At 39.8% G+C, this 72,089-nt stretch overlaps 2 protein-coding genes across 3 annotated transcripts; both read left to right on the forward strand.

Annotated features, from left to right (window-relative positions):
• The first annotated feature begins 6,960 nt into the window (after positions 1–6,960).
• Positions 6,961–45,157, forward strand: gpr4 (G protein-coupled receptor 4). Of its 2 annotated transcripts, none has more exons than XM_060944079.1 (2): positions 6,961–7,098; positions 42,926–45,157. In XM_060944079.1, exon 2 carries the CDS (start codon positions 43,423–43,425, stop codon positions 44,545–44,547), a length of 1,125 nt encoding a protein of 374 aa, XP_060800062.1. In that variant the 5' UTR covers positions 6,961–7,098; positions 42,926–43,422; the 3' UTR covers positions 44,548–45,157. The 2 variants fall into 2 exon arrangements, with proteins under 2 accessions (XP_060800062.1, XP_060800063.1); XM_060944080.1 differs by lacking the exon at positions 6,961–7,098 and adding an exon at positions 34,651–34,730.
• A 12,098-nt stretch (positions 45,158–57,255) lies between these two features.
• Positions 57,256–62,820, forward strand: polr1g (RNA polymerase I subunit G). The gene is made up of 3 exons (XM_060898091.1): positions 57,256–57,394; positions 57,499–57,628; positions 61,147–62,820. The coding sequence occupies exons 1-3, from the start codon at positions 57,346–57,348 to the stop codon at positions 61,850–61,852; spliced, it is 885 nt and encodes a 294-aa protein (XP_060754074.1). The 5' UTR covers positions 57,256–57,345; the 3' UTR covers positions 61,853–62,820.
• The last annotated feature ends 9,269 nt before the right edge of the window (positions 62,821–72,089 follow it).

A 72,089-nucleotide genomic window follows, 5' to 3' on the forward strand; every position in this document is an offset into this window, starting at 1 on the left:
GGCTCAGCAAAACTGGACAGTTAAAGATTAGAAGAAAAATCATCTGGTCTTTTTCCAGTCTTCAGCTGTTTAGTTTCGGTGAGTCTATGCACATGATAGCCTCAGATTCTTGTTCTTGGCTTATTTATTGACTGAAGCCTTCAAGAAAATCTGTCTTGCATGAACTTAGCTTAAAAACATACTGTAAACACAGCACATTTTAGATAAATACTTGCACATTAAACATAAGGCTGGACATGCTGGCCATCTGCTCATTTGTCTTTGTAGTAGTGCAATGCAGATATATTTGTGCTTTTTTGTTGTGGGCATTCTATATAATCTTCCTGATGGTAAGGGGATATACTGGATACACTGGTGGGTGAAATGGGTCATCCAAAATCTTCCTTGCCAGGCCAAGTGCATGTTGTGTGTGTGGTAAGCATACATACGGAGCCTAAACCAGCATTAATCTCCCCCAGTGCATTTGACCTTACTGAGCATATTCAAATTTTTCATGCTAGACACAACCTTCACAACATTGCATGCAGAAAATAAGAACATACAATTAAGTTATTTAAAAAAGCACTAATATTGTTATATCAGTATTAAAACTGCTATTTAAAATGAATGAATGAATGAGTGCAGTCCTTGTTATGCCTCCGCCAGTGAGTGTCCATCCATCCATCCATCCATCCATCCATCCATCCATTTGTCTCATTTATCTTGTATCTCAAGAGCGAATGGCTGAATGTTTGCAGGATATGTATGGATTTATCATTGTAACCAGCAGATTAATTTATTAGAAATCACAGCAAGATCAAATGTTTGAAATTATTCTTCTTCAATAGCTTCATTCATGTTTGAAGTGCATTTTAAGGGTAATCCTGGCATCCAAATTAGTAACAAGGACCGGAGATGCTGCTGGTGGAGGCATTCCCGTCCAGGCTGTTGGCATCATGTTTGACTAGTTGTGCTTTAGTATACCTTGCCTAAGCATAGACAATAATAATGGCAAGTCAAATGTTTTTCAAAAATTCCTTACAAAATGACCAGGAGCTGCAGTTTCCATCAGATTATGGTTAAATTGCTGTGATTTGTATGACATTTGCCATAAGTTGTTTCTCAATATAGGTTGTATTCAGTCACGTGGCTTTTGCTTGCGAGTTTACTTCCGGTGAATGAAGTGGTGGTCAGACAAACCAATTTGGCCGCCATTATACAAAGAACTAGTCAAATCGCCTCCGACTGTTTTCACAGTTTAGAGGCCAATGCACAGTCAAGATCCCTTCAGAAAGTTGCTCTTTGCAATGGGATAGATCCTTACACACTAGTAAAAAGGATTTTTCCTATGATTTGAAAAATTATCCATCCACTGAGTTCCCTGACATCTCAAACTACCTGGTGCTGCAGACACTGGACATGGACAGATAAAAACCTGGAAGAGCACGGAAGCATACAACTTTTTATATGTGGCTGGGTTAAAGATCTGGGGATCAGGATACTACAAGATAAATCCTGTATCGTTTATGCCCAGGTAAGTAGGCATTTTTGGGCTTTTTGTAGCGTCTTTGCGGTGGTTGCTAGGACACTACAAGTTTTACATACATGTCTATATGTTGTGTTAATTTGCTTATCTGTTGATGTCTGTGTGCACTTTTATGTTTAGTTGTGTGTCAAATTTTTAATACTGCACATTTGAAGTTTGGGGAAATGCAATTTCAATCCTCTGTGTAATTAACTGTTACATGGTCTGACTGACAAAGTTCACTTTTACCTTTGACTTTAGTATCGGGTGTAAACAAACCACAGCCGCTCGATTCTCAATCCTCCCTGCTCTTCTCTTTCAGGTAAATTATTCACAAAGATCCACAGAAACCCCTTTAAAGACCTGGGTATTGGTGAAACAGGATGGAGAAGTTATCATGGCTCACTGTAACTGCATGGCCAGGTAAGCAGTTTTGTGCTGTTAACTCGTGAGCTCTGCTTTTATGTTTACGTGGATTGTCTCGATTATCTTATCCATCTACTTCAGTGTAGGAGCCCAATCTACATCATCATCCTTGTAAATTAAGTGAAAACATATGCGTTAGTTTACAATATGGTGACCACAAGCAAACAGTAAACAAAAACAAATCTGAGGACTTAAGTGTCTCTTGAACTTCAAAACATCACGAAATAACAGAAAATGGTGAAAAAAAGCAATTTGCGAATCCAAATAAAATAAATTGGAGGAGTTTACAAATCTTTCATGAAGTGATCACTGCAAACTCGAGAGTTCTTCAACTCAGTTCCCTTCCATGGCAGCGAAAGGTTCAAGAACCACCTTTCTCATCATCTTTTGATAAAATCCTTTGCTCTTTCATACTTTTTATCACTTCACGGGGAACCTGGAAAAAACTTTTAGCAGTTTCATGGTTTGTTCGATTCGTGCAGCCCAAAACAATGCAAGCGTATGACATTTTAACAACTAGGAAGGCATCCCAGTGATAGTAACGCTTTGTGAACTTCATGTCTTGCATATCTAATGAGGTGGATGTGATGTCGGATACAACCCACTGATACTCAATATAGAAGCCTGGTAAAGTTTTTTATGTTGATTGGTTTATGTCAGTCTATAGTAAACAACCATTCTGTCTTTACATTGTTCGAAGAGTTGGCTAGCCTTGTATGGTATATACATTTTACAGTTTGCTGCTAAAAAATAAAAAAAATAAGGGGGGGGGGTCGGGTCTTCTCACCGGTGGCACGGTGGTGTAGTGGTTAGCGCTGTCACCTCACAGCAAGAAGGTCCTGGGTTCGAGCCCAGTGACCGACGAGGGCCTTTCTGTGTGGAGTTCGCATGCTCTCCCTGTGTCCACGTGGGTTTCCTCCGGGTGCTCCAGTTTCCCCCACAGTCCAAAGACATACAGGTTAGGTTAATTGGTGGCACTAAATTGACCGTAGGTGTGAATGTGAGTGTACCGTGAGTTGGCCTAGTGGTTAGTGTGTCTGCCTCTTGATTGGGAGATTGCTGGTTCTACTCACGGTTGGGTCATACCAAACACCATCGTAAAAATGGTACCTACTGCCATCTGGCAAGGCACGCTGCAATACAGATGCGAGTATTGTAACCCTGTGTGAATGGTTGTCTGTGTATATGAATCATGGCAGGGAATCATGGCAGTGGCTGGCGAGGGCCTTTCTGTGTGGAGTTTGCATGTTCTCCCTGTGTCTGTGTAGGTTTCTTCTGGGTGCTCCAGGTTTCCCTCACAGTCCAAAGACATACAGGTTAGGTTAATTGGTGGTGCTAAATTGACCGTAGGTGTGAATGTGAGTGTACCGCAAGTTGGCCTAGTGGTTAGTGTGTCTGCCTCTTGATTGGGAGATTGCAAGTTCTACTCATGGTTGGGTCATACCAAACACCATTGTAAAAATGGTACCTACTGCCACCTGGCAAAGCATGCTGCAATACAGATGCGAGTATTGTAACCCTGTGTGAGTGGTTATCTGTGTATATGTGTCAGCCCTGTGATGAATCATGGCGAGGGCCTTTCTGTGTGGAGTTTGCATGTTCTTCCTGTGTCTGCGTAGGTTTCTTCTGGTTGCTCTGGGTTTCCCTCACAGTCCAAAGACATACAGGTTAGGTTAATTGGTGGTGCTAAATTGACCGTAGGTGTGAATGGTTGCTTGTGTCTATGTGTCAGCCCTGCGATAACCTGGCGACTTGTCCAGGGTGTACTCTGCCTCTTGCCCGTAGTCAGCTGGGATAGGCTCCAGCTTGCCTGCGACCCTGTAGAACAGGATAAGCGGCTAGAGATAACACTGGGGAACAATTTGAAAAAAATGTTCTGCTGAGTTAGATTTTTATGCTGATTAAAGCTAAAATTGGCATGCTGATTCCAAAATTGCAGTCAGTTTTTTCTAGCACGTCAAGTTTATTCTCCACAGCTTACCCTCCAGATAAGCAAAATTCTACTGTAGTGACTATTTGAAGGTTATGGAAGAACGTTATCAGGGTAGATGGGATGTACATATGATGGCTGACTATTGTTGGAGCATCAAACGCGATAGTCCTCAAGTTGAACACTCCTTGCATAGGTGGCACGGTGGTGTAGTGGTTAGCACAGTTGCCTCACAGCAAGAAGGTTCCAGGTTTGAATCCAGCGGCCGGCAAGGGCCTCTCTGTGTGGAGTTTGCATGTTCTCTGCGTGGGTTTCCTCTGGGTGCTCCGGTTTCCCCCACAATCCAAAGACATGCAGTTAGGTTAACATGGGGCGGCCTTGGGCTGATGTGCCCTTGAGCAAGGTACCGAACCCCTGACTGCTCCCCAGGCGCTCTGGTGTGGCTGCCCACTGCTCTGAGTGTGTGTGTGTGTTCACTGCTTCAGATGGGTTAAATGCAGAGAATGAATTTCACTGTGCTTGAAGTGTGCATGTGACGAATAAAGGTTTCATCTTCTTCTTGCACACAATTATAATTACAGTAGCCATATCCTTCGTAAAAACATAGTGTTAAATAAACATTACAGTCATGCCTGTTTCTTTCATATTTCATTGTATGTCAATATTTGTAAATTTTTATAAAACAAGCACATATCTGTTAAGTACAGTATTTTTCATATTTTTTGAGAAAACGAGGATCCTATAGTCAGAGCATTTTTTAAGGATTTTCCACTAGGAGACCAACTGGTCTGGGCAATACAATCACAGGCCCCAGAGTCCATGCGGCTGCACCGCTGCGGCATATTCTGTGATGCAAAATGGTTCACCAATCACCATACAGACAAACACACTACAGTGACTACACAGCTATCAAGAGCAATTACCAAGCACAAATGTTATGTCAAAGACACTCAAAGTTACACAGTAATGACATCGAATTCTGACATCAGCCATCTCAGTAACCAAATTTTAGTTTTGTTTTTCTTAACCAACATGATCTTGTGTGTATATCTTATAACATAGATCTTCGTTTTCCTTGTTAAATGTATACTTACAGTACATGGTACTTGGTTAATTAATTGCAACTGATTGAACCAAATGATAAGACATAACTTGGTTTAAAATTTGGTCTCCCAGTGAAGCTGGTTTGGCATTGACTAGGAGACCAAATCTGGCCACTGGGAGACCATAAATGCTCTGCCTATAGTTCAAAAACTTGACGTGATAGAGAAAAACTGAGATCAGTTTTGGATTCTGCACCCAAAAATTAGTTAAAAACAGCTGTCAGACGGGTGGCACGGTGGTATAGTGGTTAGCGCTGTCGCCTCACAGCAAGAAGGTCCGGGTTCGAGCCCCGTGGCCGGCGAGGGCCTTTCTGTGCGGAGTTTGCACGTGTCTGCGTGGGTTTCCTCCGGGTGCTCCGGTTTCCCCCACAGTCCAAAGACACGCAGGTTAGGTTAACTGGTGACTCTAAATTGACCGTAGGTGTGAATGTGAGTGTGAATGGTTGTCTGTGTCTATGCCCATGTTTACATTAGACCGTATCAGCGGATCATCAGATTAATGTTTTTAAAACGATTAGTGTGCACACAGCAACACCAATACACGATTTGCGTGCACACAGCAACACCAATACACGGATACGCTCGGCTCCGCAGGCATCCTGCGCTCCAAATCACTCCGCCCTGAACAGCGAGTGCCCTCTGGAGGGTGCGCACTCCGGCCTTGCGCAGCTCACAGAGCGCGCGAGTGTAGTGCACAAGCTGTGATTCGGGACAGCCGCTGTGTGTGAGATCCCAGCGCATATCACTTACCACTTGCAAGTGGAAGGATGGCAAGCCTAAAGACAATCATAACTACACAATGGGCAGTATTTTCATACTTTTATACTCTTTAATGAAAGGTGATACAAGGCGGAAGTCCGCGCCGTTTTTCAGCAGTCGCGTCACATGACCAACGCCAGCGAATCAGGAAGGTGGATGTCACAGTGACGTTGTCCAATGATGACGCCAGCTAGAGCTCAGCACAGCATATCCGCGTATTCTCAATGTTTACACAGCACCGGAGCTGACACGATCTGGATTGAATACGTGGACCCTGGCGGATTCCCGTTTCCCGGCGTTTCCAGGCGGTTTAATGTAAACGGACAGTGCATCCGCGAAGAAAACGAGACAGATACGGTCTAATGTAAACTTGGCCTATGTGTCAGCCCTGTGATGACCTGGCGACTTGTCCAGGGTGTACCCCGCCTTTCGCCCGTAGTCAGCTGGGATAGGCTCCAGCTTGCCTGCGACCCTGTAGAACGGGATAAAGCGGCTACAGATAATGAGATGAGATGAGACAGCTGTCAGACCTCATCTCATCTCATCTCATCTCATTATCTCTAGCCGCTTTATCCTTCTACAGGGTCGCAGGCAAGCTGGAGCCTATCCCAGCTGACTACGGGCGAAAGGCGGGGTACACCCTGGACAAGTCGCCAGGTCATCACAGGGCTGACACATAGACACAGACAACCATTCACACCTACGGTCAATTTAGAGTCACCAGTTAACCTAACCTGCATGTCTTTGGACTGTGGGGGAAACCGGAGCACCCGGAGGAAACCCACGCGGACACGGGGAGAATATGCAAACTCCACACAGAAAGGCCCTCGCCGGCCCCGGGGCTCGAACCCAGGGCCTTCTTGCTGTGAGGCGACAGCGCTAACCACTACACCACCGTGCCGCCGCTGTCAGACCTAACTCAACAAAAATTGTGTTCCCCAGTGTAATGGATGGATGGATGGATGGATGGAGGTCTTCTCACCCAACTTGAATCAAATGAAAGGTCCTGTTGAAAATATATTTGCATGCACCATAAGATGCAACATCCTTAGAGGAGGAAACAGTTGAATAGCTGCTGGTACGCAAGGTTTGAGACCTTTCTTTTCACTCTACCTTGAGGTGAGGAGTCAGAGCTCACTCAGGTTTGGCGCCATCATGTGAGGGCCATGATGCGTGAGGGAGGGGGGGCGGGGGGGGGCGTTCCTGCTGTGCTGTAGTTCTCTTTTGAAGACTCGCGTGCGCCATACAGTCCTTCTGAATCGCGCGCGCTCACTTTTTCTCGCTGTGTTTGGGAAGTACAGAGGCGCGCGGAGTGTCAGGGAAACCCGGGCCGGCCCACATGCCCACCCGAACTATCCACCGCAGCATGAACTAAAGTGAGTACTCAGGTTTATTTCTGAATCTTTTTTTTTTCCCCCTCAGACTTTGTTGTGAAGTGTTTAAATTCAGAGCACTGAGATGCTTCCGCACTGAGATGCTTCCGCACAAACACCTTAAATCTGAAGCGGTTTCACATATAAAACAGCCCCGTTTATACTCTAGTCCTTCTCTCTTATGGTGCACTATTTGTAGTAACTGTTTTAAACTGTGGCCTCATGTAAAGGCTGTAGATGATATGCTGCTCTTACTCAGCTGAGAAACATGACACATTTACAGTGATACTTTTAAAACATTTCAGAAAGTCTTCATGCACTGTTTTTTTATTGTTTTGTTTTGTTCTTCATCCAGAATTCAGCTTCTGAATGTACTGTATGTACAACAACACGCTGTTACGACAGGATTTACAGTCAAGCTTTGATTCCAAGCAAATAAAGATTAAAAAAAAGTATATTGCGGTAATTGTTATATTATAACTTTGTCTTTCAAAAGAAAAAGGAAACATGTCTGCCCTTGAGGTCAGTAAAAAGGGTTGAGATGATAAGGCAGTTCATACTCCTTGTTAGCAAACAAGAAATGTTGATGAAAGTCCAGAGAGACCGCTTCATCTTAGTCATTCAAGGCAGAGAGTAACCACTTAAAGCCTTGACTTCAAATATTCTGCCATGTTATAGATCGTTGACTTTTATTTTCATCTTAGAAAAAGGTCCCTCTGCAGTCCACTGTGCTGGCTTGAACTTTTTGAGAACAGGAATTTGAGCCAAGACTGATTTGCTACACATACCTGTCATGAGCTCTCGCTTGGTTTTGTGAGAAAAGCTTTCAGACGTTTAATCAATCCCTGAGAGCGAGCTGTAATTGCTCACTTGAAGATGGGAGATAAGAGTGAACATTAAAAGAGTGACGAGGAAAAGAGAGTAATGGCCTGGAGGACCAATGACATGTTTCCACCACTGCCATCCGCCTGCTTAATGACGGTGTTATGGGAAGCTAATGTTTGTTTTGTACACTAGGCTGTGTGAGGGAAACTCTTTACCACAGCAGTATTGAGGCACTGTAAGGGATTTTTATCAAACGTAACAATAAGCTCACACCTGTTGATAATTTGTATTTTGATACATGAATACAGAGCCTGTTGCTGTTCAGCGTACTTACAAATAATAATAATAATAATAATAATAATAAAACACAATCATGAAACTTTACTTTTCACTGAATTGTTATTGCCCAAATTAGGCCTCAATAATCTGAAAGCTTAGAATAAACCCTAGTTAGTCTTTTGGCACCTTTATTTATTACAGCTTGTTCCTCAAAGCCCTCAGTTTACTAATATCTCACGTAATGACATGGAATGGCATTTGATATTGAGTTCACTCCACAGTAATATGTAAACACTGCAGTCTCAGCAAGGCAACTGTCAATTAGACAAATACAGTTGACATTCCAAATAGCTGCACAGGCAGCACACAGTATAAATATTCTCCTACACCGATTAGCTTAATAGAATCACTCTCTATTAATGATGTTAGACGGTAATGCAGCCTATTGTATTTCTCTCAATTTGCCCGTGTAACTCAACACCCTCTTTCTGGAGCTTAATCTGTAGCCTCTTCTGGGCCCTAGAAAAAGGAAAACCTTTTAGTGCCGTGATGACATTGTTTGGAAAATGTACAAAGAGCAGGTTTATTTTATTGCAGGTCACCATCAGCTGATAATAATGTGTGAAAAAACATTTTGGCAACCTTTACTGTTATAAATTGTTGCTTGATTAGCCATTACGAAGTATAAGGTAGATCATCTTTTATTCAGATTTACCTGTATGAGATACACAGTGGGTATGTTGCTGTGGAGCACAGGAAATGCTGCACTTGAGAGCAGGATTTCCTTGACCTCAAGCAATTAAAATTGACATCAGTCTTTGCCCAGATAGAAAAAAATACTCTCATTTTGTGTGCATTTCAAGCGGATTATACAGTTCAGTGTTTAACTATCTAGCTCACTTAATACAGTGTTTTGAAAGCCTTTTTAAAATGTTTTCAGCTTTCTACAGAAATGTGAAAATATTCAGATATCTGCTTTTCTCAAATTTGCACCTTTCTGAGATTTGCATATTTAGTAGCAGAACTCTATCTCTCACACTGACATTCTTACTCTCTCTCTCTCTCTCTCTCTCTCTCTCTCTCTCTCTCTCTCTCACACACACACACACACACACACACACACACACACACACACACACACACACAATGTAAATGTCAATTATACAAAGAGAAAGCTGTGAGCACACACAAAAAAACTGAAATAGCTTTTGAATTGAAAGCTCATGACTTTAATTGATAATTTTAAAGAATTCTGACTGTTCAATATTTTTATCTGGAATGAAAATGCCAGTTTTTTCCCCCCAAACAACTATTTTTGTGTTTATTCAAGCTTTATTCATAGGGTTTTTAAAATTCAGAGCATTTGCTAATAATGTGTTAAAACCCTGTCCATGTCTGCATTCCACATGACAAGTTGCATGACAAGATATAAAAACTTTCTCATTGATGTCAAGCTCGTACACTTTATATGTGTATATTATTCAAATACCAACCTAGAATTGCACATAACTGTATTGTTATCATTAAGCCTAGAGACAATTCCAACACTATAACTGTGTCATCTGACCTCATAGTGATTCACATAAAATAAACAACATACTAACTTGCTTCCAGCCCAACTCCAAAATTTTCCTCACTGGTGACATTAAAGTTGCATTAGGTAAAAGATTAGTCTTTTTTTTTTTAAGATTAGGTCTCATTAGGTAGGTTAGACATTTAAATGTTTCCTGTCCATTTCCATGTAACTCTACCCCTAGGATATACAGTGGCCTGTATAGTACCTATAACAATTTTAGTGACTTAATGCACTTTTGCTAAGGCCACAGTTTTTTTAATTGTTTTTTAAATCATCTACATATCTTCCATAGTTATTTGTACAAGGAATAAAAAATTACTATTGCACCTTCAAGCATACAAACATGGGTCTGTATTCCTCTGTTGAAACAATGTGCTATTGTTATTTGCAACATGCTTTTCTGAGAACTCTGCTTATGGTTGATGGTGAAATAATAAAAGTTCCTGAAATTGTAACAGTAGAAAAGTCCCCCCCCCATTGATATTTGGATAGAATTCACCTGTTATAGCCTGACCTTGACTATGCTCACCTTCAGTGAAACTTAACTCTGATCATGAATAAAACTATAATGAGAAGCTAATTCCTATACATAACAATAATCAAAGACAGAAATTAGTACTTGATCCGCTTATAGCAAATATAAGAAAACACACACACACACACACACACACACACACACACACACACACACACACATGTACAAGGAACATTAATTTTTTAATATAGAATATTACAAGGTTGTCTCTTGACAAAAGCCTTTCATAAGTTTCATGTTTCATCATGGCAATGCCTGACTCAGTGATACTGTGGTCTTCTGTATCACATTGTGAAAGACACTACTGGACTATTTTTATTTTTCCTGTACATAGGATGCCACCTCTTCCTTGGAATTATTTTCAGAGTATGTGTCAGAATCCTGTTGTATTTGTGACAGGAGACAGAGTGGCATGACTGTGCGTTCTCCAAATAATATGTATTCTCGAACTACTACACTAAGCGTAACCACATGAACACTTGAAAATGTTCTGGCAAAACAAAACATCTGACACTACATTGTCCTGATAGCAAACACATCTTGTGTCCTTCTTTCTTCACTCAGACTCTTCACTCGCTCACTCTGTCACAGGTTTTCAACATCCATTATACAGTTGAGACCTGTTCTGACCTCAGCATATAGCTAAAGGGCTTGGCATTAATGCCTATGCCCAGAGATCTGCATTAAGCCTTACCACTATAGCTAGGGATTTGCATGGGAAATGTGGCACTTTTATTGAAATCATTAATTCTCCCAGCACGACGCCAGCCCTGGGCTTTGTAGATGCTCTGCCGCCTCGGCACCGAAGCATGAAACAAGTAGCCACATAAGTCAGTATTAAATATCTGACTTGTGTTAATGCCAGAGACTGCGACAGGTCCTGGTCCTCTCGCAGAGAGTACTATCAGAGACAACCATGCACATCCTTTTTTTGTGGCAGTCTCACATGACTTAAATGAGCCTATAAAATCTCAGCCAGAATCAGTTTTATTTTCCATATGGTACACACATATGGTACACACATATGGAACTCTTTGTGAGTTCAAATGTAACAGACTACACAAACAGTTTCTAATTTACAACTCTTTAAAGGATAATAAGGAATTAAACAAACATGAAACAAATACCATAAATAATATTTGCTAAATAGGAAGAATAATATGAGTTAAAAGTATAATATAAAGTAATATAGTGTTAAAAAGGAATCCTGAATATGTACAATTATTCTATCCACATTCACTGGATATGAGCAATCACACACGCCGATTGGCTGCTCTACTACTAGGCTATCAGCTCATATACCGTGAGTAGCGAAAAACAAAATGGCGGAGTGTTTTGCTGAACCAACCGAGGACGAAATAAAACCTCTACTTGAAAACAAAACCCCCAAAAATACAAAAAAAAGCAACAAAATGTGGAATAAAAGTATTTGATGGTAAGAACATATCTTTTTATTTTTCAAGAATTATTATTATAGCATTTTCCCCAAATTTCTACTGTCATTTTGCCGGTTTGTTTACATTCTAAGCAGAAATGATTTTGTCGGATGTTTTGTAAAGATTTTATTTATTGGATTTGCAAAAAATAAAAATGCTCTGTTTCTCAAAATCTGGTGAATGTGCATATAATAAAACAGTTATTCTCCTCAATCTCGTCGTACATGGCTTATCGTCAGCTCGTTGCTACACGCCTCGCTGGCTATCAGCTCATATACGACTCGATTTTGTGGAATAACAGTTAAATACGAGTATATGTATGTGTGAATTCTTATGCATCCTATACAGCATATTTTATACTGTGTAGCATTGAGAACCCATCAAGAAGTTTTTTGTAGGTCTAGTAAGTCAGTTCTTGTCCACCTATTTGTAAATTTTGGGGTTTATATTAAGTTTGATATCCTGTTAGTGATCATAGTCATGCTTTATATGCCATAGCAAAGATTTTTAGATTTCTGGCTGAAATCTCAATGTCACATGAATGCCTGTAAAGGTGTCTTGTAAACATTTCTGTGTTCACTACGTTTACCTGCTTGCAGTCAGTTTTTGAACACAGTGCACTGATGTAATGTGCTGTTCAATTGTGCATCATGAATTGCATAATGGTTAAAGCTCCAGGCCTGTGTACAGTGCAGAACATGAAAGTTAAGGGCATCAAATGTTACTCGGTTAAAATTTGCTTATTGAGCAATTTTATAGAACATTTCAAGCTCAGCTCAGCTTAAGAGTTTGCTCAATTAAAATGTTTTAGTCTCTGTGATTTGGTTCTTGTCTTGCATTACATTACAGGCATTTAGCAGACACTCTTATTCAGAGCAACATACCCAGAGCAGCCTGGGGTTACGTTCCTTGGTCAAGGGCATTTCAGCCATTTCTGCAGGTCTAGGGAATCAAACTGGTGACCTTTTAGTCCCAAAGCTACTTCTCTAATCATTAGGCCATGGCTTCCTCGACATGCTTTGGCAAAATTCAGTACTTGTTTTTCAGTAGCTGTTTTCTAACTGGTTAAGTGAGTACTGAAATATTTTTCTCTGGGGAAAATTATACCATCACACGAGTTGCTCTAAGAATAAAGTGTTTAGTTATGGTGAAATTGGAACCTTATTGTTATGTAGTGTATATTCATACAGAGAAGACTTTCACTATGTGAGTACAGCTCTGTTCCTCGTGACACAGTTTCAGCATATTTGTGCCACAAGGCCTATAAATAATGCAAGGTGATACAAGGTGAAATCATTGTTAGGGTCCTGTTCAGCTACCTGCACATGCATCATGTTGAGTAGGTCACAGCCCAATTGAATTAGTTCCTTTCCAGTTGCTCAATATTAACATTTAAAAGCTTCTGCTGCTTAAGCAGACCAGCATCCACATTAGCCTCCTGGCAATATTGACAATTTGGACAAGTGAAAACCACTCTACCATCTTTAGAACATAGTCAGCACATTATATTGAAAGCAATTGCGTATCTATGTCCAGTGGAGAATTATGGTAGCATTTGTCAAAGTTGTTGAAGCAGCCATTATCTGTTTTATTATGTGCTGAGTAGGTGTACAATAATTATGATGTAAGAGCACTTCAGTTCAGTTTGGGACTACATTTGCGTTCTGTGACATTTTTTAAAGCCCGGTTTTAACTGCACATCACAGAATGAAGTTTATATATATTTGTGTAAGAGAGGCCACACAGTTTAAACCAGTAATGAGTAATGACTTAAAATGGAATTATGAATAACTAGTATTACTAGAATTAGTTGGGCAGTGCAAATATAAAAATAAACCTTTCCCTTTGTGACTTGCTTGACAAGATCATACTGTTAAACAAAAATCATCCACGCCTGGGTTGTGCAATATGGCTTGACATGAAGCCAAAATGGGTGTTTTTTGTATAACAGCATGACCCAAAGTATGTTAACAATTTAGATTTGTAATGAATGGCACCATGCTTTTTAATCATTTACAGTTAATATTGTAAATTATTATAATAAATGGATTTTTAAATTGATTTTAATTTTTAATCATTTACAGTTTAATTCTACATTTAATATTGTGGAATATCTGCAAGGCAACTTAGTTCCTGTTATCACTTACATTATAGCAGCTATAAACAGCTGTTTCCTCGCCAGCCTCTCTTTTTTTTCTGCCCTCTTGAAGTTGACAAAAAAAAAATGCACCTTCTCATGCGACAGAGAAACCAGAAAGCTCATACTCCTCTGTCCTGAAGACTCTTTTGTATCTGGAAACTTACTGACTGTTCCAAAGCGCTGACACCCAAAACTCATTTCCTAAATGTTCCTAAAAGTCTTCTCACAGAAATCTATACAATATCAATGATTATAAACTTTTCTTTTTAAACAACACTGGTTTTTTTAAATCCATTTATTATTAATTTTAGGATTTTGTAGAGCATCCACCATACAAGTCTCTGTGTATGTGCTGCTACTATAGTAATAATAACATATTAGAACTAGCATTCTACTTCATTTCGCATTCATTTGTTCATTTTATTTAATTACTGACAGAGTTGTGCTGTTGTGGAAAATGAATCAACACCTTCTGATTTGAGAATGCAGCAGCACTGTGGTATGGTATAAAATAAATGCCCAAAGATTTAGGTTTACTTCTTCTGTGTCAGTTATACTGTGCATTTAATATTGCACAAGCCTTTTTTTTTATCTCCCACTGGCCGAAAGGCCCGAAGGGGGATTATGTCATGGGTCCATCCATCCGTCCGTCTGTCCCGGGAAGGGTGCTCACCTTCTGAAATCAGCTCCTCTCAATTTTTGGAGGAATTTCATGAAACTTGGCAGGGTTCTTTGTTATATGTCGATAATACACATATTGTAATTTCATTAAATTCGGTCACATTTTACCAGAGTTACAGCCCTCGATTAACAAAATTATAATTTGACAATTTCATGAGTGTGTTTTCTTTCTGAAATCAACTCCTCTCACAATTTTTGGAGGAATTTCATGAAACTTGGCAAAAGGCATTGCTATATGTTATTAGTATGCATATTGTTATTTTGTTCAATTTGGTCGCATTTTACCAGAATTGTGGCCCTTGATTAACAACCTTGTACTTTCACAATTTCATGAAGGTGTGCTTGCCTTCTGACATCAACTCCTCTCACAATTTTTGGATGAATTTCTCAAAGCTTGGCAAAAGGCCTTGTTATATTACAGTAACATACATATTGTGATTTAATTTCGTTTGTGAAAATTTTACCAGAGTTTTGACCCTTGATTAAATAACTTGTATTTTGACAATTTCAGGAGGGTGTACGTTCTTCTGAAATCAACTCCTTTCACAATTTGTGGAGGAATTTCACCAAACTTGGCAAAAGGCTTTGTAATATGACAGTTATACGCATATTGAAATTTCGTTTAATTTGGGCAAATTTTACCAGAGTTATACCCTTGATTATTAACAAACTTGTGCTTTGGCAATTCCATCAAGGTGTGCTTGCTTTCTAAAATCAACTTCCCTCACAATTTTTATCCCCCACTGGCCAAAAGGCCTGAAGGGGGATTATGTTGTGGCAATTTCCGTCTGTCCATCCTGGGAAGGGTACTCACCTTCTGAAATCAACTCCTCTCACAATTTTTGGAGGAATTTCATGAAACTTGACAGGATTCTCTGTTATTTGTCAGTAATATGCATATTGTAATTTTGTTCAATTCAGTTGTATTTTACCAGAGTTATGGCATAATTGGCAGCGGGGGATATTGTGCTGTCAGAGCATTCTTGTTTATTATGGTCATTGCTACTCCATTCTGAAATATTACATGTATTTGTTTCTCAGAAATTTAATGATAAAAGTGGAGCAGAAATAGGTAGGTAAGATGCTACATGAGATAAGCATGGATTCTTGCTGAAAAGATTTTGCTGAACAGAAAATCGGGTGTACCTGATGAGATTACTGAGGAGACCATTCTGTATGGTCTGTGTAATGGAAATTGATCATGAAATGAGATGAAATGCATCTTTAAGGTCATGTGTGATTTAACTGTTCTATACTTTTACTCTGGTGCTGATAGACTGACAGCCAAGTACAACACATACCTTTGATTATTATGACCCTGTCCTGACCTGTTTCCAGCACAGTGCAATAGCACGCATATGCTGAGGGACAATCTTAAAAGATTCAACCAGACAGTCTGAAAGTCAAAGTTATAAAAATGACTGAAAATGTAAATATTAAGGGCGGCATGGTGGTGTAGTGTTTAGCGCTGTCGCCTCACAGCAAGAAGGTCCTGGGTTCGAACCCCGGGTCCGGCGAGGGCCTTTCTGTGTGGAGTTTGCATGTTCTCCCCGTGTCCGTGTGGGTTTCCTCTGGGTGCTCCGGTTTCCCCCACAGTCCAAAGACATGCAGGTTAGGTTAACTGGTGACTCTAAATTGACCGTAGGTGTGAATGTGAGTGTGAATGGTTGTCTGTGTCTATGTGTCAGCCCTGTGATGACCTGGCGACTTGTCCAGGGTGCACCCTGCCTTTCGCCCGTAGTCAGCTGGGATAGGCTCCAGCTTGCCTGCGACCCTGTAGAAGGATAAAGCGGCTAGAGATAATGAGATGAGATGAGATGTAAATATTACATGATCAACTGAAGACATAATGCCCATAAAACAATTTCAAACTGAAACTAACTGCAGTAGAGCATTATCAAGAAAGACATTCAGCATCTGGAGATGTGTTTGTGTTATTGTTACACTGTTATAAAAAAGAGGTATACAATGTAGTAGTTAAAATGATAATGCATGTTTGTGTAATTATTTCCTATCTTAGTAATTATTCACTTATTAGGGCAGGTGGCATTGCTGCGAGTCCTGAGTTTGATCCCAAGTTTATTCTGGTTACTGTCTGTGTGCAGTTCCTCCAGGTTCTCCTCCCATCTCTCAAAAACATGGTTTAGTTATTGTAAATTGGCTCTACATGTGGATGAGTGTGAAATTGTGTGCTTGGTGCCCTGCATTGGACTGGTGTCCCATCTAGGGTGCATTCCCACCTCGAATGAATGATGAACTATTAAATTATCTTTATATGTAGTTAAATGATTTTATATGAAATACATAAAATATGGCTGTTTTTACGCATTCAGGCAAACACGAGCACAGTTGAGTTATGTGCTTGCACAAATAAATGGACAAATAACATGTATTTAGTACCAGGCACTGTCTTGATGTTGATAAGTCTGACATCACTGCAGTAAGGTAATGCTTTACATGCAGGTTTAAGACAAAGTCCATGTACTATGTATGCAAAATTTAAGGACAGTTCACTTGTATAAAATATACAGAAATATTCTGAATATAACTGATCATTCATTCATTCATTCATTCATTCATTAATTCATTCAGTATAGTTCATCCTGGTCAGGGTTACAGTAGTAATTCATTATGTTGGAATTATTTTAAACTTCACTCTAGTGAGCTCACATAGATTATTTTGATAAAGTAGCTGCAGTGACCTTAAAGTACAGTACATCTACAGCCCCAATTCCAAAAAAGTTGGGATGCTGTGTAAAATGTAAATAAAAAACAATGATGCAATGATTTGCAAATCATAGAAACCCTATATTTCATTGAAAATAGTATAAAGACCAAAAGAAATATATGAAAAATAAATGCTCATTTTGATTTTGATGCCAGCAACACATTTCAAAACAGAGTCATGTTAACTTCTGTGTTGCATCACCTCTACTTTTAACAACACTCTGTAAATGTTTGGGAACTCAGGCGAACAATTGCTGTAGTTTTGAAACTGAAATATTGTCCCATTCTTTTCTGATATATAATTTCAGTTGCTCAACAGTTCGGGGTCTCCTTTGTTGTATTTTGCATTTCATAATATGCCATATATTGTCAGTGGGAAACAGGTCTGAACGGTAGGCAGGCCAGTTTAGCACCCGACTCTAATGCCGCTTTTCCACTACCAACGCGGCTGAGTTGGGCTGAGCTGTGCCGTGCTGAGTCGGGCTGAGTCGAGCTGAGTGGGGCTGTTGGAGTTGCATTTCGACTACAACCGCGCTGAACCGTGCTGGCTGGAAGTGGGTGGACACATTGGGTGGAGTTAGCGAAAGTGGGTGGACGTCAGGTGATGTCGTTAGGCGGCGCAAACAGTGACATCAGTGATCTTTTAAGCGGTAGTCTCACGACCCGGAGAGTAAACAATAAACATGGAGGACATGGTGTCGTTAGTGTTGCTGGTCTTGGTGCTGTGGCTTGTTGTCACCGACAACGCCAACAGATACTGGCAAGAGCGTATAGATGAGGCGAGGCGCATAAGGCTTCATAATTCTCGTAATTCGTAATTCTCCTTCTTCCGGGTTTACGGTGTTTACAGATCCCAGCGTGCTCGCGGGGCGTGTGTGGGCATGTGAGGACACTCCTCCTCACCAATCAGTGCACAGGGGAGTGTCTCCTCACGCCCCTAGCCTCACTCAGCTCGGTTTGGCTCGCTTCAGCCCCACTCCAAAACCGTGCGAGTTTTGGGGGCTGAGCAGGGCTGAAGCGAGCTGAGTCGTGCTGTTCTTATATAGTCGAAACGCGAGCCGTGTCGGGCTGAAGTGAGCTGAAGCGAGCTGAAAAAGGGTAGTGGAAAAGGGCCATAATACGGGACCATGCAGTCAAAATATGTGCAGAATGTGGTTTGGCATTATCTTGCTGAAATAAGCAAGGCTTTCCCTGAAAAAGACATCATCTGGATGGCAGCATGTTGCCCCAAAACATGTATATATCATTCAGCATTAATGATGCCTTCCCAGATGTGCAGGCTACTCATGCCATGTGCACTAATGCACCCTCATACCATCACAGATGTTGGGTTTTGAACTGTGCACTGATAACAAGCCAGATGGTCCCTCTCTTCTTTAGCCTGGAGGACTCTGTGTCCATGTTTCCAAAAATAATTAAAATTTCGATTCGTCAGCCCAAAGGACAGTTTTCCACTTCACCTCAGTCCATCGTAAAAGAGCTCGGGCTCAGAGAATGTGGCGGTGTTTCTGGGTATTTTTTATATATGGTTTTAACTTGCATTTGTGGATGCAGTAATGAACTGTGTTCATAGATGATGCACTGTAAAAAATAATTTGTTGTGTTAATGTAAAAAAGTGATTAACCTGGTTGCCTTAAAATTTCAAGTTTGTTGAAACTCATAGTAAGTTAGCACAATGCAACTTGATTGCCTCATTATGCTAACTTACTATATGAGTTTTAATGAGCTCAAAATTTTGAGGCAACCAGGTTACTCACTTGTTTTAATTCGAAACAACAAATATTTTTTTACAGTGTGGTTTTCTGAAGTGTTCCTGAGCCCATACAGTGATTTCCACTACAGACACGTGTCTGCTTTTAATGCAGTGTCGCCTGAGGGCCTGAAAATCACAGGCATCCAATTTCAGTTTTCAGCCTCGTCTCTTGTGTACAGAGATTTCTCCAGATTCTCTGAATCTTTTAATGATATTATGGACCATAGATGACGTGATCCCCAAATTCTTTGCAATTTTACATCGAGGAATGTTATTCTTAAATTGTTGCACTGTTTGCCCACGCAGTCTTTCACAGAGCGGTGAACCCCTCCCCATCTTTACTTCCGAGAGACTAGGCCTTTCTGGAATGCTCTTTTTATACCCAATCATGTTACTGACCTGTTGCCAATTAACCTAATTATTATTATTATTATTATTATTATTATTATTACACAATCTTTTCAGTCTTTTGTTGCTATTGTCCCAACTTTTCTGAAATGTGTTGCTGACATCAAATTCAAAATGAGCATATATTTTTCAAAAAACAATAAAACTTCTTAGTTTTGATCTGTTGTTTTTGTACTATTTTCAGTGAAATATAGAGTTTCCATGATTTCCAAATCCTCACATTCTGTTTTTATTTATGTTTTACACAGTGTCCCAACTTTTTTGGAATTGAGGTTGTATTTAAAAAAAAAAACCTGTTTAGTAAGGCATTGTCCAGGATTAATTGATGTGTATTGTTGTACTTTTGCATGAAGTTTCATTGCACAATTTTATTCATAAAAACTTTAAACAGAAGTAGCCACCAAAAAATAGACACGGATATGAGCAATAAGTTGTATCCATTTTACAGATTGAGCAGGACATTTTTATTTGGTGACCAAGCATTTCTTTTGGATTCAAGCATGAACATTAACCCCTTCGGACATAATGTGTACAATTGTACACATGAAATTCCATAGCATGAAGTTCCATAGCATTTTTCCTTGTGTCCGAAGGGGTTAAGGAGTCAAGGATTAGCGTTATCTGATGGTGTTATCACAAGCTGTTTTCCATGGGAAACAGGGAACAGTAGCTGCATTAGGCTCATACAGTATGCATATCGGACTGTGACACCGCTCACACTGAAGCCTGATTAAAATTTGGGGCAGATAGATATATCACCCGAAAGTGCTTTACAGTATCATAGTACACTAACATTGAGGCCCTTTAATGTAGTGAAGCTGTTTTATAGCTAGAATGCAAAAAACTGAATGAAATATATAGACTACAGGACCTGTTGCCTGAATTCCTAATTAATAGTAACTGGCTTTCAAGGCAGTATTATCATTTGGAGTTGCTGTGCCAGGGATTTGAAACATAAGCATCAAAATACACTGAAACCTGATTAATAGGCCATGTTCATGCAAATTATATTTAAACAAAATTCTCAAATGCAAATATCATGATAATTTATGGTCTACCATGTTTGTCTGAGCCAAGCCTATTTTACAGATAGTTTCCTGGACATTCAAAGGGGAAGATCTGAATGTATATTATGATGGTACATGAATACCAAACAACAGTTTTTTTAGTATCTATATTTTTCTAGTATCCAGCATTTCTATATATAAACACACAAAGTGTTCATGAACAAGAAAAACCTGAAACACATTTTCACTTGGGAAAATTAGATTCAGATGGTCCGTTGGCTTTCTTAATACTGATTCTGCCCAGTTTGCAGTGTGTTCCAGTAATACAGATTATATGCAGTTTGCGCTACCTTCAAATCACAATGAAGGTTTGGGTGTGTGCTGATGTTTCGAATCCCTGACACGACAAATTCTGTACAGTGTCATTTGAGCAAGCTCTTTCGGACTGTAATATAATTCTGACAATATTCTTTTTTCGCAAATCATGCACATCTACTCAGCTTCAATCTGAAATGTCATACATATCACTGTTATTAAAGAAACTGTGTTTATTTCTGTTAACCATTTTTCTGTTAAAAGACAGACTCTACTGACCTGTGTACAGCACCGTTTCTAGGTGTGTAGTATTAGACTAGAGGTATATTTATCTTATGGCTCTGTTAAAAAAATTCTTTGAATATTTTAAAATCTAATCTTGAACGCTTGCTCGTCTTATAGAAGAATAGGGAGTTAGTCTGTTACAGAGCATACTGCAATTTGTCCTTTTGTCCTTCATCTGAATGCTATTCTTGAAAATAAACCTCAGATGACTTTCTTGCTGAAGGTCTGCCAGGCTGGCTGATAGTGTTCCTGCACTAATGTATGAGGTTTGATCATGCATAATGATCAAATAAATAATCAAGGGCTTCATTTAGACTGATCTTCCTGTTGATCTCTCTCTCTCTCTCTCTCTCTCTCTCTCTCTCTCTCTCTCCCACTTCTCCTCTCTTTTCTCTCCCCACTCCTCTCGCCTCCCCCTGCCTCCCACTCCCCCCCCCACTCCTCAGATGGAAGAGGATAAGTTCATCTTTCAGCTCTCGTTTATTAAAAAGTTGCTAGCTCCTCGTTGCTCCTGCCGGCTGTGTGTTTACTGTTGTGAGGCTGATGTATGAACATGGGGTCTTTCCCACCAGGCTGAGGAACACAGGCTCAGAGGGCAGCTGTGTTTTCAGGAAATAGCGTGTTTACGTTCATCATTAACATGACTGAAGGGCATGATCTACAGGGATGTCTGTCATAAACACAAAGTTGCTAATAGTTCAACACAATCCATCTGCCAGAATCTGAGCAAAGTGTGTAACTGAAGCAGCTATGTGACTGACGTGAGTAAATAAACAGAGACACCTTCAAATGTCTTCTGTAGGCTACTTTAGATATTTCAGATTTTGGAGTGCCATTCAGTTACATGGCTTTTTTTTAATCCACATGATATGAATAAAGCTTGTCATGGGATCAGTATAAGATAATCATCATTATAGATGGAGTGATTAATAGGTCCTATTTCTGTGTTGTTTTTGTTGCAGTCACCTTGTTTAATGATGATGCATACAGGACATTTTATTCATAGTAGAGCACAAGAATTAATTAGCATTTCTAATTCAACATGCAACATGACCTTTACTTGATTTGAATTGACAGGAACTGTTCTTGGTAAATGTGGCGTGTAAGCATGCAGCACTACTGTTTGAGATATGTCTTGTTATCAACATTACAGCTCAGTATGTCTGAATAAGGACTGCAGTTTATGGTCACTCCCCGTGTCTGTGTGGGTTTCCTCTGGGTGCTCCAGTTTCCCCCCACAGTCCAAAGACATGCAGGTTAGGTTAATTGGTGGCTCTAAAATTGACTATAGAGGTTTTCGACCTGACGTCATAGGGTCACGTGATACTGTTTACGCCGCCATTTTGGAGGTCAAACAAAGCCACGCTTATCAGCAAACAATGCTTGTAATATCCATCTTCTTCATCGCTTACTTTTATTGTAGAATGCCTGATACGTGTTGTGCAGTTAGCTGCCACAACAGAAGAGGGGATAAACCTGGATTAACGTTCCATAGGTTCCCGGCCGATCGACAGCGTCGCGAAAAGTGGATCGCGGCAATCAGGCGAGAGAATTGGCAGCCCACTGAACACACGCGTTTGTGTGGCGAACATTTTGTCTCAGGTAGCTTTTCCAAAAGTTTAAAGATATCGTATGCGAGATAAATGACAAATTATACATGTAGCCAAGCACCTAGCCTACACGTAAGCCCTGTCAGGCGGTGTTCAGGCTACCTGGCACCTAGCCCCACTAGTCAGGCTACGATGGTTTTATCTTTATACATCCATGGTTTTATATACGTGAGATGGGGACCGCTCGGCCTCATCAGTGGGGCTACCTGGCACCGGGCTTCTTACTAGTGTTTGGGCGGCTTACGTGTAGTCTAGGTTTAACATACACGGTGCCCTCAGGCGAGGCAGAGCCATGTTGTTGGGTGGGTTGTACGTTTTAGATGTGAATATGCAATGGACAAAACTAGAATTCGATACTAGACATATTAATTATTATGCGTTTTTCTATATGATTAATGTAACTGTCTCTCTCTCTCTCTCTCTCTCTCTCTCTCTCAACCTGGACACTATTTTTCTAACTGCAATGAATTTACTTTTATTTGGTATCACGTTGAAGTAGACTGTTATGGAATTTTTTTTGCCACAAAATGTTGTTGGAAATCTTTGCGTATGTTGTCATGGCAACCATTCAAACAATGCATGCTGTGAAAAGGGAAAATACATATTTTTTGACAAATCTTTAAAGTAGGTTTTTCTATTTAAATATTAAAAGTAGTAGCCTACTTCTTAAAGTTATTCAATTTAGGTTTAGTAGCATATTGACAGTGTAATGTCGCTCGATAACCCACATGTTGGGCTAGCGGGAGTCGCCATTGTTGTGACTACCAAAATGGCGCCATCTACTTGTCGACATGGCAACGGTCACGTGGGTCAAAAACCTCTATTGAGGTATTTCACCTGACGTCACAGGGTCACGTGACGCCCCGGTGTCCGCCATTTTGAACGTCAAGCTAGCTAATGTCAACAACAGTAGCTGGTATGTTACTGTAGCAATGTTTACGTTCAGTCATTTGGATGACTGTTAAAACCTTTCAGTCTTAAGTTTTTCCTTTACTGGATTTACTAGTTTACTGAGCTAGTGCGCCGGCCGCCGGCAGGCTAGCGCGCGCTAGCTCCCAGCTTGCCCGAGTGCGCTAGCTCAGTAAACTAGTAAATCCAGTAAAGGAAAAACTTGAGACTGAAAGGTTTTAACAGTCATCCAAAATGACTGAACGTAAACATTGCTACAGTAACATACCAGCTATGATGTTGTTGACATTAGCTAGTGCTAACAGCTAGTTGCTAATACACTGCTACAACACAGACACCGACCCTAATAATACAGTTCTTGGTCATTGCCTGGTAACAGCAGATTTATAACGGGCCATGTCTCAACAGACTAATAAGTTATTTCAGTGACATTTAATAACATTTTGTTTATCCTGAGGACCGAAAGTAAATGAAAATGTGAACAAACCTTAGCTGTAATAAGATGGTGACCACCGGCTCCAGGGACGACCCGCTGATGTAGGCATGTTACCCAGCCTGACACAAAATGTTTGTAGGTATCCAAACTCTTATACGCTTTCAGATCAATACCTGTGTATGGCGATGGGTTTTTAACGACATAGGTATACAGATCATGTGGGCCGAAGTCAGGTAAAGACGAGGGCTTCATGTACTTCCGTACGTCAGTGAACAATCCTGGTGGAAGCAGGTAAACGTCGTTCTCTAAGCCTGCTAACCTCAATTTTTGCAAATACCTCTCCCTCTGCTCACCCTGTAAATGCCCTACGTCGCTGGATAGTGAAGGTGTTTTCTGCATCTCGCTCCTTTTTCTTTTATGTTTTTCGTTTGTCGCCTTCCTCGCATTCAAACTGATTCGAGCCGTGCCGTCCAAAATGGCAGCATCACATGACTTGGTCACGTGGGTGAAATACCTCAATAGGTGTGAATGTGAGAGTGAATGGTTGTGTATCTATGTGTCAGCCCTGCGATGATCTGGCAACTTGTCCAGGGTGTACCTCTCCTCTCGCCCATAGTCAGCTGGAATAGGCTCCAGCTTGCCCGCGACCCTGCACAGGATAAGCGGTTACGGATAATAGATGAATGGCTGGACTTTACGGTCATATAATAATAATAATAATAATAATAATAATAATAATAATAATAATTTAAGCTTAATAAATAAATAATGAGTGAATGACTTTATTTTAGCTTTTTGCACAGTACCTAATTCCAGACTTATTTTAAAATTTATAGTAAGCAAATCTTTCAGTTTTCACTGAAGAGATTGTAGGATTTAATCAGTGTGCTTCAAACATTATGCAGACTGAACAGTGGACTCTTTAATGGGTTGGGCTTTTAAAGGGTTTATAGTCCATTGTTTAATCCTATAGCATAATTTGGCAGTTAAACCTGTCCTGAAACTAAAAAAAAAATACAATCACCGTTTCACATACATCATCATTAGTGATCTCAGTTCACTGTCAGCTAACTGTCAGCCAGTAAACAGATAGTGTGCAAAGAAAACCCCAGAAATATAGTTTACTACATAATTAGACTGTGAAATAATAACACTGGAATGAATAAAGATTTATGATTATTGTTTTTATATGCATTAAAATATATACGCTGTATATTACTGGATACTATCTGTTAAAGTTCATCTCAGAAACCTAACTTAATAAATAAGGAAACAAAGTTGTTAAAAGTGGTTCTTGAATGAAATAAAATGACCCCTTTAGATGTCCAACAAACAAACAAACAAACAAACAAACAGCCCCCCCCCAAAAAAAAAACAAAAAAAAAACCTGACCCTCTCAGTCAAGATTTATTTTATTAAGTATTCACATAGGATCATTATTCAAATATGTAAAAATTATATTTTGGCTATTTATTTAGTTCCATAGAGCTTTAAATTCCTTTTCACCGACAAAACAAATTGGGTCCAAGTTGGCATTATTTATCCTACTTGTTTTTCAGTTACTGAGGTTTGAGTTAAAACCATTTAATTCAAATGACCAGTCAAACAATCTAATAATTACAAGAGTTTGATAATAAATGAAACTTTGGTAATGGCAGGTTCCATCCATTTTGGCATATCACTACAGTGACGTGGCCACTCTGACAGCTTCAGCCATCAAAGTGTCTCGGGAACATTACAATAATGGTTTCCCGTTGCCTTCTACTGGATTATTATCGAGGTTTTCTCCTCTCAGTCATTCACACACACACCTATTGGACAATTTAGAGTAGCCAGTTAACCTAACCATATGTCTTTGGACTGTGGGAGAAACCAGAGCACCTGGAGGAAACCCACGCAGACATGGGGAGAACATACACACTCTACATAGAAAGGCCCTCATCGGCCACTGGGCTCAAACCCAGAACCTTTTTGCTGTGAGGCGAAAGTGCTAACCTCTTGCACCACCATGCCAAGTGGCACATTGGGAATTTCAAAATAAATCTCATCTCATCTCATCTCATTATCTCTAGCCGCTTTATCCTTCTACAGGGTCGCAGGCAAGCTGGAGCCTATCCCAGCTGACTACGGGCGAAAGGCGGGGTACACCCTGGACAAGTCGCCAGGTATTTTGTATTCAAAATAAATACAAAAAAAAAAATCACAGACCTCCTGACTATGCATTATGCAGACCCCACTTTGAGAAACTAGATCATACACAGACATTTTTTCATAGCCTGTCAGCAAACATGTGAAATTATCTCATTTACTTGGTCGTAAGGACTTCCCATAAAACTCCTTAATGACTGGTGTTCTGTGAATCTGGGTAAAGGTCTGTTGTGTGATCTGGGGAAGCCATGGCCTAAAGGTTAGAAAAGAAGCTTTGGAACTAAAAGTTTGCAGGTTTGATTCCCTGGATCAGTAAGATTGGCTGAAGTGCCCTTGAGTAAGGCACCAAACCCCCACCTGTTCTCTGGGCTGCCCACTGCTGTGGGTATGTCAAGGTCCTGTTGTATGTCACTCTGGATAAGAGTGTCTGCTAAATGCCTGTAATGTAATGTGAATATAGTGTTCAATTTTTTTTTCTGAAAATCAGCATATAGAAGTGCATATACATGGAAATGTGAGGAGCTGGTCAGATTGCAACTTTCAGCAGATGCTTTGCGTTATGTGTGTGGAGCATCTGGGGCTGACACGACACCAAGCCAAGGTGTGCCTTCCACATTTCAGACCCTTAGATATTTCAGGGTAAAAAAACTTAGCCATTTACATTTAAAGGTTAAGTCATTCAGGGCGGCACGGTGGTGTAGTGGTTAGCGCTGTTGCCTCACAGCAAGAAGGTTCTGGGTTCGAGCCCCGTGGCCGGCGAGGGCCTTTCTGTGCGGAGTTTGCATGTTCTCCCCGTGTCCGCGTGGGTTTCCTCCGGGTGCTCCGGTTTCCCCCACAGTCCAAAGACATGCAGGTTAGGTTAACTGGTGACTCTAAATTGACCGTAGGTGTGAATGTGAGTGTGAATGGTTGTTTGTGTCTATGTGTCAGCCCTGTGATGACCTGGCGACTTGTCCAGGGTGTACCCCGCCTTTCGCCCGTAGTCAGCTGGGATAGGCTCCAGCTTGCCTGCGACCCTGTAGAACAGGATAAAGCGGCTACAGATAATGAGATGAGATGAGGTTAAGTCATTCATATATTACTTTGCAGTTTCAAAGGCTACCTTTATCTCATCTCATCTCATCTCATTATCTGTAGCCGCTTTATCCTGTTCTACAGGGTCTCAGGCAAGCTGGAGCCTATCCCAGCTGACTACGGGCGAAAGGCGGGGTACACCCTGGACAAGTCGCCAGGTCATCACAGGACTAGGCTACCTTTATATTACTAGATTTAAGTGACACAAATCCAGATTTTCTGTGGTAATGTGACACATCTTTTCAAATCAGACCTGGGCCATTTTTGGAGTTGGTCCTAGTTTGGTTACATATCCAGTATGTAACCATGGGATATGAATGAGAATGGTCAAATTGGAATTAATGTGGCTTTTTTTCCTCAATATGTATGTGCATATCAGTGTTGTTGTCATCATCATCCAGTGCTGGCAATGGAGGACAGCAGCAGCAGTTACTATATTTAGTGGAAGGATGTGGAAATTTAGTTAATTACTTGAAATTTGAGGAATCACTTTAAATAAAACTGGAAGGAACCTACAAAAACCAAGTAGTGTAGTGAAAGAATTGCCCAAGAAATCAAGGTGTCCATACATGGTGTTTAGGGGACAGGTGCAGTCTCATTAATGACAGATATGGATTACATAGAGTTACAAATGTGAACTGTCAAAATAGATCCAATCTGAGCTAATATCTAACTTTTTTCAGAACGTAGTTTAATTTCTTTAAAATATTGTCAGAAAGATAGTCTAAAGCAGACTGACAGCTAAGACTGATTTTTCATCCATGTGCATTTCAGACATGTATGCAATATAACAAAAGAGTGGACGTGCATAGAAAATGACATTGAGAGATGGAACAGTGTTAAGTATGTTGGCTGAGAGTCAGTGGAAATGCATTGTGCTGGCTGCAAGAGTCAGCAGAGCCTTTGTGTTTCGTGGTAACCTAATCCTTTTTGGCAGCCTAGCAAACAGGGTTTTGGACAACATTTTTCAGGTTTTTAGGGCAGCTCCATATGTGTATCTACATCCATAATCATTACTCGTTTATCCCATACAGACAAGCCTTTCAGAGGGTTATAGTGCTCACACAGAGGAATGTTTGAATGCATTGACTATGCCTTGGGTTCTTTTAAGTGCATTGTCACCAGAAGGCTGTGTACACTCACCGGCCACTTTATTAGATACACCCATCCACCTGCTGTTTTATGCAGTTATCTAATCAGCTAATCCCGTGACAACAGCACAATGCATAAAATCATGCAGATACAAATCAAGAGTTTCAGTTAATGCTCACGTCAAACATCAGAATGAGAAAAATTGCGATCTCAAAGTGTGATTTTCATTGTGGCATGGGTGTTGGTGCCAGCTGGACTGGTTTGAGTATTTCAGAAACTGCTGATCTCCTGGGGTTTTCACACACAACAGTATCTAGAGTTTACACAGAATGGTACGAAAAACTAACAAACAAACAAAAAAACATTGAGTGAGCGACAGTTCTGTGGGTGGAAATGTCTTGTTGATAAGAGAGGTCAGAGGAAAATGGCCAGATTGGTTCGAGCTGCCAGGAAGGATATAGCAACTCATAGCAACTCTTTACAATCGTGGTGAGCAGAAAAGCATCTCAGTATGCAACAGCAGATGATCACACTGGGTTCCACTCCTGCCAGCCAAGAACAGGAATCTTAGAAACAAGAACGAGTTCCTATTAAAGTGGCCGGTGAGTGTTTAAAGTCTCTACAGTGCTGTCATTGTGCAGTTCTGCATTTTACCTGTAGGCTGTTTAGTGTATGCCTTCATTGTAGTCATAAACATATAACTGGAAATAAGTATTTGGACAATTTTGTTATTACTATTATTATACTTCCAGTGCATATAATGTCTATTCTTCAAATTCACACAGTTTCTTTTGACTTTGTACTGTACTTATAAATGTGAACAAAAAAGGATGTATGCATAGGCATTGTGAAGTCTTCTGTGGTGCACACGTCCTGGCACAATTAGTTGTGGTTTCCTGACCTTTCCACATGCATATTATTAAACCAGTTGTACTGACAGAGATGTTTAAGGTCTTTGCTATGGCTTTGTAGCTTTTTCCATTCAAGTGTTGTTTAATAATGTTAAACAAATGAGAACTTTAGAAAGCTCCTTGGTGGCACGGTGGTGTAGATGTGCAGATTTAAAGGATATACACACTGGAAATATATTAAATAACAAAAACAAAAGTGTCTGAACACTTATTTCCCCTCACTGTATATACTGGGCTCTTGATTGTTCTCTGCTCTGTGTCAGTCTGTCAGTTTGCAATTTCAAGCAGATTATCCTGCTGTTATCAGTTCCTCCATTTTTGATGTGACTGTCAGTTCATTACAGCAGTCATTGTCCTTCCTTGATGTTTTGCAGATTACCAACTGTTGAATGTCAGAAAAGTTAGGATCAAGCTTCTTAGAATAGTATAGAATTACTTTATTAAATCTGAATACAAGTAAAGGTGAAAAATTAATTTCAGTATACATCAATATCAGGAGAGCACAACAGTAAATTTTCAAAGACAAACTCAGATGTAATGATTTAGTGCAAGTAGTGATGACTCCTAACTCTGCACCTACTGTATATATGTGATCATTTATGTACAGTTGATTGTGAATTGTTATATACCTTTAAGACAGAATGAAGAAGACAAAGATACTAATGTTATTCTAGAAAGGCAAAAAGATATTAATGGTGAAATATTAATAGTAAAAAATGCTAGAAAAACAGAAACACTGCACCAACTCAGGTTTTTAACAGAAGGTGCAGTGCAGTCTTTAGTTTGTTTTATTTTCAACAATACTTATGCTAACGTGATATCAGTTGCAAAGCTTGCATCTCCTTTTCTGCCTGCGTTATCATTCTCTAAAACCTTTTACACCCACTCGTTGTGTTTATAAATGCTTCTCAAATCTTTTGTATCATTTGAACATCTTTGTGATTCCCTCAGTGGTGGTATTCATCCTCCCTATCTTTCTGTGCCAGATTGCTTTGCCAGTCATTGCTAACTCTTCTTGTGTTTGCTGTAACTCTGCCAGATGTCATACACTGCCTTCTTCACATCAGGTCTGGATTATAAGTTAGTCATGGTGTAACTGTTTTACTTTTGATTTCGCCTTTTGCTTAGGATTGTAGCCTTGTTGTGGGATGTACCGATTTTTTTTTGTAGATAAATTACAAACTTTTGCATTGAACTGTATCATTCTTATTTGAAGTTCGGAGCTAACCTGTTGGTTTTGATATTACTGATAATAAAATGATTATTGATAAGGTCTACTGTTTGCAGACATGCCAACCATTACGGTTTGCCCGTAAACATTACAGTTTCGGTGGTCCAATTACGCTATTACGACTTTGAAGTCGATTATTACGGTTTTTGCTCATAATTGATATTTTCAAATTTGCCACCAGAATTCCCACACTTGCGATTTCCCAGTCTCCCGGCAGAGGCTGGATTCCCGCGGGTCCTTAAAAAGTCTTAAATACAACTTTCGGTTTTCAAGGCCTTAAAATGTCTTAAATTGTTTGGAATAACTGGAATTTTCGAAAGGGAGGTATTAAATTTAATCTTGGACCGAACGAGTGAAATGTCTCCATCCGGTTTGGGGTATTTTTTTAACCGTAATTTTAAAAGTGACCAGCGGACCTTTTGGGGGCAGCATTGGTTCTGTGCATTCCGTAGATCAAGAGCTAACGCTAGGAGGCTACTGGAGGCAGTGTGGTGTGGGTATGGTGCGGTGATTGTGAAGAGTGAGAGATGCGCAGGTAGCTTACGCGGGCGCTAGAAAGCGCCCCCAAAATAAGGAGAAGAGTCGTTTGCGATAAAAAGCGCTGGATCGCACAAATGTGTTTAAAGCCGGTACCATACCTGTCAACTTTGAGGTTTGAAAAAAAGGGATATTTCCCAGATTTTTAACTCAAAATAAGGGAAAATTTCGGAAAGTCATACCCTTCACCAAAAGTGGGTGTGTAGTTGAATGGGGGGCAATTTTCTATCTAGTATGTGTGATTTCCTGTACTCTGGTGCATGTTGGTGATAGCCAAGACCCAAACTCAATATGCTTATGGTTTATAGAGTGCATTTGTGAATAAACTAAACATTTATTTTTATTTGCTTTCAGTGGTGCCAGCTATTTCCCAAATTAAGGGCTAAAATACGTATCTTATGTTAAAATAAGAAAGGTCATTATATAACCAGTCAATAAATTCAATTCCATTGCAATTTATTATGGTTTTACCATAGTCATGGCCTCGGAACGATAGATAGATAGATAGATAGATAGATAGATAGATAGATAGATAGATAGATAGATAGATAGATAGATAGATAGATAGATAGATAGATAGAGTAATAAAGAGATAAAGAGTAGTATAAAATATTAAACCAAGAGTGATTTAAAATGGGTAAGTTTCAGATAGAAAATAAAATAGACAATGAGTGGATAAAACAGTTAATACACCAATTAGTTTACACTAGGCTATTTATGAGGTCTTAGCCAGGACATACTTAATGTAAACATGTGTAGCTTACCTTTGATTATTTGGGAGGCTTTCGTTTTCCCCATGGAAAATTTCTTTGCGAGGGAAGAGTCTGGGAACATTCCAGCCATGCACTTGTTGAAATCATCAAAGAAAGAGAGGCTAATGTTTTTCTTAGCTATTAGCATCGCCATCTTCACCTCAGACCTAATCAGTGTTGCCAGATACTGCTGACATTTTCCAGCCCAAAATATGTTCAAAACCCGCCAAAATGCACTTGAAACCGCCCAACTTGGACGGGAAACCGCCCAATCTGGCAACACTGGACCTAATCACTTGTTCAGTCTCGCCTCCGGACGTAGTTATGTAATGACTGATGCCTGAGAGGGCGGGGACGTGAATTCATGGCCCGACTTTCTGCTGTAAACTCCTGTCAGAGGCGCGTCATGAATTCTGGACCTACCGACTTTTTTATATTGTGAAAATACGGGACTTTTATATAATGTGAAAATACGGGACTTTTATATAATGTGAAAATACGGGATATTTTCGGGAAAATAAAAAAACGGGAAGACAGCGGGAAATAAGTCAAAATAAGGGATTTCCCGGGAAAAATGGGAGGGTTGACAGGTATGGCCGGTACCGCAGCGCTGGGGACACGCCCACTGGGAAACTGGCTTTTCACCGACAGGAGCGAGGCGCGCGCGCATGTTAGAGGTCAAGCACTCCGGAGTGAAACGCAGGGGGGTTCGCACATGCGCACAAGAGTCAGGTTGAAAATGGGGCTAAAAGGAAATACTACTACTACTGCGGCTCCTGAATTTTTTTTCAGGGGGGGCAATTTTCCCCCGTTATGTCTACATGGACCATAAATGTCCACAGGACTGAAGTAAATTGACCTAGGTAGCAAATCAATTGGCCGAACTTGTTTTTGCCTGGTAAATTCAGATATCAATTTCGACAATATCTCTTCTCTCCACTAGGTGGCAACACTGAACAAGTTAAAGGTGGCAAACTAAGGTAGCCTAGTAAACTAGACCCACCCGCCTAGCGGCCAAAAATATTTTTGCCTCCGAGTGGCAAATATTCACATTTAGTCTGGCTTGCCAGGCTAAAACTAAGGAAGATTCATTGTGAAGCCTTCAAAGCAAAACATTTGGCATCACAATCAATATCACATTACTCATTTATTTTCTCATATTTTTCCAGTATTCTATAATAAGTAGACACAAATTCTTAATTATAAACATATTCTAATTTCTTCAATCTAAAGAATGCAGTTAAAGTGGCAGGATATAAATCCAAAACAAGTGTTTATTTAAGTTTTGAAAAAGATGAAGAAAAGCATAACCAAACAAACATGTGCAGCTTAATTGTGTTTTTTTTAATATGGAATTGCACCATTTTAACAACAAATAATAATTCTAAATAAATTCTGCAGTTTTTTTTCCCAAGAATTCCTCCAGAAAGCCATGCCTTAAAAGGAAATTTAAAGTATTACAAGCATGTCAATGAACACAAAAGGCTTTAGTTATTTAGCTATATACACACAAGGTTACACAAGGTTTTGTAGTCAGTGCAACTTGGCTTAACAAGTTGGAAAAAAGGTAAGGTGCTGCTGGCTCCAATGAACACATATACTGTACAATATATAAAAACTGAAAATATGCTTAATTTACACCAAGTCAGAGAGAACTTGAGGCTACTGAAATATTCCAAGCATGGCAATGTTAAACTGCCATTGGTAAAACAAAAACATGGCAATGTTAAACTGCCATTGGTAAAACAAAAACATGGCAATGTTAAACTGTCATTGGTAACACACACACACAAACTTTTGCCTAGTAAATTCAAATATCAGATATCACTGTACCGTCTGCTGTGCTACTTCCAGGGTGGAAGAGAACGCAAGGGTAGCAAAAAAGAGCACTGACTACATCACAGCCAGCTAGCCAAGTTTTCCGGTGGTACCAGTTCTTGTTAAACCTCTTGAGTAGGTCTTCTCCCCCTTCGTAGACACTTGCTTGATGTTTAAATTTGGTCTAGGAGGTCCTAGCTGTTTGATTGCCGTTTTCTCCTCATTGGCACGACGACTAAAGGGAACTTCTTTCAGAGACGCTATCGTATTGTTGCACTCAACACTCGCCGCCATCTTCTTCATAGAATGTTCACACATTTCCCGCGCAAGTTGCATTTTCCAGCCCAAAATTATGTTCAAAACCCGCCAAAATGCACTTAAAACCGTCCCAAAACCGCCCAATCTGGCAACACTTGCGCGGCGCAACAGGCGTATGACGTAAGCACGCTGCTTGTGCGAGCACATAAAACCTAATAGAAAATGCATTGGGAGCATGATTTTCGAAAAAAACGTACGTACCATTAGTGTCAATGGGAGATTTTGGGGCAAATCTGAACCTGACAGAAATCGCCCCAAAAGGGCGTGGCTACACCAGGCGCAACCTTAGCCTGATTGGACAATGACATTACTGTTGCCGTGGTAGTAGGAGTAGATAAAAAAAAATCTCCCTCCCTGTTTGGGAGTGCGTCGCCCAAATCGCCCCTATTAACGAGCCGCCAGTGACTAATAATAATGATTAGCATCATAATTAACATTGTTTATTGTACTAAGTTTAATATAAATATATAAACAGCCTTTATTTCAAAACTCAATTAAAAAGAACTACAGAAAATACAATAATTCTAAATATAATACAATATAAATTTGTATAAAAAGTTTTTTAGTTTTATTACCTACCGTCTACAACAGTGTTTTTAATATAATAATAAGAATAATATTAACAACCACTAATAATAATTAGTAATAGTAATTATTATTGCTATTTTAAGTTCGTTTCTTAAGACAAGGATTCTTAAGATGTTACCTTGTTGACAGTTTCAGCGAGAATCTTCCGCCTTCTTCAAAACAGTCACCAGATGTCGAGTGGTGATGTGCCTTATCAGCTGATGTTACGCTATGGAGGCATGAACGTCCCGCCCAATTTGACAGGTAGTTCACGTCTCCTGCTGTCATATTGTATCACATGACGTCATATCCCTCTTTACAAAAACACCGGTCACAAACACACTCAACATAGTAGAAAACCAGTTAAAAGCAGACAGAACCCTGAAAAAACATACAAAACTCACAGCACAGGACATAACAAAACTATTGCATTTCATTTCCACTTCCACATATTTCTAATTCAGAGGTACAATTTGCAGACAAAAAGAGGGATTTGCAATGGGAGACCCGCTATCTGCTACTCTATGCAACTTTTTTATGGAGGATCTGGAAACCCGAGCCATAGAAACAGCACCGGACGACTGCAAACCCATTTTCTGGAAAAGATACATTGATGACATTCTTGAAATAACCAAAAGAGGCCACACACAACAACTCACGGATCATCTAAACTCCATAGACAAGACAGGTAAAATCAAATTCACAGATGAAGAGGAAACGGACAAGACAATAGCTTTTTTGGACCTAAAAATACACCACACAGAAGAAGGGAACATTAGAATTACAACATACAGAAAACCTACACACACCGACCAATATCTTCTCTGGACATCTGAACATCCCATCGCACACAAAATGTCAGTAATCAGAACACTATACGACCGAACACAGAACATCACGGAGGAGAAAGACAGACAGGAGGAGGAACAACACATCCAACAGGCATTAAAAAACTGCCAATATCCACTGTGGGCAATTCGAAAAGGGAAATTACAGACACAAATAAAGGAAAAAAAACAAACAAACAAGAAAAAACACCGAAAAAATAAACCGGGGCTTTGTCACACTACCATACATAAAAGGAGTTACAGAACGCATCCAACGATCCATGAGGAAATACCATATCAACACCCCGGTCAAACCATACAAGAACCTCCGACAGCTGCTAGTTCACCCCAAAGACAAAATAAAACTGGACAATAAATGCAGCGTCATCTATGAAATCCCTTGCCGTTCATGTAATAAAGTCTATATTGGTGAAATGGGCAGATGCTTCCATACTCGTAGGAAAGAACACCAAATAGAATGTGAAAAAGAAACAACAAAAAGACTCACAAGATCCGAAAAAGAAAAAGCAAACCAAGAAAACTTAAAATCAGCCATTTCAGACCACTGCAAACGACATAATCATATAATGAATTGGGAAGAGGCCAGAGTCATTCGCGCTGAAGAAAATAGATACCAGCGTTGGATTTTAGAGGCAGTGGAGATACGCAAGCGGGCGCAGAGGACTATGAACCGGGATGAGGGAGCGTATGCGCTGTCACACACCTGGAGCGCAGTCCTGGGGGAGCGACCTGATAGCAGGAGGCGTGAACATACCTGTCAAATTGGGCGGGACGTTCACGCTTACGTAGCATAACATCAGCTGATAAGGCACGTCACCACTCGACATCTGGTGACTGTTTTGAAGAAGGCGGAAGATTTTCGCCGAAACGGTCAACAAGGTAACATCTTAAGAATCCTTGTCTTAAGAAACGAACTTAAAATAGCTTTAATAGTTAGACATAATGAACTTCCACTACATACATAGTAATTATTATTGATTATTAATCATTACTACTTATGAATTAGTGATTAATAAGTACTAGGGATTATTAAATGTTATAAAATTAAGTTATTAAAAATTATTACAAATAATTATTAAAAAGTAGTAATTGGTAGAATACAAAGAAATTAAATAGTGAACATTGATATAAAATAACTGTACTACTACTACTAATAATAATAAACAATAACACTACTAGTAATACTTGTTGTTAATGTTATTATTATTATCAGTACAATTGTTATATCAATGTTCACTATTAAAAACAAATTATCTATAATCCATGAATAATTGTTTGTATCACTACTACTACTAATAATAATAATAATTACTACTTTTTAATAATAATTTTAACTAATCTTATAACTCAATTTTATAGCATTTTAATAATCAACTTATTAATTAGTATAATTAAGTAGTAATTGATAATTACTACTTATTAATTATTAAATTACATTTTGATAATCACTGCTTATTAATTAAGTAGTAATTGATAATACTGAATTATAATAATTGCTACTCTAATTATTAATTAATATAGCTAATAATAGTGATTATTAAAATGTTATAAAATTGAGTTAATTTTTTTATTATTATTAAAAAAGTAGTGAGTAGTAGTAATACAAACAATTATTCATGGATTATAGATAATAATGATTATTTTTGAATAATGAACATTGACATAACAATTGCACTGATGATAATTAGTTTAGTTATTACAACTCATTGATTAATATTGATGATAATGGTTATGAAAGGTGACAGTTGTTTTTCTGTGTTTAATGTAACGCTCTGATGATTGTATGACTGCATAAACAGGTTTATGCTGTTACCTGCTCTAATGCAGAAGATAACTCGAGAACTTCCTCAGCCAGCTGTATACTGTACGACACTCAGACTGATTTTGCTGTCGGACACAAAATCACACATCATCAAAGATAATCTTTGGGGATTGAAATAATGCCGGCTAAGGTTGTTCAGCTGTTCTACTTGCCGTTTATTGTTTTTGTTTTTGAAATGATTCATGGTGCTTTCTCCAGTAAACACCAGTCTTCTCCTTGCTGCTACAGTAGTTCTGCAGGCCCAAAACACACGACTTTGCTTCAGCTGTTTGCATGTCTAACAGTTGCCATTGATGCACCCTGTTGTTCACCAATTGTGTGCATTCTTCTTAAAGTTAGTAAAAAAAAAAACTATTGCAGAAAACAGTTTTAAGTTGTCATATTTATCATTTTCTTTGCCATGGTACAGTCTTAATTTTTCCATTTAGAGATCTTGAAAAGGTCTTAAAAGTTTTTAAATTTGTACTTGAAAAATGTGCAGATACCCTGAGAGGGCGCTATTACTAGAATGTCAGCCAATGCTTTAGAAACACGGTCTCTGATTGGTTAACCTCAGCAATTTTATCAAATTTCGACCAATAAGAGCCCCGCGCACATTTTGTACTTTAGAAGCAGCAAAAAATGGCTGACAGTTCAGCCGATCCGTCTGACCCGCCGCCGAAAAAAGCAAGAAAAATGATTGGCAAAATTAAGACCATGTACCAAAAATTTAAAGAGGAATACAGTACCTTGTATCCAGTTATCACAAAATCAGGAAAATCCGCGAGTCATGCGTTGTGCACCGTATGTAATGTCCATTTCTCTGTAGCACATTCCGGTGTTTACGATGTCAGACAACACGTGAGTTCTGTCTCGCATCAAACTTTGGCCAAATCTGGAAGTGCTAACCGGACGATCACCTCGATGTTCGTTGATCGATCCTCGATTGACAGCGTGACAAAAGCTGAAGTTTTATTCACAAATTTTCTCGTGGAACACAACCTGCCAATTGCCGCAGCTGATCACAGTGGGCCTCTCTTTAAAGCCATGTTTCCCGACTCCAAAATCGCTTCGAAGGTAAGTCTGTAGATCTCTAGTCTATTATGCGATCAAGTTATGGAATAGTAAATCAGTTGTTAGCGACTCGTATTTTCTTTGCTTTAGCAAAATTCTTAGTATTTGCCTACAACTTACAAGATGTATGAATATTAAAGAAACGTTGATAAAATCACGTTTTAAATTTTTTTTCTTTTGTGTAAATCACACACACATTATATATATATATATATATATATATATATATATATATATATATATATATATATATATATAAAGGCGCACCCCCCCTTTGGAACCCCCCCATCATGCACGCTCTGTGTGCATTATGTCTGCTGTTGGCAGACATGGACAAATATCTCAAAACAACCATTACAGTTTGCTATCATACAGGGTTGGCATGTCTGTGTTTGTCACATGACCAAATTCCAACATTGTAATCTACAACAGGCCTTTTCTGTGGAGTTGTTGGGTACGTCTGTTGGGCATTTCATAATACATACCATACATAATTCATAATACACATACACATCATTTTATTCCATGTAAAGCTAAACATGGTTTGTTGCCAAGAATCATTCTTTTAGATATGTATCTTTAAGATTAGTCAAAAATATGGATCATTGTTTTGAAAGGTTTTTTTCCCCCTCCTGTGTTTACATATTCATATCTCTGTCTTGCATCACACATAATTAATTAATACCAGACTCTGAGCAGGGAAAATGTATCGTGTTTAAGGAGGCTGTAGTAAATCCCATGTTTGTGACCTAATTTAAATCAGATGTTCCATATAAAACTATTCTCATGGATATATTTATAATTTTTACAACCCCGATTCCAAAAAATTTGGGACAAAGTACAAATTGTAAATAAAAACGGAATGCAATGATGTGGAAGTTTCAAAATTCCATATTTTATTCAGAATAGAACATAGATGACATATCAAATGTTTAAACTGAGAAAATGTATCATTTAAAGAGAAAAAATAGGTGATTTTAAATTTCATGACAACAACACATCTCAAAAAAGTTGGGACAAGGCCATGTTTACCACTGTGAGACATCCCCTTTTCTCTTTACAACAGTCTGTAAACGTCTGGGGACTGAGGAGACAAGTTGCTCAAGTTTAGGGATAGAAATGTTAACCCATTCTTGTCTAATGTAGGATTCTAGTTGCTCAACTGTCTTAGGTCTTTTTTGTCGTCTCTTCCGTTTTATGATGCAGCAAATGTTTTCTATGGGTGAAAGATCTGGAATGCAGGCTGGCCAGTTCAGTACCCGGACCCTTCTTCTACGCAGCCATGATGCTGTAATTGATGCAGTATGTGGTTTGGCATTGTCTCATCTCATCTCATTATCTCTAGCCGCTTTATCCTGTTCTACAGGGTTGCAGGCAAGCTGGAGCCTATCCCAGCTGACTACAGGCGAAAGGCGGGGTACACCCTGGACAAGTCGCCAGGTCATCACAGGGCTGACACATAGACACAGACAACCATTCACACTCACATTCACACCTATGGTCAATTTAGAGTCACCAGTTAACCTAAACTGCATGTCTTTGGACTGTGGGGGAAACTGGAGCACCCAGAGGAAACCCATGCGGACACGGGGAGAACATGCAAACTCCGCACAGAAGGGCCCTCACCGGCCACGGGGCTCGAACCTGGACCTTCTTGCTGTGAGGCGACAGCGCTAACCACTACACCACCGTGCCACCCTGGTTTGGCATTGTCATGTTGGAAAATGCAAGGTCTTCCCTGAAAGAGACATCGTCTGGATGGGAGCATATGTTGCTCTAGAACCTGGATATACCTTTCAGCATTGATGGTGTCTTTCCAGATGTGTAAGCTGCCCATGCCACACGCACTAATGCAACCCCGTACCATCAAAGATGCAGGCTTCTGAACTGAGCGCTGATAACAACTTGGGTCGTCCTTCTCCTCTTTAGTCCGAATGACACGGCGTCCCTGATTTCCATAAAGAACTTCAACTTTTGATTCGTCTGACCACAGAACAGTTTTCCACTTTGCCACAGTCCATTTTAATTGAGCCTTGGCCCAGAGATTATGTCTGCGCTTCTGGATCATGTTTAGATATGGCTTCTTCTTTGAACTATAGAGTTTTAGCTGGCAACGGCGGATGGCACGGTGAATTGTGTTCACAGATAATGTTCTCTGGAAATATTCCTGAGCCCATTTTGTGATTTCCAATACAGAAGCATGCCTGTATGTGATGCAGTGCCGTCTAAGGGCCCGAAGATCACGGGCACCCAGTATGGTTTTCCGGCCTTGACCCTTACGCACAGAGATTCTTCCGGATTCTCTGAATCTTTTGATGATATTATGCACTGTAGATGATGATATGTTCAAACTCTTTGCAATTTTACTCTGTCAAACTCCTTTCTGATATTGCTCCACTATTTGTCGGTGCAGAATTAGGGGGATTGGTGATCCTCTTCCCATCTTTACTTCTGAGAGCCGCTGCCACTCCAAGATGCTCTTTTTATCCCCAGTCATGTTAATGACCTATTGCCAATTGACCTAATGAGTTGCAATTTGGTCCTCCAGCTGTTCCTTTTTTGTACCTTTAACTTTTCCAGCCTCTTATTGCCCCTGTCCCAACTTTTTTGAGATGTGTTGCTGTCATGAAATTTCAAATGAGCCAATATTTGGCATGAAATTTCAAAATGTCTCACTTTCGACATTGGATATGTTGTCTATGTTCTATTGTGAATACAATATCAGTTTTTGAGATTTGTAAATTATTGCATTCCGTTTTTATTTACAATTTGTACTTTGTCCCAACTTATTTGGAATCGGGGTTGTATATATAAATTGGGAATGTATATAAAAATACCTATAAAAATACCTATAAATTATAAAATGAAACAGGGTCAGTATTTAGTATACGTGTGGGTGTGTGTTTGTGTGTGAGCAGATTCTCTTTCTTTCTTGGAAATCTCTCATTGTTTTGAGACAGCTATGTAGACTGTAGTCAATATTACCCATTCCTTATCACACGGTATCATATACAGTTATGTTAAAAGTTATTGTTATAAACAAGCAGCATAATTAATCCTCAAGAATTGTATTTGGCAGAGCAGATTGATTGTAAGCTTTTAATTGGATTTTGGGAAATAGTCCAGTCTACACTGAATATTTGCTATTTTTGCATGAATGATTAATGAATAATCTCTGTCTCAGACTTTTGTTATTGAGTGTGGGTGCACAAAGGATGAGCCTGAGCTCATTCTTGCATAGCGTGTTTCATGGCATTTGTTAATCTCTACATTTCATTTTTATCACCTTTGCTCCACCATTAGTCATTTGAGCTTATGTCCCTTGAAAGATAATATAAACAGTTCATTGTAAACAGAGAACTTGACTTCCCTCCACATAGCATTGTTACAACACTGGACTTCAATAGCAACACGACTCACAAAATTGTTTCTTATCTTTGGTCATGTACAATGGCTAAAAGAGTTAATAATGGTTCAATACTAATGGAAAGAGGAAAAATGTGCAATTGAAACATCCATCATCTGTAGCCACTTATCCTGTTCTACAGGGTTGCAGGCAAGCTGGAAGCTATCCCAGCTGACTATGGGTGAGAGACGGGGTACACCCTAGACAAGTCGCCAGGTCATCGCAGGGCTGACACATAGAGACAAACAACCATTCACACCTACAGTCAATTTAGAGCCACCAATTAGCCTAACCTGCATGCCTTTGGACTGTGGAGGAAACCCACGCGGACACGGGGAGAACATGCAAACTCCACACAGAAAGGCCCTCATCGGCCACTGGGCTCGAACCCAGAACCTTCTTGCTGTGAGGCGACAGTGCTAACCACTACACCACCGTGCTGCCCCCAATTGAAACATCTCATCTCATTATCTCTAGCCGCTTTATCCTGTTCTACAGGGTCGCAGGCAAGCTGGCGCCTATCCCAGCTGACTATGGGCGAAAGGCGGGGTACACCCTGGACAAGTCGCCAGGTCATCACAGGGCTGACACATAGACACAGACAACCATTCACACTCACACCTACGGTCGATTTAGAGTCACCAGTTAACCTAACCTGCATGTCTTTGGACTGTGGGGGAAACCGGAGCACCCGGAGGAAACCCACATGGATGCGGGGAGAACATGCAAACTCCACACAGAAAGGCCTTCGTCGGGCGCGGGGCTCGAACCCGGACCTTCTTGCTGTGAGGCGACAGCGCTAACCACTACACCACCGTGCCGCCCCAATTGAAACATTTTGAAGCTTTATATATAAGATTGCTGTACATAATTCTGTCATAAGCACCAGATAAATCATGGAGGTCACATTTACAAAAGTATTTTCAGCCTTTGACAATATTTATAGAGAATTTTATAAATATTAAGTAACTTACATAAAGAGTGGGAGACATCTAAAAAAGGACAATCATTTTACACACTGTGGTAACACTGGTGTATTCCTGCCTCATGATCAGTGTTCTTGGCATCGGCTCCAGACCCACTGCTGTCCTGCTCTTGATAAAATGGATACTGAAGATAAATGAATGAAGTTTAGACCCTAAATAGCAAGTGGTATGGATAAATAATGATTATACCTGCGTTTAGTTTACATCGTCTATCATGCATTCTTCTATAATGCCATCAAGCTGATGCAATTAGCCCTAAACCTCACAGATGGTGCTTTTTGCCTTATTATTTTACCATTTGATTTTCAACCCTAACTTATCCAAATCTTTTTTTTTTTTTGCAGATGTTCCTAGCTGATGGGGCCAGAGAAAAATAAAATCAGAAAGCAGTGTTCAGTGAAAGAAGATAAGAAGACCATGCTGTGAAGTCCAGCTGTTATGGGCTGCTACAGGAACACGCCCTTTTTTTTTTTTACTCCCCGCTTGAGCTCATCTTTCTTATTCAGTGATTAGTAGCATTTTCAATGTTTAATACTATTGACACTGATAATTCCAGAATTACTGTAAGTTATCTTTGGTCTCCTTTCAAATATCTTTATAACAAAGGTTTAATGGCCAGCCATGAAGCGTGGTAGGGCCGTGAAACATGAAGCTCACCATGCTTGAGCAGCATGGGCACAGGATTTGTCTTTGTGCCACACTCACAAGCTGAAGCTCTATGAAGGAGAACATTACGGAATGCATCTCAGAACATTCTGTCGATTTTGGATTGTAACATTTTCTTTTCATACCAAAATATGACTTGATTTGGAAAATTAGATAGCACAACTATTTCTTGATAATGATATCAAGTCTCATAAAAAGTGAAGAGATGTGTAATGTCTCAGCTTCTTGTAATGTTGATTCAAACATTGATCAGTTCTTTCAGCCAGTGCTATACATTATTGTTATTATCTTTGGCTTCCCAACAAACTGTATGGCTCTGTGGGCTGCATACTTGCAGGTGAAGCAAAAAAATGAGCTGGGTATCTATTTGATCAACCTTTCTGTTGCTGACCTCATTTACATAGCCACATTGCCACTTTGGATTGATTACTTCCTCCAACACGATAACTGGATTCATGGGTCAGAGGCTTGCAAACTGTTCGGCTTCATTTTCTACTCCAACATATATGTCAGCATTGCTTTCCTATGCTGTATTTCTGTGGATCGTTATTTGGCAGTGGCCCATCCACTCAAGTTTGCCAAAGTGCGTCGGGTGAAGACAGCCATTTTAGTCAGTGCCATAGTCTGGATTATGGAAATTGTGGCCAACTCAGCACCACTCTTTCACAATGAGCTCTTTGCAGCTCGCTTCAACCGCACCTTCTGCTTTGAGAAGTATCCAATGCAAGACTGGGTGGCAGGCATGAACCTCTACCGCATCTTCCTGGGCTTCTTGTCTCCCTGGTGTTGCATGTTAGCAGCGTACAAAGGAATTTTGAAGGCAGTACGTGGTAATGTTTCCACCGAGCAGCAAGAGAAAGCTAAGATCAAGAGGCTAGCTCGTAGCCTCATCCTCATAGTACTGCTTTGCTTTGGACCCTATCATGTGCTCATGCTGTGGCGCAGTGTGCTCTTTCTCAGCAACCCCTGTGACTGTCGAGGAGAAGAGTACTTATTTACTGCCTACCATGTAACCCTCGCACTCACCAGCTTGAACTGTGTGGCAGACCCAATCCTCTACTGTTTTGTGAATGAAGGAGCTCGCAGCGATGTGAGCCGTGCCCTGGCCACCCTGATGACGGCCTTTCACCGAGGACAAACTACAGACATGTTAATGGGGAGTTCCATGACTGTAGAAACACCCCTGGCCAGCAAGAAACCAGACCTCTTTGAGGAGTTCAAAGCTAATTCCTATAAAAATGAAATTGAAACACTGAAAGAGGAATGTCTTCAAATGACCAAACTTAGTGTTAGAAAGTGAAGCGATGCAGTACATACACTCACCAGTCACTTTATTAGGTACACCCATCCACCTGCTGTGTTGTGCGGTGATCTAATCAGCCAATTCCTTGACAGCAGCACAATGCATAAAATCATGCAGATACAAATCAAGAGTTTCAGTTAATGTTCACTTCAAACATCAGAATGGGAAAATTGTGATCTCTGTGACTTTCACTGTGGCATGGCTGTTGGTGCCAGCTGGACTGGTTTGAATATTTCAGAAACTGCTGATCTTCTGGGGTTTTCACACATAACAGTCTCTAGAGTTTACACAGAATGGTGTGAAAAACAAAAAACATTGAGTGAGCAACAGTTCTGTGGGTGGAAACAAACGCCTTGTTGATAAGAGAGGTCAGAGGAAAATGGCCAGATTGGTTTGAGCTGCCAGGAAGGATATAGCAACTCTCTTCCACTCCTGCCAACCAAGAACAGGAATCTTAGAATCAAGAACAAGTTCCTAATAAAGTGGCCTGTGAGTGTATGTAGACACACGTATGTCAAGAGCTCTTCAGGGACCCTAAGCCTAAAGTTTCTTCACAGATTCTGTCAGCAATGTTGATGTGTAATTAAATTGCTAATGTAAAACCCAACTCCTTGAATGTTATACCAGATGCCTTGTTTATTACCGTTTGGATACTGTAATTTGCAAATGATACAGTCTTCCCTTCCAGAAATGACTGAACTCATTACTTACCCCTGCTAACATATCTGTTATAAACACATTCCTTTATTTATAGCTTATGCCACCATGAAGCTCAAAGCAAGACCATCATGGCAGAACTTTAGCTGTACCAAGTGTGAATTTTTTTAATTTTTTTATAGTAATTTATTACTTCTTCCACAGTTAGGCACAACTTTTTAAGCATTAATAAGATTTTAAAACAGTTTATACTGCAAACACCAAAATAGTAGTGGCCTTGCAAAACCCCTTTTGTAATTGATTTATTGTTTAAGAAAAGCAAGACATTATCTTGAGAATCCCAAAATTAAGTACAGTTAGCATTTTACATTCTCCATAATCTTGTCAAAAATATATTGTAGTGTTTATCCTAAATCTGAAATTAGAAACTGGAGTCTCATGAAGATATTCTATTATCTATTCTATTATTTATTCTGTTGCTTTGAAACACAAAATTTCAGTTTGAATACTGTAGCGTTACATATACACTACAGATCAATTTTAAAGTTTATGTCGAAGACAACTGAATTTGCTTTTTTTTTTTTGCAAATTATTACATTTTAATTTAAAACTACTAATTCAGCCAATCAGGTCTTTAGAATCCTCGTCAGCCTGATAATCAAGTATATGGTGAGTGTTGTAATAAACTTTACAATTTCACATTTGAAATACAAATAATGGGGCGGCACGGTGGTGTAGTGGTTAGCGCTGTCGCCTCCCAGTAAGAAGGTCCGGGTTCAAGCCCCGTGGCCGGCGAGGGCCTTTCTGTGTGGAGTTTGCATGTTCTCCCCGTGTCCACGTGGGTTTGCTCCGGTTTCCCCCACAGTCCAAAGACATGCAGGTTAGGTTAACTGGTGACTCTAAATTGAGTGTGAATGGTTGTCTGTGTCTATGTGTCAGCCCTGTGATGACCTGGCGACTTGTCCAGGGTGTACCCCGCCTTTCGCCCGTAGTCAGCTGGGATAGGCTCCAGCTTGCCTGCGACCCTGTAGAACAGGATAAAGCGGCTAGAGATAATGAGATGAGATGAATACAAATAATATGTTACAAAATCATATTATATTTAATCATACTGTATATCTCTTAAAAGGTTTCTTTTACAAAGTTCCGACCTATCAAAATATTTTCACTTAAAGTCTTTGAGTTTATTTTCTAGTAATTTTAATGAGGTAAAAGAGCTTTTCAGATAGGAAAGTAATATATATATATATATGATCCATGACTGCGTAATGCATCAGATGAGTCTTATCTTATCTTATTGCGTCTTATCGCACCAGATGAGAAAGCTATATTGAAAATAATATTTTCAGTTTTAATGAAAAGTCGCAAAGCACTACTGAACTGATATTAAAAGCTGTGGTCAAGATTTTGTGGTCAGAAAAAGGAAAAGAGTGTTTGGGGTTTGCAGTAACTGTTATGAAAATGTGAATATTTTAAAATCTAAAGCAACCAAGGAAATCAAGAAGTGTTTTAGTACCAAGGCAGGTGTAAGATTGGCGTTTGATGTTAAAATACATGTCTCTCAGTTGTCTATTGTTTGTCTATTTTCAGTGACCCACAGACATCTGTAATGAAAATGCATCTAAATATCAGGCTTTGCGCATGTTTACATTCCTGTTCAAATGCTTTCTTGGAACTTTCTGCCATAAATAATGAATGTTTTATCACTTAGAGATTTGCAAATGAACTGAGGGTGCCTGTTATGCCAAAACAAAATAAATTATGCCCGTTCAATTATTTCTTAGTTTGGTTTTGGCTTGTCCTCATATGGAAAGGGAAAATAAGGAGATATACAAATCTCTTTAAAGGCCTCTGTCATAAAATGCTGCGTTTGTTTGTTTGTGTCTGGTTTTTTATATTTAAAAAGTGGCAGTTCAGATAAAATACATAACAAAATCACCAGAACTGAATTAACACCTACAGAGTTAATTAATCCAGCAGTAAACAAACACTGGACTTTTTCCTTTGTACAATAGATTAGCTATAACTGCTAATGGGAACACTATGTCTTTATTTTCTCTTTAGAGCTTTGTATCTAAGGTCTTTAAGGTTGTGCACTGGCTACAGCATGTCAATATGGATCAGATCATTATATGGTATTGATCGAGGCTGTTCTTGAGGTGTCACCCTGAATTAGTGTTTATCTGATCATGGATGAGCCAGATCCAGGCTCTTAATCTATACGCTGTGACTCCTGATCCATGTCTTCTTGAACACGTGTGTATTTGGAGGAGATGGTGGCCACCACGTCCAAATATAGCACATGGTAATGTTAGATGTCAGTGGTTGAGGACCACTGCACTGCAGGCTTCAGCACTGTACCTCATTTAACACACCTGATTCAACTTATCACCTTATGACTGAAGACTTCGTGGGCTGAATTTAGTGTGTTAGAAGAAATAAAACACTTATCTGTGTAGGGCTGTGTTCATTAGGGACATTCATGTATATGAATAAGTCACACTAGTGACTATAAGGGTTTATCATTAACTTTATTCTCTAAAAATTTGCAGACCTTAAGTGTGATTTGCAAATGTTTTATTTAATACCAGCATTTTCTTTGTGCTTCTGTTTTTGGTTCAAATGGTTTAAATGAATGACACATAGTTCTTAGTTCTTCGTGGAAATGTATAGAATAATTCAAACAATATACAAATCTATAATTAATAAACTGAAGTGTTTATATATTACACACACACTCCCCTAAATCATTTCTAAATAATTCATTACTATACTGCATTGACTAAAGTAAGTGATCTATCAAGACTTTTTGGCTGTGATATGAATGAAGGGCAGAATGTTTGCTTTCATTCGAGAGTACATATGTTTTGGGGGAAGCCATATTATATGTAGTCGACCTATTTTTATTTACAGACCTTTGGTGGTCACACTTCTTGAGGATTAACTAATCTTGTGCATTTCATTAGTAACACATAGTGGCTAATTACTCTCTAATAATGGTGGAAGTAGGAAGGGTGTACTTATTTTTTCCCACCTGGTTTATGAATGTTGGTTTACTTTTTGGGAAAAAATGACTACAAATTGAAATCAGTTGTTGTTGTTGTCACCTGAGGTTATTTCTTTATAGAAGCTGGTAAGGAGTATACAATTGTTGTTTAGGCCCTGATAAATAAAAACAGAATTTAAGGAGGGTGCACTTTCTTGTACCCATGTATATCATTGCCCCACTACACTGTAAAACCCTTATAATAAATCTGGCACTGACAACCTGATGTGCTGGATCTGTGTTGTATCAGCAGAGTGACTGTAATCAACTTATGTGAAAGAGATGCATACAAGTCCCTCAAAGTAAAAATGGGTCAGTTGCTTCTACACATCTGCCTGTGGGCAACTATCAGTATTTCATCAGATCTCCTAAATATACTGCACATGCTTACCCAGAATAAAATGGCAACAGCACTATGCAGACCTATTTGTACAAAACAGTCCTGATAGTCAAAATAGTAAAAAAAAAAAAAATAATAATAACGAGACCGTCAATGACGGTGTAGCTCACTCTGGCCCTGCCTAGTCCAGAAGGAACGACCTAAAGTGGGCCACCTTGCGCAATAAATGTTGCAAGCTATATACATGATATACAAGCTATATATAGAAGCTATATGAACCCTAGGAATACCGACCTATTTGCCAGAAAGAATCCAAAACAGTGAGCAATTGACCGAGAAGAAGCAATTTTTGTTGAACTTTTCCTTGAGGCTTACTTAGTCCATAACTTCATTAACAATTGTAATTAAGCAAATCTGGGTAGAAGTTATATGCACCCTAGGTACATATGGTACCTTCATGCCAAAAAGAATCAAAATCGGTGAGGAATTGAGGGAGAAGAAGCGATTTGTGTGGAAACTGCTTGTTAGGGCTTAATTATTCCATATCTTCATTATTAATTGCAATTATGCAAATTTGGGGTGGCATGGTGGTGTAGTGGTTAGCACTGTCGCCTCACAGCAAGAAGGTCCTGGGTTCGAGCCCAGCGGCCGATGGGGGCCTTTCTGTGTGGAGTTTGCATGTTCTCCCATGTCTGTGTGGGTTTCCTCCGGGTGCTCCAGTTTCCCCCACAGTTCAAAGACATGCAGGTTAGGCTAATTGGTGGCTCTAAATTGACCGTAGGTGTGAATGTGAGTGTGAATGGTTGTTTGTCTCTATGTGTCAGCCATGCGATGACCTGGCGACTTGTCCAGGGTGTACCCCACCTCTCGCCCATCGTCAGCTGGGATAGGCTCCAGCTTGCCCGTGACCCTGCACAGGATAAGTGGTTAGGGATAATGGATGGATGGAATTATGCAAATTTGGATAGAAGCTACTGTATATACACCCAAGGCAGACCCACCTTCCTGCCAAGAAGAATAAAAATTGATGAAAAATTGAGAGAGAAGAAGCAATTTTCGTGAAATGTGGATGACGGACGGAAGACGGACAACACATGATGGCATAAGCTCATCGGCTATTGGTCAGATGAGCTAATAAATAAATAAATATTAAAAATTCTCAAAACGTAATGATGTTTAAGAATAACAACAGGGCTTGCTGCAGGGCCCTAACTAGCCACTTAGTTTACTTATGCCTTGCTTATTTGTCAATGAACACCTGAAATATTAATCTGATCTGAACATTGTATGCACAGCAACACCCTGGAGCAAAACGTGACTGTCTAACAGTGTTGGTGTAAATTTAATATTTGGGATTATATATGAAGGCCAATGTAACAACAGTAATTATATCTCCTCATACATGTTTCTACAGTGAAGGGTCATTTGAAGATGAGTTGGAAGAACATACTGGAACCAGGCTCCAGGGTTCATCTGACTTCCTGCTGAGGTCCAGTGTGGACTCTGGGTCATGAAAATGCTGTGTTCCCAGCTGCCTGGCCTTATGTAGACCTAGTGTGGTGAGGGATGTGGTTTTCCATGTTCCTATTCCCTTTTGTGAACAATCTCAAAGTGCTCTGACACTCATGAGGCCTCACGCAAGATGAGCTCATACATATGGAACAGAGTGGGTCAAGCTAAGCCCCTCCCTTTCCCTTTGTTACATCAATATGTCACATGTTCATTTTTAAACATCTTACCTTTTTGCCCAAATTATATATACTATTTAACATTAATATGCTATATTGCATACAGCAGCTCGCGTAAGTTTTTACTCCATCGAACTGTTCATGAATGTACACAAAATTTAAGCTACTGAACAATATATGTAAACTACCCTCATATACATATGGATTTTCAAAAATGGAAACAATAATTTAACCTTATCATCATATGTCTGTGATGGACTGGCATCCTACCCAGTGTGAATTCTCCCACCTAGTCCCAGTGCTCCCAGGATAGGCTCTGAGTCCACCATGACACTGACCAGGATCAACTGAGGATGAATAACTGAACGAATCTTTATATGTTATTTATATGCTATTATATTCTGCAGATCATGTAAATGTTTTACATATAAAATTTTATTTATATCAGCATTTAAAAAAAATGTTTACCACAAATATAAGCTGCAAACACTGCAGTAGCTTAGCAAGTGAAAATATCTTGAATATGGGAAAAATATTTTATACGTAATACAGTGGCTTGCAAAAGTATTCATCCCCCTTAGTGTTTGTCCTGTTTTGTTGCATTACAAGACGGAATTAAAATGGATTTTTAAAGGGTTAGCACCATTTGATTTACACAGCATGCCTACAACTTTAAAGGTGCACATTTTTTTTATTGTGACACAAACAATAATTAAGATGAAAAAACAGAAATCTAGAGCATGCATAAGTATTCACCCCCTTTCGTATGAATCCCCTAAATAAGAGCTGGTCCAACCAATTCACTTCATAAGTCACATAATTAGTTCATTAAGGTCCACCTGTGTGCAATCAAAGTGTCACATGATCTGTCACATGATGTCTGTATAAATCAACCTGTTCTGGAAGGACCCTGACTCTGCAACACTACTAAGCAAGCAACATGAAAACCAAGGAGCCTCCAAACAGGTCAGAGACAAAGTTGTGGAGAAGTATAGATCAGGGTTGGGTTATAAAAAATATCCCAAACTTTGAATATCCCACGGAGCACCATTAAATCCATTATAGCAAAATGGAAAGAATATGGCACCACTACAAACCTGACAAGAGAAGGCCACCCACCAAAACTCACAGACCGGGCAAGGAGGGCATTAATCAGAGATGCAACAAAGACACCAACAATAACGCTGAAGGAGCTGCAAAGATCCACAGTGGAGATGGGAGTATCTGTCCACAGGACCACTTTAAGCTGTACACTTCACAGAGCAGTGCTTTATGGAAGAGTGGCCAGAAAAAAGTAATTGCTTAAAAAAACACATTTGCAGTTTGCCCAACAGCATGTGGCAGACTCCCCAAACACATGGAAGAAGATTCTCTGGTCAAATGAAACAAAAATTGAACTTTTTGGCCATCATGGGAAACGCTATGTGTGGCGCAAACCCAATACCCTGAATACACCATTCCTATAGTGAAGCATGGTGGTGGTAGCACCATGCTGTGGGGATAGTTTTCATTTGCAGGGACAGGAAAGCTGGTCAGGACTGAAGGAAAGATGGATGGCACTAAATACAGGGCAATTCTGCAGGAAAACCTGTTTGAGTTGGCCAGAGGTTTGAATCTGGGATGAAGGTTCATGTTCCAGCAGGACAATGACCCTAAACATACTGGTAAAGCTACACTGGAGTGGTTTAAAGGGAAACATTTAAATGTCTTGGAATGGCCTAGTCAAAGCCCAGACCTCAATCCAATTGAGAATCTGTGGCATAACTTGAAGACTGCTGTACACCAACGCAACCCATCTAACTTGACGGAGTTGGAGCAGTTTTGCCTTGAGGAATGGGCAAAAATCCCAGTGGCTAGATGCGCTAAGCTAATAGAGACATACCCCAAGAGACTTGCAGCTGTAATTGTAGCAAAAGGTGGCTCTATAAAGTATTGACTTTTTTGGGGGGTGGTGGGGGGTGGAACACCTATGTACACTCCAGATTTCTGTTTTTTCATCTTAATTATTGTTTGTGTCACAATAAAACAATTTTCACCTTTAAAGTGGTAGTCATGTTGTGTAAATCAAATGGTGCTAACCCTCCAAAAATCCATTTTAATTCCATCTTGTAATGCAACAAAACAGGACAAACACCAAGGGGGATGAATACTTTTGCAAGGCACTGTATGTCTTATTATGAGATTATTATAAATCAAATATAGCACACAGCTGATTTTAAATGCTTGTACTAGTTACAAGCTCTTAGGTTTTCTAATTTTATTGGTAGATAATTTAGCTTAAAAAGAACAAGCATTTCAGTCTTGAAATTAGTTTTTAAAATGTCTAAAAACAGGTTTAATAATCTTATGTTTGGTTTACTGTAATCTTATGATAGGAAGTACTTGATAAATTTTACTATCACCAAAATATTTTCACTTGCTAAAATTTATTCTTCTTGCTTTTTCCAGTGCATGAGTTCTTTTCTCATTTTATCAGGTACAACTACTGCAGGGGCGGCACGGTGGTGTAGTGGTTAGCACTGTCACCTCACAGCAAGAAGGTCCGGGCTCGAGCCCTGTGGCCGGCGAAGGCCTTTCCGTGCAGAGTTTGCATGTTCTCCCTGTGTCCATGTGGGTTTCCTCTGGGTGCTCCGGTTTCCCCCACAGTCCAAAGACATGCAGGTTAGGTTAACTGGTGACTCTAAATTGACCGTAGGTGTGAATGTGAGTGTGAATGGTTGTCTGTGTCTATGTGTCAGCCCTGTGATGACCTGGCGACTTGTCCAGGGTGTACCCCGCCTTTCACCCGTAGTCAGCTGGGATAGGCTCCAGCTTGCCTGCGACCCTGTAGAACAGGATAAAGCGGCTAGAGATAATGAGATGAGATGAGACAACTACTGCATGCTGAAGATTTATTTTATAGGTATCCAGCTGCTGACTGTTATGCATAATTTGTCAAACCGCATTCATGGTAAACAAACAAACAAACAAACAAATGCAACTGCAGTCTTTGAAGAAAAAAAAGTTTAAATCTTGATCCCTGAACTGGTATTCCACCTCACCCCTCAGAAAGTTTGACTAATGCCACCTGTTCCCATAGTTATTATTTTTCCCACACTAGAAACAAACATATAAACCACAGCAACATTAACAACGCTAAAGCATTTACTGAAGATGGTCCCATGGGATCCCAGTCATGCTGCACTTCCTTAACTCAGTGTTTCAATATTTGTAAGGACTCTTCCAAGAAGAAACTGTTAAACAAAGTACCCTTAACTATGCAAACAACAGTTAAAGGTTACGTTTTTCCCCAAGAGTGTTAAAAGATGCGACAAGTTATTTGTGTCTCATAAGGTAGGAAATACGTGTACATAGCTGATTATTCAGCGATTCATATTAAAGCATATTATTAAGTAAACTAGTCTGGATTATTCTGTAATGACAGTAAATTGTATAAGAAAGTGTCATTTTGAGAGTAAGAAATGTAAATCTGGAGTCACCAACAGGCCTCTGGGAGTTTCAAGAGTGAAAAATCCTAACACTGCTGTGCCTGATATACTTATACCATCACCACTTACACACTAGAATGATGGTGTCACATATGTGCTGAGAATAACCTACCATTTTAATAATATCTGGTTAGTGGTGTCCTATTGTGTAAGCGGATGAAGCTGATGATTCATGCGCCAGATGGGCTACAGTCAGTAACTGTATCCCGATATAATGACCTTAAGTGACCTTTAAAATTGCCTGTACAGTGCTCAAGCTATAAAACAGTTTAGAGAGATAAATTAAGATGAACTAGGAGTAGTAGAAAATTATTTACTTAAAACACAAGAGACCTTTTTTAAATAAATTAAATTGGAAGAAATGTAATAGTTTCCCTCTTAATATTACATCAACTTGACCTCAAACAACTTGAACTAAATATCATTTGCCCTTCACATATGGCCTATTTCCTCCTTCTGCAGAAATACTTGACACCGCCTGGAGGAAGCATCTGTAGATGTGAATACGATCCTGACAGAAGGGTATAGAGTTTGAGGGAGGCCCAGTCGAATAGGCTACATGGCGAGCTTTCCCACAGTGACAAACTTGGGAAAATAAACATTGTGAAGTAAGAGGATATCATCTACATGGTGCACCACAGTGATGTCTCTCCATTTCTGCTATTTTACCAACCTTCCCAGCTGTGTCTGACCTTCCTGTGCATATAATTCATGTATGGACATTACTGAGACACCATTGCTTCGACATTTCCTTTCCAAAGTACTATATATTCATAGTAGCTATACAATGTGGTGTATAAACATTTAGAGGAATATCCATCCATCCATCCATCCATTATCTGTAGCCGCTTTATCCTGTACAGGGTCGCAGGCAAGCTGGAGCCTATCCCAGCTAACTATGGATGAGAGGCGGGGTACGCCCTGGACAAGTCGCCAGGTCATCGCAGGGCTGACACATAGAGACAAACAACCATTCACACCCAGACGCGCAGCTTGTGAACAGGCAAGGCAGGCAACTGTTTGGGGTCCCCTGGCCCAGGGGCCCCCTGAGAGTCAGGGCCCGAGGGCTTATTAGGGCCCGAGCACCGTTCGGTGCGAAGACCCTATTGTTTTTTGAAGGATTATTAGGGCCCGAGCACCGTTCGGTGCGAGACACTATTGTTTTTTGAAGAATTATTAGGCATGGCTCAGGGACTTCATAGCGCCCCTTTTTCCATTTCCCATTGAAATGAATGGGTAGAACTTTGGAGTGATGATGTCATAAGGCCATTTGGAGTGATGATGACACATGGTAATTTTTAACGTACTCATCTTAGACGGTTCATCAGATTCATGTCAAACTTGGCAAACATGATGCCAAGATATTACTGAAGTTGAATTGTGAAGGGATTTTTGCTATGTTGTAATATGTTGAAATATTATAACATATAATATGGCAAGATATTGCTGAATGTTGAATCTGATATCTGTAATATGATTCTGATTAATTTCATCTCTTTACAAACATAACACGCCTGGGCATGACCTAAACAAAATGTGGTGTCACAACATGAGTTTCAGGCTTGTGACCTGTAACCCACTGTGGTGAAAACAAAACACTACACCTCATTAAACTGCATTACAATCACATATCACATATTGTAACTTTACAAAATATTGGATATCATGAGTCTGATGATATAACATATACAATTCTGTGCACACTCATACACACACAGTCATATGCATATTTATGCATACACACATACACTCTCTCACAAGTATGCACTCACATGCACACGCAACATCTATGAGCACACTCTCTCTCTTTGACACACACACCTTCTCTCTCTCTCTCTCTCTCTCTCTCTCTCCCTCTGACAAACAGACACACACACACACACACACACACACAATAATAGTGACCTGCCATCATTGTGCATTTTGTTGCAGACATATGAAAACTCTGCATGTACACACACACACACACACACACACACACACACACACACTGTTACAAGTCACATGCCTGGGCATGTCCTAACCAAAATGTGGTGTCACAACATGAGTTTCAGGCTTGTGACTTGTAACCCACTGGATGAAAACAAAACACTACACCTCATTAAACTGCATTACAATCACATATCACATATTGTAACTTTACAAAATATTGGATATCGTGAGCCTGATGATATATACAATTCTGTGCACACTCATACACACACTCACAGTCATAAGAATATTTATGCATACACACATACTGGAATGTCCTGGGTTGCGAACCCAGACGTGCGAGAACCACACGTGCGAGGGCCCATCAAGGCTGCTAGCGGCTTTAATTTATTTTGTTTTTTATTGTTTTTATTTTTCTTTACCTTTGTATTTTCACATTTGGAATTTAAAAAACTTTGGTTTCATACATTTTTCATTGGTGTCAGATTATTTATAACATATTGGTGATGAACACTGGTCAGAAGGGCCCCCTGGAAATTTCTGCTTGGGGCCTCAACAGACTCTAGAATCGCCTCTGTTCACACCTACGGTCAATTTAGAGCCACCAATTAGTCTAACCTGCATGTCTTTGGACTGTGGGGGAAACCGGAGCACCCGGAGGAAACCCACACAGACAAGGGGAGAACATGCAACCCAGAACCTTGCTGTCAGGCGAGAGTGCTAACCACTACACCACCGGCATGTGCCGCCTTAGAGGAATATTTAATAGATAATCTCATTATCTCTAGCTGCTTTATCCTGTTCTACAGGGTCGCAGGCAAGCTGGAGCCTATCCCAGCTGACTACGGGTGAAAGGCGGGGTACACCCTGGACAAGTCGCCAGGTCATCACAGGGCTGACACATAGACACAGACAACCATTCACACCTACGGTCAATTTAGAGTCACCAGTTAACCTAACCTGCATGTCTTTGGACTGTGGGGGAAACCGGAGCACCCAGAGGAAACCCATGTGGACACGGGGAGAACATGCAAACTCTGCACAGAAAGGCCCTCGCCGGCCACAGGGCTCGAACCCGGACCTTCTTGCTGTGAGGCGACAGCGCTAACCACTACACCACTGTGCCGCCCCCCTTAGAGGAATATTTAATAGATAATCTATATAAAATATGGAATTTATTAAAGTGTATTATAATAATAATATTGGCTAACTAGGATGTTAGATATGGGGTTCAAACAATATATGTGGACTGGATAAAAAAATGTGACGTTTTACATAGAAGCCTAGAAACAAACCAGCATTGTTGCGCCCTCTCGTGGAACAGTGAGAAAATAAATAAAACGCGTACATTAAAAAATATAAATAAATTACAAAATAATAATCAATAATTTAAAAAACAATAATAATATATAATGCTTACAATCCACCATATAATAATAATAATCCTTAAACGTATTAAATTAAAAGACAAACAAAGTAAATAACTACTATTATGCTTTTATGTGGTTTTACTCGATTGGTCAGAGCGCTGAGTGCTTCCGGGTCAAAGTTCGTTGTATCCATGTGCTTTTCGTGTGATGCTGCTGTGACGTTTGTGTACAGTTTTGTGAAGTGGTTTATTCTAGTTTTCTAGCTTGGTTCAGGATGGCGCAAAACATACCGTCATCCAGTTCACAGGAAAAGAATGAGAGAGGTGAGAGAGAGAGTGTTTACCTTTAAAAATATTTTCTGATTTAAAATCAGGACAGTGTTCAGAACCGGTTGCTGTCAGAGATTTTCACTTGCACTTCTTTGTAGTTTCTAGATACGAGTGTCCTGCAGACTTTGTGCCTCTTGAGTACAGCTGCAGAAAGAAATGCGTGTTACAGAGAGGAGAAAACACAGAGCTGTGGCTCATTAAAGCTCCAGCTCGCTTCAACCCCAGCAGGTGAGAAAGCAGACAGCATGTTTAAAATGCACCAGTGTAACCTCATGTCCTCCAGACAAGGGACTCGCACACTGATTGAATCCAGGGGACCTCTTTATGGATGGATGGATGGATGGATGGATGGATGTTTATGAACGCAATCCTACTAGTCAAATATGAAGCTCGTTATTTAACTCTGTACATCTCATTCATTCTCATTATCTCTAGCCGCTTTATCCTGTTCTACAGGGTCGCAGGCAAGCTGGAGCCTATCCCAGCTGACTACAGGCGAAAGGCGGGGTACACCCTGGACAAGTCGCCAGGTCATCACAGGGCTGACACATAGACACAGACAACCATTCACACTCACATTCACACCTACGGTCAATTTAGAGTCACCAGTTAACCTAACCGGCATGTCTTTGGACTGTGGGGGAAACCGGAGCACCCGGAGGAAACCCACGCGGAAGCTCAATAATGCATATAATAATATAGATAATTTTTGGTTATGATTTCCAACACTATAGCAAGACGATTGATTGATTGGGGACCTGTGGTCTGTGCTTCACCTACTCTGGGGAGTACACGGAGCCCTGTTTGAGGACCAGGGCTGTATAGAGTGTTTTCACTGACATCATCAAAACACAAAAATCCCAGATGTGTGGCCATATTGGAGGTATCAATTTCCGTAAACAAACGATGCTTGTATTTCACATAGGAAAAATCACAATTTTCATAATGGCATCAGCCAAAGAAACTTGCAATAAGAAGACAGAAGCTGCTAGAAAGTATGTAGAAGGCCTAGAACCCAGCGTAAGAGCCCGCTATCTGGAGAAATTGCAGTTAATCGGTGGCCTGGAACCACACAAAATGGCAGCGGGACTGAGTGAAGACAATGCATTGCTGCCAGCTGTGACATACCCAGACATCGTCAACTACTTGATTTTTTCGCCAAGTCTATACACTGCTGAGGATCTGAAGTGTTTCAGGGGACTAGAAGCCTATAACCAGATGTGCTGTGGCTGGGTCAGGGAATGAAAAGCGCGGAAATTTGGTGACAAATATCTGGTGACAGCAAAGGTGTGTACTGTGTGCATTACATGTACAGTGATGTACTGTAGATCATGAATATACATCCCCCGTCAGCCGACCTCAGCTGGCAGCAGATGGCTGATTTGTGAGTTTTAACTTTAGCTTACTCTCAAGAGAACATTCAGAAGCACCATCGTGGCTAGACAGTAGAAATATGGTGTCATGTTTAATTTTAAGACATTGATCAAAACTTTAAAAAAACTCATACCTGATACAAAGTGAACTGAACACACTCTTATGCTGTCCGGATTTTTGTCGGTCAGATCCTGGCTTAGTTTGGCAAGCCAGAGACGACAACACTCCTGACAATTTTCTGGTTTCCTCCCCCTGATTTTTGATTATTTTAGGTAATCAGTAGAAGTGCAGAAGTTTCTCACGATCTGAGCGATTGTGGCAACCCAAAACTCTGCAGTAATTCACCATTATTTGGTTAGTTTATCGAAAAAATTCACAAAGATTGCTTTGCTGTTGATGTGTCCAATGCCACCAATATGTCCGACTTCCTGTTTGATGACATCACGTGAAAACACTCTATCTACAGTAACAGTGCAAAAGTATGAGGCACGTCCAAAGAAATGCTGTAGAGAAAAGATGCCTTCAAAAATAACTAATTTAAATGTGTCTCGATTTTAAAAAATGACCAAGAGCAGTAAACAGTAATAAATGAAACCGAGTCAATATTTGGTGTGATGACCCTTTGCTTAAAAAAAAAAACCCAAAAACAAAACACAAACAAAACCTAGTCTCAGCTACAATCGCTGCAGTTTAAGGAAATGAGCTGTGTTACTGAGCATCTTGCAGAACCAGTCACAGTTCTTCTAGAGACTTTCACACTTCTTATTTTTGCAGCAAAACGCAGCAGCTTTCATTATGATTTTTTTTTCTTGTCTGAAAAGTCTCTCTTACTGCCATACAAACATTTTGTGCTGGAAAATGAATGTTTGGAAATCTGAAATGTTTTTTGTACTGAACTGATAATGTAGAAGTTATAAAACACAAATCAGCCAGGTTTTTACGAAAGAAATGGGGTGCCTAAGACCTTTACACAGTATTGTATGTGTAAATTATCATCCATATCATGATATTTGATGTTTTCAAGATCTCTATTGCAATATTTAGTGTTGCTGAAGAGATATATATTATAAAGTGTCTCATACTAAAGTGATAAAGTAATGGCCACTGGAAATGCACTTGAGAGCCATTCTGTAAAGCAGAAACTAGTGTTTGTCACGTGATCACCAGTACAGTACCAGTCAAAAGTTTGGACACACCCACTCATTCATAGGTTTTTCTCTATGTTCTACATTGTAGAACAATACTGAAGACATCAAAACAATGAAATAACACATGGAACATATATGGAATCATGTGGTAAGAAACTGTTAAATAAAATTCATATTTTAGATTCTTCAAAGTAGCCAGCGTTTACCTTGATGGCGCTTTGCACGCTACGGCATTATCTTAACCAGCTTCATGAGGTAGTCACCTGGAATGCTTTTCAGTTAACAGATGTGCCTCGTCAAAAGTTAATTAGTGCAATTTTTTTGCCTTCTTAATGTGTTTGAGATCAAACAGTAAACATTAAATAATAAAAATACAGTAAATAGCCCTATTCCGCAACTGTAGTAATCCATATTATGTCAAGAACCACTCAGCTAAGTAAAGAGAAATGACATCCATCATTACTTTAAGACACGAAGTGACTTTTAATCAATAAAAATAAAGAAAAACCATTGAATTAGAAGGTGTTCAAACCTTTGACTGGTGCTGTGTTTTTGCACAGTATATAAATAAAATTGGTAAATTATATTCAGAAATACTATACTTGATAGTCATGTTAATCAAGTGCCTTTTATTTTTTAAATTATATCCAATATGGTACCACATTTTTTTAATGAAAAACAAACATGTATTTCTGCTGCTTTATTGATTTTTTTAAGAGGGGTGATTTTGTAATAATCCTTTACCTACATAGTCATGCCATCTCAAAGTAAATACAAATGTGACTCAGGTTCTGCTTGATTTCACAAAGATAACACAAGAAAAGTGTGCAAGTGACCGGAACGATATTCTGCTCTATTAACTGTGTTGCTACAGCTTTGAAAAGTCAGATAATTTGCCATATGAACAGTGATGATGAGACATTTCTTTTGTCTGTCTTGTTTAGCCCATTATTGTTAGTGTAATGGTTTGTTTTGAATTTGTATTATGTGGGTGCATGCTTTAAATTTCTACTGATGCATTTAAACAACTGGACTACTACTACAACTGCATGTTGAGTAAACAAGTTTTCCATTCTTTTCTCTGTACAAGTAAATGTAAATTATTGTCCATCATACATATGGTACAGGTGCTGTAGATAGGTTGAATACCTCAAATGAAAAAGGTTGTGAATCATTGCTGTCTAAATGAATGTATTTCATGAGTTTGCTCCATCTCCTTTTCAGCCTGGAAAATTTGAAAATGTCCTTATCAGGCATGGAGATGATTCAGTCTACTGATGCGTCTCCTCAGATCTACAGTGTTCTCTCGAGCCGCTCAGGCCCTGCTGACCTCCATTTTCTCACCTCCAGTGGTAACAAACAAAATACATCTCTCTGTGCTTCTGGCTTTGCTGGAATCCTCAATATCAGTGAAAGTTATGGGGACTGCAGTGGGAATCAGAGCCCTATTCCTGTCCCAGCAGCCCCTGCACCAAGTATCCCACCAGGTCTGAAGCAGCGCTTCCAGCCCTTTGGCAGCTCTACAGCTGCTCACATGTTTCAGAGCACTACCACGACCTCTCTTTTACCACCAAAGAAAATAAAGCTGCAGTCCGAAGAGACTGAAGAACAGAGTAAAAAGAAAAAGAAGAAGAAGAAGAAGAAAGAGAAGCACAACATGGAGAGGACTGTTGAAGTGGCCCACATTAAGCAGGAAAAAACATCTTATGAATATGGTGAGCTGCAAGTCCCAGAGCCAGTGGTGGAAGCTGGTACAGCAGAGAGAAAGAAGAAAAAGATTAAGAAAAAGAAGGGAATGATGACACAGGATGAGGTGGCTAGTGATGGCAGTTTGGTAGTCAAACAGGAACCAGTGGACACATACTTTGGTAACATTGAGAGCCCTGTGAAAAAGATAAAAAAGAAGAAGAAGAAGAAGGAGGAAGCATAAGATGAGTAAATACTCGTCATAACACTTTTTAAACTTTTATGTCCAATATACGTTGTCTACAGCAGTCATGTAAACTGTATAAGGGATGAAACATTTCTAAATAATTTATTGCATCCTTTTTCAGCATAAATGAATACTGAAATCTATCATGCAGGAAACAGCATCTTTAAAAATATTTTGCTAAAAACAGTTACTTGCTGTATTCAACTGTGTGCAAATGTTTACATAGGCTTAAGACAATTTATCAAACCCAATGACATTTTTCATGTCTCTACAGTACCAGTCAGAACTTTGGACACACCTTCTAATTCAATGTTTTTTCTTTTTTTATTAATTAAGAGACATGGATTACCACAGTTGTGGAATAGGGCCATTTACTGTATTTGTATTATTTACTGTGTGATAGTGTTATATATATATATATATATATATATATATATATATATATATATATATATATATATATATATATATATATGTGTGTATGTATGTTATTCTATAGACACGAGTGTTTCACTGGGAAATACGCCACTTGTATTTTTCATATGAACTTCATATTTAGTAACAAATTTTCCAATATCCTCATGAGTGAGGAAACCAATGAATTGTTTTGATAAGTTTCGGTACTTTTTTTGTTTGTGTGATGGCTTGAAGATATGAAGTTTATCTTCCTGTGTTGGAAAACTCACCAATTTTCATATGAAATACATCGCAGATCTGAGTGACATTTTAAATAATATTGGCTGGCATTGAGTGGTATATCAAATATATTTTATTCAGCTAGCATGATACTGAACTAGTCAAAATGGTGAACCAGCTCAAAATTAAAATTCTTTTGATTAACTTGTAGGTTTTTTTTTTGGATGTGTCCATATAATATAAAGAACATTACATGGTGACATGAAGATGTGAAGTTTATCTTCTCATGTTATAAAATATCACTTGTTCACTCACTCAATGTATCCATTCATCACTCAAAGATAAACTTCATAACTTTGTTTTCATATTTTGTTTCATATATACATTGTGTGTATGTATGTGTAAAAAAATTTTTATCTATTTCACACACATACTGTATATAAAATGTATGTGTGTAATATGTATATGTATATACATTTTTTTTTTGTGTGTGTGTGTGTAAAAAAAAAAAACCTCACCTCAAAAAAACATTATAGTGATGTGGATGAAAGATAATGACAATAAATGACAACCTCATTAAACAACAAAAATATTTATTGATGCATATTTGAGTTATTTTGACGAGAAGTTGACTTAACTTTGAAGTTCAAATGAAAATGTAAATCTTTTAACGCATGCACACTATTATTCAACCCCCAGCTTCAGTACTTTGTGGAGCATCCTTTAGCTTTTATAACTTCTAACAAACATTTTCGGTAAGTGCTGACAAGCTTCTTATACCTCTCGATTGGAATCTTTGCCCATTCTTCATGTGCAAAAGCCTCTAGCTCAGTGATGTTTGATGGTTTCCGTGCTGCAACTCATCTCATCTCATTATCTGTAGCCGCTTTATCCTGTTCTACAGGGTCGCAGGCAAGCTGGAGCCTATCCCAGCTGACTACGGGCGAAAGGCGGGGTACACCCTGGACAAGTCGCCAGGTCATCACAGGGCTGACACATAGACACAGACAACCATTCACACCTACGGTCAATTTAGAGTCACCAGTTAACCTAACCTGCATGTCTTTGGACTGTGGGGGAAACCGGAGCACCCGGAGGAAACCCACGGGGAGAACATGCAAACTCCGCACAGAAAGGCCCTCGTCGGCCACGGGGCTCAAACCCGGACCTTCTTGCTGTGAGGCGACAGCGCTAACCACTACACCACCGTGCCGCCCCATGCTGCAACTGCCTTCTTTAAATCCCACCAAAGATTTTCAATCGAATTTAAAGCTGGTGACTGAGAAGGCCATTCCAGGATCTTTTTCTCAACCAAGCTTTGGTTGACTTGGAGGTGTGCTTGGGATCATTGTCTTGCTGGAAAGTCCATTGATCACTAAGGTTTAATTTGTCAACAGAAGGCATCACGTTCCTCTTTAAAATGGCTTAGTATTTCTGGGAATCCATGATGTCAGGTACACAATCAAGGTTGCCAGTTCCTGCTGCAGAAAAACAGCCCCACATCAATTGACCCACCTCTATGCTTGACTGTGGGGATGGTATTCTTCTGGTCATAAGCCTGGCCTTTCACATGCCAGACATACCGCTGGTCCATATGTCCAAACAGTTCCAGTTTGGTTTCATCAGTCCATAGAACTGTCTCCCAAAACTCTGTAGTCTTATCCAAATTCCTCCTGGCATATTTTAGTCGACTTTTGATGTTCCTTATGGTCAAGAGTGGAGTGCGTCTTGGAGTCCAGCCATGAAATCCTTGTTTATTCAGTGCACGTCTTATAGTTGCCACTGAAGCACTTGTATCAGCTTTCATCATGTCATCCTGTAGGTGTCTTGCACTCACATGGGGGTTTTTCTTAGTTGTCCTGACTAAGGGGCTAAGGGCCCTTGATGAAATTTTGGGCTTTCTTCCACGGCCAGGCAGATTTGCAGCTGTTCCATAAGTTTTAAACTTCCTTGGGTGTGTCAGGATAAGAAGGGAAGCTCATGAAATGATGCATCCATCATGCATAGAGGCCACTGTACAAGCCTTTGGAGCCAGTCTTATGACCTGTGGTTGCTTCAGTTGGTCAGGTCGAGGCTCAGCAACAATATGGGGCAATAAAATAAAGTTAGCTGACTACCTGAATGACCAGGTTAGCACATTGATGGATTTTTTTTTAATTCCCTGATGGCACAGGCATAAAATAAGGGCTCAAATTGTGAAAGAGTTATTCAGGGAGCATGAAGAATCATTTTCATACAAGAGTTGGCCACCACAGAGTCCCAAAGGTAACCCCGCTGAAAGTCTTTGGGATGTTCTGGAGAAGACTTTACATAGTGGTTTGACTCTCCCATCCTCAATAAAATATCTCAGTGAAAAATTAATGCAACTCTGGATGGAAATAAATGTTGACACAAAGGTTGTTGAAACAATGCCGCAGCAAATGCATCCCATAATCAAAGCTAATATCATACTCATTGAGCACTTTATTAGGACTACTATACTAATGCTGGGTAGTGCCTCCCTTTGCTCTCAAAACACAAGATGTTTAAAACATTCCTTTGAGCTTCTGGTCCATGTTGACATGATTGAATTTCAAAATTCCTGTAGATTTGTCAGGTGCACTTTCCTGCTGTGAATCTCCCGTTCTACCATGTCCCAAAGGGGTTCTACTAAATTCAGATCCGGTGACTGGGAAAGCCACTGAAGAACATTGAACTCATTGTCATGTTCATGAAACCAGTTTGAGATTTCTTTTGCTTTGTGACATGGTGCATTATCATGCTGGAAGTAGCTATTAGAAGATGGGTGATTTGTGTCCATGAAGGGATGCACATGGTCAGCAACAATGCATTCAGGCAATGATTGACTGGTATTAAAAGGCCCAAATGTACCAAGAAAACATTCCCCACACCATTACACCACCTCTACCAGCCTGGACTGTTGACACAAGGTAGGTTGGGTCCATGGATTCATGCTGTTAGTGCCAAATTCTGACCCTACCATCAATGTGTCTCACAGAAATTGAGATTCATCAGTCCAGGCTACATTTTTCCAAAAACTATCCAGGTTTGGTGAGCCTATGTCCACTGCAGCCTCGGCTTTCTGTTCTTGGCTGACAGAAATGGAACCTGATGTTCTCTTCTGCTGTTGTAGTCCGTCCACCTCAAGGTTTGACATGTTCATTCTGAAATGCTTTTCTGTTCACCACAATTGTACAGAGTGGTTATCTGAGTTACCGAAGCCTTTCTGTCAGCTCAAACCAGCCTGGACCTTTGCCATTGACCTCTTTTATCAATAAAGTGTTTCAGTCTGCAGAACTGCCATTCATTAGATGTTTTTTTCTTTATTCCATCCTTTCTGAGTAAAATATATAGAGACTGTTGTGTGTGAAAATCCCAGATGATCAGCAGTTATAGAAATACTCAAACCAGCCCATCTGGCACCAACAATCATGCCACAGTCAGAATCACTGAGATCACATTTTTCCTTGTTGATGTGAACATTACCAGAAGCTGCTGGTCATAATTTGCTGCTTAAATAATTGCATGAATGACAGACATCCCTCACTGTAGCTTTACAACATCCATCATCTGTAGCCACTTATCCTGTTCTACAGGGTCGCAGGCAAGCTGGAGCCTATCCCAGCTGACTATGGGCGAGAGGCGGGGTACACCCTGGACAAGTCACCAGGTTATCGCAGGGCTGACACAGAGACAAACAACCATTCACACTCACATTCACACTACAGTCAATTTAGAGCCACCAGTTAGCCTAACCTGCATGTCTTTGGACTGTGGGGGAAACCGGAGCACCCAGAGGAAACCCACGCAGACATGAGGAGAACATGCAAACTCCACACAGAAAGGCCCTCGCCAGCCTTGAACCCAGGACCTTCTTGCTGTGAGGCAACAGTGCTAACCACTACACCACCATGCCATCCGTTTTACAACATTAATAATAAAAATTATCAGTTCAGTGTACTGTAAAGTTTTAAGATTCTTTATTGCCATGCAACTGCTTAGGTGGAATTTGGTTTCATGCACCTCTGTGTTGGTGCAAATCAGCATTTAAATGTTTTATTACAAAACAGATATAAAAAAAGACAATAAATTGTAAACATTTCAATGGAAATATTTTAATAATTAATTTTCTTAATAGTAATTATTATTTAATAATTAATTTATCCATTGTTTGTCTTTGTAACTACCTCCAAAATATTATAATTCCTCTTAACAGCTTTTGTAATATCTCCACTGTAATATTCACCCTTCCCACCTCCACTATCCACCCACACTCTTCTATTAACTCTGATCTAACTGTGCTTGGTTTCTTGGGCGATCTTCATCCACTCTTTTTTCAGTTATAATGTCAGATAGATGTCATACATTGTTTTTTGAATCAGGGTGAAACATCCAGCTTAGTGTGACCAGTGGCCAGCTGCCAAAACACAGGCTGAGCTGGACAAACTGCTCGACCATCTTTGCCAGCTGGTAAGTGCTGATAGGAAGGAAACGGTTTCTGAATTACTGCTGCGAATATTATATTCTGCCAAAACTGCAAACTAAATCCCAGTTCACCATGTCATATTGTCATAATCAAAAAAGAACTGATTTCATAGATGAACACAAATCTAAAATCTCACTGAAGTAATACGTCCACTGAACTGTTCATGTATACATGTCACATCTTATCTGGATTTTTTTTAATTTCACTGAGTATATTTATTGAAACCGTGTTATTTAGCTGATGAGCAAAGCGCACTCATTGCAGCAGTCATGGAAGGAGAAGAAATTGATGTGTAATGTTGGATGATATGCTACCTAACTCCATTTGCTGATGTGAGAAGTAGCAGAGTCACAACCTTGATCTCTGGGGTACTGCATTAGTAGATGAGGTCACGGCTTCCACTGTATTACCCACAGATTCGAAACAATATCATTTTAAATGTTCATTATCATTATTTTCAACACATTAACTCAATTTCTCCATTAAATGCCAACAGTGAGGAGCATGTAGGAGCATGTCTTAGTGCCTTGAGGACTTAAGGCCAGTGGTTCTCAAACTTATTGCAGTCAGTGACCTCTTTAGCTGTTAAAAAACACAACCCACATTTTAAATATGTACAATAATATTCCGCCTGTTTATTGGAGCCTTGTATTCCTGAATTCTGGAGATTTCTATTCCAGTTAATGTTTGGATTAAATAAATTTTATTCAAGTGACCAGTCAAACAGGCTATTTACTATTAGAACTAAATTATAGATTACAGCATTGATCATATGTTGTGATTTTCACTGCTGTAAGAAAAAACAAAACAAAACACAAACTGGTTATGATTCACAGACCCCTGGACCTCACCTTGAGAAGCACTGCTTTTAGCACGTGAATGCATTGTGAGTTCCTCTAAAATTGGAAAAAAAATACGGATGCTTAAGATTAGTCTCATCTCATCATCTCTAGCTGCTTTATCCTGTTCTGCAGGGTCGCAGGCAAGCTGGAGCCTATCCCAGCTGACTACGGGCGAAAGACGGGGTACACCCTGGACAAGTCACCAGGTCATCACAGGGCTGACACATAGACACAGACAACCATTCACACCTACGGTCAATTTAGAGTTACCAGTTAACCTAACCTGCATGTCTTTGGACTGTGGGGGAAACCGGAGCACCCGGAGGAAACCCACGCGGACACGGGGAGAACATGCAAACTCCACACAGAAAGGCCCTCGCCGGCCACGGGGCTCGAACCCGGACCTTCTTGCTGTGAGGCGACAGCGCTAACCACTACACCACCGTGCCGCCCAAGATTAGTCTCGACATGTAAATATATTTTCCAAAGAGTTTCATGTAAATCTCCCATTTAGTAGCTATGTTTAGCCTGATAAATTAGCCCAGTTCCTGCGACTAATAACAGGGTCATAGCCAAACAACTTTTCTAAAAAGATTTGTAGTACTCCTGCAAGCCATTTTCATTTTTATCATTTTGAGTTTCTGTCTTTTGTAGATTATCGTGACACAGAGGTACATTTGACAGAAACCACTGGGAATACTTTTGCACTCAGGTTTATGTGAAAATGGCAGCCTACTGATGTGTGATATTACCCCAACCTGGTCACATGGTCATAAGCAATATTATTTGGGGGGCATTATAGGACAAGTTGCTAAGCATAAAACATGTATTAACAGTTTACCTTTTCTCACGACTTCATTCATATAGTATCGTGAGATCGATCTCAATGGTTGAAATACTTACAGCAGGGATCTTAATCTTATCCACCAAGGGCCAGTGTGGCTGCAAGGCTTTCATTCCAGCCAAACAGGAGGCAGACCAGATAGTTGATGGGAGACTAAGGTGAAATGATTTTAAAAAAAAAGCGGACTCGGGTGTGAATCCTGCTTGGTTGGAATGGAAGCCTGCAGCAACAGCGACCCTTTACAGATAAGACTGAAGACCTCTGACTTACAGGTCAGGTTTTCTGAGCAGGGATGGTGCTGCAGTTATGCTGTGCTCAGTGTGAGTGATAGGTGGCGCTGTTGCTCACTTGCACAGCTTCTACCACTGGCGCGATACAGTGGAGGGTTGCTGAGACCTGCACTGAGGTATGGCCATGTTTTCTAATGAGCACTGAGCATCCAATGCCTGCTCATTTAAAACATCCTCGAGTTATTCAAGCAAAGCAGAATGTTTTTCAGCCCTGCATTATTTTCAGCTTCATTCTTTCTTCCTTTTCTGATTCAGTGTATGAGTGAGGGCACAGTGCAGGATACTGGCTTCTTTTGGGAAGAAAAATGTACTGTGGTAACTATGAGGATCATCTTATGATCATTTCTACATATCAAAAGCTGAATTTTGAAGGAACTTTTAGAGCCAACTTCATTTGTTGCGCTTATAGTAGGCCTATAAATATTAGTTGACAATATCTTTCAGAATCCTTTTGTCTTCCGACTGCATGCCTAAAAACAATGGAAAAGTTCATTGTGGTAGCTTGCTATAGTAAACAACAACAACAACAACAATAATAATAATTATTATTATTATTCTAGCATATTGCACCTTTCATTGTTTTACTATCAGGTAGGCCTACTATCCTCTAGTATTCACACATGTGGTTGCTGCTTTGTATAAACATACGATTGAATGATGGAAGAGCTGGACACCTTGTGCACACAGACACACAGGCCAACAGGATGCAGAGTTTCTTCACCTGTGTTACTCTCCTGCATTGCATTAAAGATGTGATAAGGGTTTGGGGTTTTTTCTTTCTTTTTTTTATTATGTGGGGTGCTGCTGTACCATCAGTGAGATGAGATGCTGGAACAACGCTTTCTGCCTGGCAGATAAATAATTGAATGCAGTCTGAAGTTTGGGAGCGACGTGTCCAGACTGCAGAGGAGACTCGAGCCCCACGCACCCCAACTGATGCAAACGATAATGTGTGTGTGTGATAAATTTCTCATTTGTGCAGCGTCCGTCCCTTGTCCGTTCTCTCTCTCTCTCTCCTCCACCCCCTCTCTTTCACTGCAGTAATCTTTCTTTGCTGTATGCTGTAAAGCTCTCACTCTTTCATTTCTCTCTCTCTCTCTCTTCTGCCTGCGGCATTCAGGGGGGTGGATGGTGTGTTACCATGGCAACGCAGACTTGCCAAGGACCGTGCAGTCGCATTCACCGATATGAGCAAGCGTTCCCTCATTAAACCTAAAAGAAACCACTTATTGTTTTGATTGTAAGCAAAATAACATTCTGATATGGCCTTCCTTTTGTCTTTCTGTTCCTTATGTGATCATGCTGTGTATAAGACGTGTGTAGTCTATATGAAGATGTGTGATGGTGTGTAATGTGTGTGATTTTTTTTTTTGTCACATAAAACCAAGAATGCATGAAGACACTTTGGAGTGATGCACCAGTTCCTTAGTTCCATACTAATGCTTTGAGAGTGCAGTCAGGCTTCCTGCTTACTCGCTGATGCCAAACAAAGTGAACACAAAATTATTTGAGGAAAGGATGCATACTTTTATTTGTTCAGATTTCATACGTCACATTAAAGCAGAAATGAAGTACCACAGATTTCAGGTCAGAGATCAAAATTATGTCCTAGTTGAAGTGTGTGTGTGGAGGGGGAGGCTGATGCTACTGTTGCTATGCGCTTACAGACAAGTCAATTCCAACATATGCTATGAAAGCGGCCCCTTTTTTGCTAGTCTCCATGACAACCGCAATGCCATTTTTGCCCCCATTGTTGCCTTGCCCGCCTTCCTGTGTGTGACTGGAGGCTGAAGCTGTGCAGGGACGCTGCCTCTCATTCATCATCCTGCTCCAGTCACAAAGAATGCTCCAATATTGCATTTTATTGTTGAAATTGAAATAGCAGCAAATATTTTATTAGTATTTTCTTCATACAAATGTCATACTGAGATTGCTTGGAATATTTAAAATAAATGAAATCTGAAATAGTATGAATATTAATAGTCTAAGTTAGTAGTTTAGTCATAGACTGGAGGCATTTTTGTATAAGATGAAATGTAATGCATTGGAGAGGTGTCAGATAGCCTATTTCTTGTAGTCAGCATGCCTTGTGTTGCAAAATCATACACATTTGCATGATTTGGTTGTTGTTAAATGCTACAAGTGAGGTTCCTCTTAGAAAAAAGGTTAAATCTAGGACTCTTAATGGTTCTCTGATTGTCTCTCTGGGAGAACCCTTTTTGCCTCCAGAAGTGCAGTATTAATATTTTAAATTCCTCATGAGATTAGGTTCCTTGATGTACCACTGTGAAGGTTTTTCTGAACTGAACAGAGAATCAAGTTTCTCAGACACTTTGTAAAGTTAAGATCACCTTAACTGAAAGGAAGAGTGTGGCAGAGTGATGCTCACGCTATCATTTAAGGATGATCTTATTTCTGCAATGTTTTGCAATAATTCTGTGAAACTGGCACTTTTTTCTCATTTCTTTGTATGATGACACCAAGTCTGTGTCTGGTTTTAATATCTATGCAACATGTTTATGTGCTCCAGACCCAAGCACTGCTCCAACAGTAAGCTTTCTAGCAGAGTCTTGTTTTGTTGGAGATCAGGGTTCAGTATGGTGGAGACGAGCTGCATGACCCATCGATGTGGACCAACTCTGATTCTGCCACACCTGCTGTGTGCCATCTGCCTAAGGGTCACACACACACACACACACACACACACACACACACACACACACACACACACACACACACACACACACACACCTCTCTCTCTCTCTCTCTCTCTCTCTCTCTCTCTCTCTGATGCAGTGATGATGTCTTCATGTCCTCTTCATCCTCTTGGGTGGACTAGATAATCAGAGAAGAGCAGGCAGAAAATAGGTCATTTAAAAAAGGGGCTTTTTATATCCTCGCTGTAACACTGTTGGATTTAACCTTCAGGTGTTAGCTGTTGCTAAAATTGTGGTCAAAAAGGGATGTGGGCTAATTAGATGTAGCATTGCTTCTTTTCGACTGAATAGAATGTGAATATATTCTTGATGAAAAGACTGGTTTAGAGTCCCGGTCACATGTTCGTAACATGTTCAAACAGCCTACAATTACGTATATCATATTAAAAGCAACTCTGAAGAGATTTTCATGTTATTTT

Source organism: Neoarius graeffei, chromosome 17 (genome assembly GCF_027579695.1).
Source record: "Neoarius graeffei isolate fNeoGra1 chromosome 17, fNeoGra1.pri, whole genome shotgun sequence".
NCBI classification, from domain to species: domain Eukaryota; kingdom Metazoa; phylum Chordata; class Actinopteri; order Siluriformes; family Ariidae; genus Neoarius; species Neoarius graeffei.

Excerpts from the sequence above, each read along its gene's own strand:
- gpr4 (XM_060944079.1), top strand. The coding sequence starts at position 43,423 with ATGATATCAAGTCTCATAAAAAGTGAAGAGATGTGTAATGTCTCAGCT.
- polr1g (XM_060898091.1), top strand. The coding sequence starts at position 57,346 with ATGGCGCAAAACATACCGTCATCCAGTTCACAGGAAAAGAATGAGAGA. Across the intron at positions 57,395-57,498 it reads ACAGGAAAAGAATGAGAGAG|TTTCTAGATACGAGTGTCCT; the intron begins GTGAGAGAGAGA and ends ACTTCTTTGTAG. Across the intron at positions 57,629-61,146 it reads GCTCGCTTCAACCCCAGCAG|CCTGGAAAATTTGAAAATGT; the intron begins GTGAGAAAGCAG and ends TCTCCTTTTCAG.